The sequence below is a fragment of the Apium graveolens genome, chromosome 1, assembly GCF_009905375.1.
Source record: "Apium graveolens cultivar Ventura chromosome 1, ASM990537v1, whole genome shotgun sequence".
Taxonomy (NCBI): Eukaryota; Viridiplantae; Streptophyta; class Magnoliopsida; order Apiales; family Apiaceae; genus Apium; species Apium graveolens.
In genome coordinates, this window is record NC_133647.1 from 178,640,453 (window position 1) to 178,712,541 (window position 72,089).

General features: G+C 35.9%; 3 protein-coding genes across 3 annotated transcripts; 1 reads left to right on the forward strand and 2 right to left on the reverse strand.

Annotated features, from left to right (window-relative positions):
* Window positions 1–13,141: 13,141 nt before the first annotated feature.
* On the reverse strand, window positions 13,142–13,687 carry LOC141712165 (uncharacterized). The gene has a single exon (XM_074514996.1). The coding sequence runs from the start codon at window positions 13,685–13,687 to the stop codon at window positions 13,142–13,144; it is 546 nt and encodes a 181-aa protein (XP_074371097.1).
* A 3,986-nt stretch (window positions 13,688–17,673) lies between these two features.
* Window positions 17,674–18,522, reverse strand: LOC141712171 (uncharacterized). The gene has a single exon (XM_074515008.1). The coding sequence runs from the start codon at window positions 18,520–18,522 to the stop codon at window positions 17,674–17,676; it is 849 nt and encodes a 282-aa protein (XP_074371109.1).
* Window positions 18,523–41,025: 22,503 nt separating this feature from the next.
* On the forward strand, window positions 41,026–44,469 carry LOC141672131 (high affinity nitrate transporter 2.5-like). Its single transcript, XM_074478634.1, has 2 exons — window positions 41,026–42,525; window positions 43,931–44,469. The coding sequence occupies exons 1-2, from the start codon at window positions 41,378–41,380 to the stop codon at window positions 44,292–44,294; spliced, it is 1,512 nt and encodes a 503-aa protein (XP_074334735.1). The 5' UTR covers window positions 41,026–41,377; the 3' UTR covers window positions 44,295–44,469.
* The last annotated feature ends 27,620 nt before the right edge of the window (window positions 44,470–72,089 follow it).

Below are 72,089 nucleotides of genomic sequence, written 5' to 3' on the forward strand. Positions count from 1 at the left end.
TTTTCAAGTACAAGGGAGGAAAGGAGATTTAATGGCCACTTCACATGATCCTTCAAGAAAGCATGTTGTACTGATAAAGGTTTATTCATCTTTCAAGAAGATCTTTGGGTTCAATGTAACTGCAAGAAGATTGGTTCTTCCAAGCTAAGCTCCCAGCTCACTGTTGCCCACACATAATTCAGCCAACCAAATTTTAACCCGAGTCGCCATAGCTCCCAATTTAGGTCCCCGCCCAGCGACTAGCCCGTGTCGCCGCCGGCGCCTATCATGAGTCGCCGCCTGGTGACGCCCGGTCCCAGTTTCACTTGGCTGCCTAGTGAATCCGAACCCAGAATTTCAATCCAGTCCAAGGGTCTTACAGTTAGTATAATGGGATGTAAAGGGTAAATAAGGAAAATTTTATTATAATATGATTGGTCTAAGATTTAGGAATGACATCTGATTGGTCCTAAAATAATTCATAATTTTTTGATCTTAAAATAATTCATAATTTTATAATTGGTTAACTGTATCTAACTATATACGTGGGTAGACTCAGGTATTATAATAAAGGATATTGGTAGCTTGCTACTTTGTATGCTAATGTTTTCATGTTGGTTGAGTTATTACCAAAATTAGCGTAATTTCGTAAATATATAGTTATTATTTAATAAAAGTGAAAATAAATTATATGAAAAATTTATTATCGAATATTTTTGATTAAAAGTATATATAATATATAAGTATGTTAAATTAAATAGTTATTATATTTTAATTAGAATTGTTAACTAACTATATAGTGAGTTATTACCATAATTATTACTATATATCTTAATGTACAGAAAGGGTAATATACGTATATATGTGAGTAACATAAGTTATATGGCCCCTGCTATTTTTTAGATTTTATTGATCCATTGGCCCAATCATGCAAGCCCATTAGTCCGCAACTTACGTAAATGGGTTCAATTTACAACCCAAAACAAAACAAAAGTAAAATACATACTAGAGTATTACATTAATCAATTAATCGAATCGAAGAATTCAGTTCTTTCAGTAGAATTCACTTTCAGTTCATTACTTTCAGTTCATTTCAAAAAATCGAAGGTATGTTCAGTTCTTTTAGTAGAATTCAGTTATTGGATTTGCGATTTGTGTTATCGAATCATAGGGTCAATTATTCGGATGAATGTTGAATTATTAGAAAGCACTGTATAGAAAAATATACATACATATGATCAATTATTTGGGTGGGTGGAAAGCATAAGGTCAATTATTTGGGTGGGTGGAAAGCACTGTGTTAGTCAATTAAAAGTACTATCATACACCCGCTACACGCATAGCTCTGTGACTGCCGGTGATAGACGGGACGTCAGGCGCGAGAAACAATGGCAATTTGCAGGGTTATAGTGATTGAAGTAGTGCCTCATAAATTTGAAGATCTATTTAGAAAGGTCTCATTTTCTTCTCAGGTAAATTATTTCTTTCATATAAAAGATGGAAAGAGATTTGGTAAAAGTGGATCTGTCTGCCATTGTTGATGTGGTGAAGAGTTATCCTCAATTTGCATTTGCAGCTGCTGTATACTATGTGTATACAACAGTTGCTGAAGCTAAGAGTTCGGCAGAATTTACTAGTAGTTTGGAGTCGCTCAAGCGTATAGATAACATTCTTGCTTCACAGATCATCATGGTTCGCGAGCAAGTGATTGACGATTTAAGGGATGCGAGAGCGGATTTTAAGGAAGCTCTAAAGGCGGAGGCGGAGGCCCGGGAGGCTGCCTACAAGGATCTGCGGGAAGCAATCGAGACTCGGGATCGAGAAAGAAAAGAAGAGCACGACAAATTCATCACAACGCTGGACTCGATAAAGAACTCTATGACGCAATTAGTATGATTTAAAAACTTGATTTCAGCATTATATTAAAATCGTGATTTAAGCCACATTGGTATGATTTCAGGCTCGAGAGATTGCTTCAGGGTCGGGTTCTTCGGGGACGAAAGGGACGAAAGAGGTAATTTTGTATAAAGTAAATAACAGCTTGTGTACCTCCATTTTCATATATTGCAAAATGTGTACACTGATTTTTAAAAACTTTACAACCCCTAAACCTTTAAAATAAAATCGGCTTATAATTAGAGGATAAAATTCTGTGTGGTTGTTGCTTGCTTGGTTTACGATGACAACGAGTCAATGTTTCAGTGGGGGGGAGGTTGTTGTAGAAGGAGGATTATGAATGGTGGCTTTTGCAGTGAGGGGCTGTCGGGGTTGAAGGGGAGAGATAGAGGGGTTGTCGGGGTTGAAGGGGAGAGGCAGAGGGGCGTGTATATTTTGTGTTGATTATGTGGATGAGAGTGAGGTTCTGACCTTATATAGCTGATAATGAGAATTATATCAATAAGCATAATTTTCGGATTCCTTTTGTCTGCGGTTGTCAAATTTGGAGAAAGCCTTGAGGAGGATTCGAGAAAGTGCTGCCATGATTCGTACCAAGGGTGAAGCTGGCACTGGTAATATAGTTGAGGCTGTTAGGCATGTCAGGTCTGTTATGGATGATATTAGAGTTTTACAAAATATGGATGATGATGAGGTTTTTACTTTTGCTAAAAAAATAGCAGCCACTTGTGATTTGGTTATGCAGACTAAGCAATTAGGGAGGTTGCCTGTTCAGTTTGCTGCTGGTGGTGTAGCTCCTCTTGCTTATGTTGCGCTCATGATGCAAATGGGCATTGATGGCATTTTTGTTGACTCGGGTGTCTTTAAGAGTGGGGATCCCGTCAGGAGAGCCAAGACCATTGTGCAGGCGGTTACTCATTATAATGATCCCGAGATGTTGCCGGAGATTGGTTGTAGATTGAGAGAAGAAGGGAGGTCATGAGGTTTGCTGCGGTGTAGTGGCTGCCATAGATGCCGCTTGTGCAGGGAGGTATGACTGTTGGCGTTGGCTGGGGGCGACAGCGACCCGATGATGGGTGTGCAGTGGTAGTAGTGAAAGAGGGATGAACGAGGAGAGAGTTGTAGAGCCAGCGGTAATAACCCTCGGCTAGGTTTGACGCGAGCGAGGAAGAAGAGGGGAATCAAATAGAAAGTAATGATGGTAGTTGTTGCTGTTAAGGTGTGTGTCAAACGAGGGAGGTGGCCGAAAACCGGCCATGGGTTACAACAGGAGTGTGCTTCAGGAGTGTCAAATATAGATGTGTCAAATATAGTATTTTTTGAGTGTGTTTTGATTCTGATGGCCTTTATTTTCCACTGTTCTGATGGCCTTTATTTGAGTTCACTTTGATTGATATTGGGCTCAATGTATCATTCAGTTTCATGACCCAAATCTAATTTCACAAATTTAGGTTTTGGACTCGGGCCCTACTTTCTCGGCTTCACCTTTTTTTTTGGGTAAATGAGGTCTAAGCCTCGTATATTAAACTAAAAGGGAGAAGAATTTACAAGGGGTGGTCCTATTCAATATTTCTATGGAACAAGACTCCAAAAGAAATAAAAAGAATATGACCAAAATAAAAATAAAAGGAAAAAATCAAGTCCAACAAGTGGAAACTTGGACGCCCAAACCAAAAACCAAACAAAAACCAGCCCAATAACAAAACCGAACTAAAAAAACTCCTCAGCGCACCATCCAGGCTCCAAAAATCCAAGACCAAAACTCTCGGCTCAACTAAAATACAGCAGGCCCAAACAGAGACAAGGACTAAAGAAAGAAACTGCCACCCGAGACTATACAAGCCTGAATCTAACAAGGCCCAGTCCAGGAGAATTAGCCTAGCAGAACCAACCATATAAAGCCCAACAAACAAACCAAAGACCCAACTAACAAATCCGACAAATAAAAATCTGGACAGCATCCAAAAACATAAAAAACACCCGCATGAGCATAGTCGGCTTCTCCTTCAATGCGACCGTGCGGAAAAATTATGAGGGTTTCGAGGGGGAGGCTAGAGGAGGTTGGCATCCATAATTATGTGGTTACTCCACTCGGATATCGAGGTTGGCATCATCAAATAAGTGGTTAGGTATCAAATCAAAAGTAATTCAATGGCCATTAAGAGGAGAAGAGGGGAAGACCAATTCTCCACAACCGAGAGGAATTCTGCTTTTATTGAATTCTCCACAACCAAATCAATTCAAATCAAAAGGTGGAGGAGAAAGCAGAGCAAGCGGAGGAGAGGAGAAAGGGTAGAGGGAGTCGGAGATAATTATTCCAATTCATTTCACCAATTCGAAAGGGTAAATACGGTATGTATGTGCATGTATGTGCATTATTGGATTTTAGGCCCAAGCTAAGAATTTTTTAAAAATAACTTATCATAAAAACTTGTCCAAAAGACCATAAAAATGTAGGAAAATAATCAGCAATACTTTTAGAACCCTGCCTTGCCATGCTGTGTCTAATTATTGGATAGTATTATAAAGCCATAAGCTAGTCAGTAGATGAATTTTGCACCCTTATGCTTATAATAACTTATTTAAGCCAAGTCGTTTTGACATTGTTTAATAAATTCCTAATGTGTTCGAATGTATCTACAACTGAATTCCTCTGAAGAAAATATTAGAGTCAATACTTTGGTTGAGGACCTCTCTAAACCCCTCCAGAGTAAGCACAGAGAATGCTAACGGGAATGCTAACTGCTAACTGGAAAACATTGATGAGTAAAATATGGTGTTAAATACATAGAATGAGTAGTGGGAATGGTGTATGCAGAGGCTTATAGAAGGCAACATTACTTAGTTAGTAGAAGTACCTTTTGGTGAAATGTTAGCTTGCTGAAACACTTGTTGTAGGAGATAATCAGATAAATTAGGTCTTTCTGAATAAATGTTAGATTTGTAACAGTATCTTGGATCAGTTGCTGGTTTTGTAATTGTGTACTTTTACTTGCAATGTATACAATGATGTTCGTATTAAGATTTATTTTTATAGTTGATGACTTCGAATGATTATGGGTGACTGAGTATGTAATTCATTTTTCACTTGCTTCTTGCAACAACATAGTATGACGTTATATAGTGTAGGTACTGGTTTTATAAGGAGAATCTGACCTCTGATTTAAATAGGATGATCACTTAATAGTTAGTACCATAAGAAATCGAGTAACCCTGCCCATAGTGTTGGCACTGAACTATTCTAGGGTCCAGCTCACAAGCTGAAATTCATTAAGATGAAATGATGTGGAGCCTAAGTCCTTGCTATAAAGATCTGAATTTTGCACCTTAGAACAGGGAGGATACTCAATGTAACATTGATGATCCTAATAATCTTTACTATGAGAACTTATTTTGTTAAAAACTACTATAACATATTTCATTGTTTATTTTTAAAACGTTATAACTTTAAGTGCACTTATTACTAGTCATCGGATTTACCATTGATCTTACACTTTTATTACACACTACATCGAGGTTGCAAGTTGTAACTGAAGTTAACATATGAATTTTATGCACAATGTAGTTCAAATAATCGAGTTGTATTCCAATGTATGCTAAGAATTTTATGCTTAAAGTTAAGAATTTTAGGCCCAAGCTTCGAATGATTATGTGAATATTTGTTTTAAGTAATCGTACAGGCTTTTATGACCTGGTATTGTGGCCATATATACAATGTTTCCAACTGAATTTTTTAGGTGGGAATTAGGTTCTTGTGAGCTGCAAATGTTTATATATTATTTGCTTAACCTTGGTGTTGGATTTGCAAAGGTCATTCTGTTATTGTATAATAGAATGCAAAGATGAAGTTCAAAACTTTTGTGAGTAGAGTCACCTAATTATATTTGATTGTTTTATGCAGATGTCCTACGTATGGACAGACCAGAGGTTGGAAGTCCTAGTAACCAACTTCTTTAACTATGTGTATAGTCAAAATATATGTGATTCGTATGTGCTGTTATTGCAAGATCTGAGGGAATCGTTGCTCAAGTACACTGATGAAGAAGCGAATGATTATCCCGAGGATGCTAACATTATCAATATGCTCTCCGAGATTGCTGAAAGTTATAAAAATAAAAAGCAACATTATTATGGCTTGAAAGTAAGAATTGGTAAACCTGCATGTAAGAAGCTTAGGGCGTTGGTTAAACATGAAAGGTTTAACGAATATCTTCCACCTGGTGCTGAGCCCACGCATGTCACTGATGTAAATGTAAGTAACCTAATGATTTTGATCTATTTGTTCGTCTTGCCCTCTAATTTTTATTGTGCTCTAACATATTTGTTGGTTTTTTCTAGTTAAGCGGGTCTGCTAATAAGAACTTTTGTTGGTCAGATGTACGTTTGCGAAACCTAGTGTATCTTTATCACTCGTCTCTACAAGATTTTGCTTATGGACAAGGTAGTAGCGAGAAGAATTCTGCTAAAAAGTTCTTATCGGTGCTGAAAACACGGTTAGGCTGGAATAATCTCGACATGCGTTCTTTGAAATCTAAGCTCCTCAGAATGTTTCATGATTATGAAGATAGGCGTCAAGGAAATAGCTATCGAACATTTAGGATCAGACTTGGCGAGAATGCGCGTTGCGTATTTGACCAACTGGTAGCACGTGATGATTATGCTTTGTACTGTAAAGTTGTTACGACTTCTTCGAGGACTCCTACAAATTCTAGTCGTCGTACATTGTCTACTGCAGAGTTACGAAAAGCTGAGAACAAGGCAGCCATGAATGATGTGGCTTTGGAGTTGGAAAAGCTCGCGTTAAACGATGATCAGATGGGACATGCCCTTTTCAAGCTCACTGATCTTATGCTGCGGGATGGTTTTTGGTCAAGTAAAAGTGATGCAGTAAAAAGATCTTACGTGATGTGGATGATGGGCCAGGGTTGAGTTGCTTTTGGAAAGTGTAATTTATTTCTAGTTGTTTGCAAGAGCCCGTTTAGGGTTTGAATTAAAGTTTGATTATTTCCAGTTATTAGATAAATATGTGCAGTACGAGTTTTAACCATGTATTAATTTTTAATGCTTTTTCAGAAAGAATCAGTAGATATATAAGGTTATCTTATAATAAATGTCTTAGGGGCAGGGAAATGATGAAAGGGGCAGGAAAATGATAAAGGGGGCAGGCAAAGAATAAGTAAAGGGGTTTGAACTAAAGTTTGATTATTTCCAGTTATTAGATAAATATGTGCAGTACGAGTTTTAACCATGTATTAATTTTTAATGCTTTTTCAGAAAGAGTCAGTAGATATATAAGATCATCTTATAATACATGTCTTAGGGGCAGGGAAATGGATAAAGTGGGCAGGGAAATGATAAAGGGGGCAGGCAAAGAATAAGTAAAGGTACATGAAAAATGTATTTGAAGAATTAATCATTTATATTAATAGTTGGAAGTTACAAATATATATATATTAAGTTTAATAATATATGAGTTATAATAATAAATTGAGTGATTAATATTTGTAAGTTACATATATTTACTTAATGACATTGATAAGAATTAAATGGACGGTTACATTTGGGAGTGGATGTGGTGTGAATATACGTGCTCCAAGTTAGTGGGGGTTCTATATACTGGGGTGTACTTTAAAATTTTGAAGTGCTTAAAGACCTGAAATTTTACTTATAGCATTACAATAGAAACGGGCATTTATAATATACAAAACCAAGGTAACTGACAATTCTAAAGTAGGAACGTGCGTTTCTACAATACAAAACACAGGGAACTAAAAAACAAAACAGTAGGAACGAGCGTTTCTATTGTGCCTAAATTCACCCTACTTATCTGACTTCATTTTATAAATATACAATTCAACTCAGAAAAATACTACATTCCTGTGAATATTTTTATACAAAAATTAAAAATTTGAAGTACTTAAAGACCTGAAATTTTATTTATAGCATTAAAATTAAAAAAATTAACCATGTATTAATTTTTAATGCTTTTTCAGAAAGAGTCAGTAGATATATAAGCTCATCTTATAATAAATGTCTTAGGGGCAGGGAAATGGATAAAGGGGGCAGGGAAATGATAAAGGGGGCAGGCAAAGAATAAGTAAAGGTACATGAAAAATGTATTTGAAGAATTAATCATTTGTATTAATAGTTGGAAGTTACAAATATATATTAAGTTTAATAATATATGAGTTACATAATAAATTGAGTGATTAATATTTGTAAGTTACATATATTTACTTAATGACATTGATAAGAATTAAATGGACGGTTACATTTGGGAGTGGAGGTGGTGTGAATATACGTGCTCCAAGTTGTTGAATGTACGTGCCCCAACTGCTAGAAACCAAATTATATTCTTTCGGGTAAGAGAACCCCGGGGGTGTACAGAATATAGGGGTGTTATCCGGTAAACTGCTGGTGTAGATAATATAGGGGGGTGCTTCTAATATGGGGGTGTTCAGCTACAAAGTTGGGGTGTACTTTATATAGGGGTGTTCTTTAAAAAACTGGGGGTGTACTTTTTATAGGGGTGTTCTTCGATAAACTGGGGGTGTAGATAATATAGGGGTGTATATCGAGAAACTGGGGGTGTAGATAATATAGGGGTGTTTTGCGATAAACTTGGGGTGTAAAGTATATAGGGGTGTTATATAAAGAAAGTGGGGGTGTTAACCGGGGGGTTACAGAATATAGGGGTGTTATCCGATAAACTGGGGTTGTAACAAATATATGGGTGTTAGAAAAGAAAGTTGGGGTGCTTATAATATAGGGGTGTTTAACTACAAAGTTGGGGTGTACTGTATATAGGGGTGTTATTGGATAAACTGGGGGGTGTAAATAATATAAGGGTGTTTTGCGATAAACTAGGGGTGTAAAGTATATAGGGGTGTTTTATAAAGAAAGGTGTACAGAATATAGGGGTGTTATCCACTAAACTGGGGGTGTAATAAATAAATGGGTGCTAAAAAAGCAAGTCGGGGTGTACTTTAAATTGGGGTGTTAGTTGATAAACTTGGGGTGTCAATAATATAGGGGTGTTTATCGAGCAACTGTGGGTGTAACAAATATATGGGTGTTAGAAAAGAAAGTTGGGGTGCTTATAATAATATATGGGTGTTTAGCTACAAAGTTGGGGTGTACTGTATAAAGGGGTGTTATTGGATAAACTGGGGGTGTAAATAATATAGGGGTGTTTTGCGATAAAATGAGGGTGTAAAGTATATAGGGGTGTTTTATAAAGAAAGTGGGGGTGTTGGCCAGGGGTTTACAGAATATAGGGGTGTTATCCGGTAAACTGGGGGTGTAATAAATATATGGGTGCTAAAAAAGAAAGTTGGGGTGTACTTTAAATTGGGGTGTTAGTTGATAAACTGGGGGTGTAGATAATATATGGGTGTTATATAAAGAAAGTGGGGGTGTAAAGTATATAGGGGTGTTATATAAAGAAAGTAGGGGTGTAAAGTATATAGGGGCGTTATATAAAGAAAGTGGGGGTTCTATTGTAGGAACGTGCGTTTCTACTATACAAAGCACAGGAAACTAAAAATAAAATATTAGGAATGGGCGTTTCTATTGTACCTAAATTCACCCTACTTATCTGACTTCATTTTACAAATATACAATTCAACTCAGAAAAATACTACATTGCTGTGAATATTTTTATACAAAAATTAAAAATTTGAAGTGCTTAAAGACCTGAAATTTTACTTATAGCATAACTATAGAAACGGGTGTTTATAATATACAAAATCAAGGTAACTGACATTTCTAAAGTAGGAACGTGCGTTTCTACAATATAAAGCACAGGGAACTAAAAATAAAACAGTAGGAACGGGCGTTTCCATTGTACCTAAATTCACCCTACTTATCTTACTTCATTTTACAAATATATAATTCAACTCAGAAAAATACTACATTGCTGTGAATATTTTTATACAAAAATTAAAAATTTGAAGTGCTTAAAGACCTGAAATTTTACTTATAGCATTACAATAGAAACAGACGTTTATAATATACAAAACCAAGGTAACTGACAAATCTAAATTAGGAACGTGCGTTTCTACAATACAAAGCACAGGGAACTAAAAAACAAAACACTAGGAACGGGCGTTTCTATTGTACCTAAATTCACCCTACTTATCTGACTTCATTTTACAAATATACAATTCAACTCAGAAAAATACTACATTGCTGTGAATATTTTTATACAAAAAATTAAAAATTTGAAGTGCTTAAAGACCTGAAATTTTACTTATAGCATTACAATAAAAATGGGCGTTTATAATATACAAAACCAAGGTAACTGACAATTCTAAAGTAGGAACGTGCGTTTCTACAATACAAAGCCCAGGGAACTAAAAAACAAAACACTAGGAACGGACTTTTTTATTGTACCTAAATTCACCCTACTTATCTGACTTCATTTTACAAATATACAATTCAACTCAGAAAAATACTACATTGTTGTGAATATTTTTATACAAAAATTAAAAATTTGAAGTGCTTAAAGACCTGAAATTTTACTTATAGCATTACAATAGAAACGGGCGTTTATAATATACAAAACCAAGGTAACTGACAATTCTAAAGTAGGAACGTGCGCTTCTACAATACAAAACACAGGGAACTAAAAAACAAAACAGTAGGAACGGGCGTTTCTATTGTACCTAAATTCACCTTACTTATCTGACTTCATTTTACAAATATCAACTCAGAAAAATACTACATTGCTGTGAATATTTTTAACAAAAAATTAAAAATTTGAAGTGCTTAAAGACCTGAAATTTTACTTATAGCATTACAATAGAAACGGGCGTTTATAATATACAAAATCAAGGTAACTGACAATTCTAAAGTAGGAACGTGCGTTTCTACAATACAAAACACAGGGAACTAAATAACAAAACAGTAGGAACGGGCGTTTCTATTGTGCTTAAATTCACCCTACTTATCTGACTTCATTTTACAAATATACAATTCAACTCAGAAAAATACTACATTGCTGTGAATATTTTTATACAAAAAATTAAAAATTTGAAGTACTTAAAGACTTGAAATTTTACTTATGCATTACAATAGAAACGGGCGTTTCAAGGTAACTGAGAATTCTAAAGTAGGAACGTGCGTTTCTACAATACAAAGCACAGGGAACTAAAAATAAACGGTAGGAACGGACGTTTCTATTGTGCCTAAATTCACCCTACTTATCTGACTTCATTTTACAAATATACAATTCAACTCAGAAAAATACTACATTGCTGTGAATATTTTTATACAAATAATTAAAAATTTGAAGTGCTTAAAGACCTGAAATTTTACTTATAGCATTATAATAGATTCAGACGTTTATAATATACAAAACCAAGGTAACTGACAATTCTAAAGTAAGAACGTGCACTTCTACAATACAAAATACAGGGAACTAAAAAACAAAACAGTAGGAACGGGCGTTTCTATTGTGCCTAAATTCACCCTACTTATGTGACTTCATTTTACAAATATACAATTCAACTCAGAAAAATACTACATTGATGTGAATTTTTTTTCTTAAATTTTTTTTTGATAGCATGTCTATTAGTTAATATTAATAATTTGATATATTATAATATTTTATTTTTAATTAATTTATCTTTATTGTCAATACTTATTATAAATGTATTAAAAATAATTAGAGTTTATTATGAAAACTATTTTTTCAAGTAGAATTGTGGGAGTTTTATATGATTTTAACACCTGTGAAATGACATTGATAGTCATGACGATCAACACCAATTATATCTGTAAAATAATATTATTAGCCATAACGACCAAACTACACAATCTTGTCAGATTAACTCCTTACACCAATTATATCTAGGATAATAACCATGATGCATAGTGAAAAAATGAGAAAAAAGGCCCCAAATGTCACTTTTTTGATTCAAATGGTCCTCAATGTCATTTTCTAAATAATTGGCCCCAAATGTCACTTTAAAACGTAGTTTCGGGTGAAGTTTTTATTATTAATGAAAAATGCGATTTCGTGTTCTGTTTTCAATTTTTTTTTTAGAAAAAAAATTGAAAACACAACTTCAATTCGTGTTTATGTGGGCAAAACGCAATTTCAGGATGAGTTTCTCATATAAACTCATTTTGGATCTGCGTTTTGATTTTTTTTTTGCATCCTGAGAAAAACTCGGTTAGAAGCTGCGTTTTTACGAAAAAATCATTTTGGAACGCCGTTTTTATACCCATAAACTCAAGAAGAGACTTCATTTTTGACCGAAACAATTTATGAATTTGCGTTTTCATCAAAAACTCGGTTTGAAACCACGTTTTTACACAAAAACACGAAACGAAACTGCGTTTTCCTTTTATTTCAAAAAAATTAAAAAAAAATTTATAGAAAAACTCAATACGAGACTGCGTTTTTCGTCTATTTTGAAAAATTTCACCCGAAACGCCGTTTTCTAGTGACATTTGGGGCCAATTTTTAAAAAAATGACATTGATGGCCATTTGACCCCAAATAGTTACATTTGGGGCCAACGCCCAAAAATGACCACGACAAAGAAGGTCAAAAGGGAAACGCGACAAAGAAAGTCAAAAGGGAAATATACAAAGTTAGAGAGCTAAATCCAAAAGGTCTGTTTCCAATCGTGTGTTAGATAAATTTTATCTAACATACTATTCTAGGGGGTCGGATCTATATTTCAAAAACTCAGATTTAAGAAAAAAAATTTAGCGTTCCGTAAATATTTTTTGCGGAAAAATTTTTCCCCTTCCGCATGGACCCTTAAAATATTGATGTGTATTAAATATGTCTTATTTAACACATGATTGTTAGGGATTACCACCCAATCCAAAATATCTCTCACATTTTTCTCTTTTTCATCATACAGTATTTGAACTTTTCCAATTTTAATAGTTTCTTTGTTGGACTAAGGTTTATACTTTATAGTACGGTGGGGTTACTTGGGTATATATAATGGGCCTATCAACATATTTTTGGGCCTAACAAAAGCCTATTTTCATGATTTTTAAAATTTACCCAGAAGAAACTGCAATAGCCTAGGTTCTTAGGTTATAGACTAATTAGATGCTAATGCAATGCAATAGTAATGGGACAAATGCAAGAATATTAGCAAGTAGGCAAGGACATTTAATTGTATTTGTATAATTGAACAATAAGCAACAACGAATAGCGCAACAGATAATAATATATTTGTGACTGAAATTACGATGAGGCATGCAGCCTGATAGGAAATCTGAGTCCTTGCATAATGAGATCAAATCTGTTCGGACACAGCCAAGCAGTTATCAGCTGCCTGAGTCATCATAGTAATTCTATCCGCAACAGGCTGAGGCATTAGGGAGCCATCAAATGCATCAGAACAATCAGACGAAGTCACCGCAGATAAATGCACATTAAGGCTGGCCAAATCGTTCTTATCAACATAGTCTATGCCCGTCTTGAGATCATCCACGATAGAATCAAAATTTTCACGACACGTGTCAAGCACGCTGTTTTTGGTTTTGGGAGGAAGATTACTAAGCGCTGGCTCAAGCAATGGATACATCTGCTGCAACTTGAGAGCTATATTCAAAGCTGATTCAACAGCATTTCTCGTAGCATCGTGTAAATTAGTCGCACCTCGAACCATCCTGGTGCATAGATCTTTGTGATCAGCAGTTCTGCAGAATTCATTGACGGGGCCTTGAGAACCAACGGGACCTGGAGAACCAATAGGGGCTTGAGATTCTCCGCGATTTGCAAAGAGAGCAAGGACAATAATCATTGCTATAGATAAATTTATATACCATTTAGAAGCCATTTTTCTGGCTCCGAAACGAAGGTCGAGATCAAGGTTTCTTTTCTAAATTGATTTCTCCTGCCTTCAGAGTCTTTGAGTGATCATCAACATTTTGTTATTTTATACGAAAATTGCGTTGATTCTAGCAAGTTTTTGTATACGTCCAAAGCCTCATAAAACAGATATGTATTTTATTATATTTTTGAAAAACTAAAGGAGCTATATTTAGGGGATGATTTTTTTCAACCAATATTCAACATCTTAACTTCTTTTAACCCAAAATAAGAGGACATTGCTTTAATTGCCACAAATAATGGAAGATTTAGATTGGCTAGGAATGAGAAAGTGTGAAGTGCACCTACAATTTCGCATTAGAGCCACTAATTTAATGTAGTTTGTGCAAATGTGCAACAAACATTTGCACAAACTAACAATGCGTGTTTTTCTCAACCAAATGTAGGACAACATTTGCATCAGCATTTGACCTGCAACTAAACTGAGACACCGCACTGGCCTTGTTACTAACCACTTACCCTCGGTGTTCTAAAGTAATTTATAGTTTTGTAGTGACTAATCGGATAATTAACCGGAATACAAATTGGGTGTATTTAAAAAAACATAATAACATGTAGTTTATTAAGCTTGTTATATTCTTTTTAGAAAAATATACATTGATTAATCGGATTCTAAAATTGAATTAATAGGGTACTTTATAACGATTGATCAGAAGGGTGAAAAATCAAAATACCCACCATTTGGGAAAATCTGCCCAAAATACCTATTGGCGGGATGTTTCGCCTTTTTTACCCACTGAATACGCATGTGGGGAATGCGGATTCAGTTTTTAAAATTTTAACAAAGATTATGCATGCTTAATATACGTATTCATTTTTTGTTTTTTTGTGAATACGCATGTTGAACATGCGTATTCTTTGTAAAATCAAAAGTGAATACGCATGTTCAACATGCGTATTCTTTGTTATAATTTGAAAGGTTGAATACGCATCCCTGAAATGCATAATTCGTGGGTATTTTGGGTAGTTCGCGCGCATCTGAACATTTTTGGCAGTTGAAGGTGGAAAGTGGTGTATTTTGGGTATTCTTTTGAAGAGTAACCAGTAAAATCAGTGATTTTTAGAACTGAGGCTACACCCCACTTATATTTCTTTTTTTTGGTTTCGGGTAAAGCAATAAATTATCTAGAGTATGTTCTCTGTTAACAAAATTCAGATTAAGGTGGTTTTCACTTTGAATTTTGCAAAAGAAAACATTTGACTTGAGAGCAATTAATCCAGTCGTGTAGGTATGAACTCGAGATAGCGTAGCAGTATGGGATGTCATCCTCTTGCATGCAATGTGGTCCAACTTGGACCGATTAAGACCCCAAATTACAAAAATAACACAACCCTGTACTCTGTAGGATGGTAAAAGTACTGTTCTTCCCGTTGCCCCTTAATGATCGGGACAAGATTGTTTCACATAATCTTCAAACTAATTTAAAAGGGGTGGGAGCGCAACTTGTGTCTCGACTTTCTTCTAATTTTTCGAGTTAAATACGATGATGTTAATCATTTGAAGTGAGATAATTAGCCATATGTATGCTATACTATAATATAATAATCAGAATGTGTTATAATTTGGTTTAACGATTATCACCTAATTTTAATATTAAAAAATAAATAAATAATATTATACGTCCGTTAAACTACTAAAGTGTTAAACTACTAAATATGGCTTACTTATCCTACTAAATTACGATCACAACTTATCCTGTTATTAAAAAATAAATAAATAGTATTATATATCCGCTAAACTGCTATATTGTTAAACAAAAAACTATGACCACAGGTTATCCTATAATTTTTATTATAAATTTATAATTATTATATATTTATAATTATTATATATTTATATAAATATTTTAAAATTATATACGACGGAATAAATAAAAAAATTTAAATATTAACGGGAACACGTGTATCACACGGGATTTAAGTTAGTTAGTACTCCCCCTGTCCCTAAAAAATTTTCCAACTTTCCTTTTAAGGTAAATCAAATTACTTTTCCCACTTTCTATTTTTAACATAAAATCAAAAAAGATTACATTAAAAATACAAACAAAACCTATCTAAATACTCTCAAATAATTCCCCCACTTACTTTATCTTTACCCATTCTCCCATTTAACACCGACTTTTCACTTTATTCATCTCTTTTCTCTCCCTTCTCTCTGCCGCCATCAAAATCCTAATTTCTCTTCATAAACATGAGTGTTCATTATGGTTTTTCCGATTCCGGTGATGAATCTACTAATATGTACGAGTGCACCGATCCCAATCACTGTGATAAAGGTGATTTCTGTGATTGGGAACACAGTTACAGTCGAGAAAATGTTCGATTGAGATGTGGTCCAACTACTTTTGAGGAATCAGTGGCGAAATCAGATGAGACGGTGGCGAAATCAGATAAAAACCCTAAATCGCCATTGCATGCAAGTGAGATTGAAGTCCCCTTGGATCAATACAATGCTCCTCTATCCCCTCTTTCTTCAGATCCAGTCGAAGTGGCCACCGTTGTTGCTCCGGATCCGTCGAGCGACGACTTGGATGTTAAGGCCGATTCTGAAGATACATGCTCTCGGTCCTAATCGTTTATTCGATTGTTGTTGTAAGGAATCATTTATTCGATTGTTGTTATTTCTATGTTTATTTTGTTGGTGAATCACTTGTTCCCGTGATTTATTCGGTTAAATCAATTGTAATGAATCCCTTATTTATTTACTTGTTTATGTCGTTATCGGCTTCTTTATGTTGTGGTTTTGGTTTATTCGATTGTTGTTGTTTCTGTGATTATTTTGTTGGTGAATCACTTGTTCCTGTGATTTATTTGGTTTAGGCGATTGTAATGATTCCCTGTGATTATTTGATTGTAATTACTTGGTGTTGTGATTTAGTGTTAAACCCTCTGTGATGTTTCTGTGATTTAGTGTACTTTTACCACTTGTTGCTGAGATTTATTCGGTTCAGTCGATTGTAATGATTCCCTGTGATTATTTGATTGTAATCGATTGTAATTACTTTGTGTTGTGGTTTAGTATTAAACCCTCTGTGATGTTTCTGTGATTTAGTGTACTTTCACCACTTATTGTTGTGATTTATTCGGTTTACCATATTATAATGACTTTTGTATTTGATTGTTTATGTTGTTATCCGATTGTAATTACTTGGTGTTGTGGTATAGTGTTAAACCCTCTGTTTAGTGTATAGTGTTAAACCACTTGTTGTATAGTGTTAAACCACTTGTTTAGTGTACTCGAATCATTTGTTGCTGTGATTTAGTGTATGTGATCGATGATGATAGTTCTTGTTGCTGAGACAAATTACTGCCCTGATGTGTCATGAGCAACCAGTAGGTTTGACTGGTGGCTTGTGTGTGCTTAGTGGTCGTGGATGTTGTCGATGATGCTTGGGGACATTCAGAGATCAAATATTTATATATACATGTTGTGCTTAAAACTAAGCTTACTTTTAATACAACCACTGCTTAAAACTAAGCTTACTTCTAGCACTAATACTGCAAAATTATGCTTACATGTCCCTAATTAATCTGTTGAAGTTGATGCCCTGTTTGGTCTATGTATATGATTTTATGCCTCGTGAACAGCCCACATTGGTGCAATGACTTGCTCTGATAGCTTACCCTCAGCTGCTAATTTTTTCTTATTAACATGAGGCACAAGGTAATCATTTGAGCCTTTTACTTTTAGCACTTCATTTATGACATATTGATATGACAACCATACATTTACTAGTGTCCTTGCATCTAGTTCATAAAATGCCTGATGTACTGCATCCAACATATCATCGACATCTTTTGGCATTTTTTTGTGCATTAAAGATTGAATGCTTCTAAAAAAATCCAAGTCCAAAATATTTAAATCTGGAATGTTTGGAGGTTGTTGCACTTGAATGAATGTAAAGTCCCCTTATTGATAAACTTGTTGCCACTCTAGGTCTTCTTGACATATGTGTGTCCTTGCTGTATGTATATAGTTTTATGACCTTCACTTGTTGGCGATTTCTGCATGATTGCTGGTATTATATCATTGATTAACATGTTTCTTGTTTCCTTTTTCCCCACTGATTCAACTATCTTGGTGATAACTATCCCCTTTGCTCTGTATTTGGATGCCCTCTTGGCTGGTTCTTGGTAAGTGAATGGGAAGATGCCTATCTTCCCATCAAAGGTACACTCATTTTCTGTATTGAATCTTGGTCTAGCTACAACTGATGTGAACATAACTTTAGGTATGAATTTGCTTGACTTGGCGGCCCTGTACTTTCCTTTTTCATTTCTTTCCAGGTAAACCCTCTGTGATTTTTTGCTTAGATAAAACCACTTCTCATCAATGTGTATGAAGTTGTACATGGGATAATATTGTCTCTTTGTTGTTGGTGTGTCTCCCATTAGCAAGTTTAGAACCCATTCAACCCTTTGAAATAGATTTGCCTCTTTCAAAGCCAAATGTAAAGGGTTTGTGTGAGGTTTAATGAGTCCCCTATTTATGATTCTGTTTATTGTAGTTGAAGATGCTTTAAGTTGTACTGCCAAGTCTCTTATGCATGCTATGTCCCCCATGTTTATCTCAGTTATTGCATTATATTGCACTTGTATTCTTTTTCTCCCTGAGTTATGACCCTTTGTTGACATGTTGTATGGCTCACTTGCTGCCTTTTGCCTCCTTGCAGTGCTCCATATTGTGTTGATTGTTCTCCTTGATACATTGAACATATTTTCCACTTCTTGAACTGCACCATGCTTCAGTTTCCCCTCCGTCTGGTTGTTCACAAGCCACATCACTACTTGCATCCATGAGTCACAGCTGAACTTTGCCCTCTTTTAATGATGATGACTTTTCAGTTCTTTTGTGTCCTCTTCTGCTGGTTGATTCAAATCAAAAGGGAATGCATGACTCATTTCTGAACAAATGAGGGTAAAGCAATGATGCAGATGTTTTTTTCCAATTTATAGTTGTAAAATTTGATTGTAATCTGTGTGCATGTAATGCTGCAATCTGATTGGTTGTTAGCACTTGTAATCTCTTCACTTTATGTAAAATAATTGTATTAGTCACTTGCATTCTTGAATTAGGCGGGAATCTTTGTTTGCTGTTTCCCACTTTTTTTTTGAATTTTTTGATGTAAAATAATTTTGTTAGCCACTTGCATTCTTCAATTAACACTCAATCATTGTTTCTTAAAACCTGTGTCATTCACTATATGAGCAAGGTATTAACGTATATAGGGAGTATGTAATAAGGTATCGACCCAAAGTCCAAAGATCCTTGTATTCGTTGAATATTCACAGTTGACTAGTATTTAATCTAGTTGTGTTGTACAGTAGTATATAGTTATATATAGTACAACGAAATGGACAGAGTTCAGACGGCGTCCCTGTTAGATTCGAGGCCTAGCAACCTTTCAAACTTTGAAGTCCACTTCAATATATATATGGCGGGCATCATTCAGAAGATTTAAACGGTTTTTTTATATATAATTTCTAATAATCATGTTCAGATGAAATAGACTACTCTATTAAGCTTATCATCTTGCCAACGAAAATCTAGGAAAACTTAGTACAATATGTTGAATCTAACTCCAAAATTAAGTTACAGGTGATTTACTCACTGTGACCCGGCCTGAATACAAACTTACAATCCTACCAATTGTTAATCTTAACAACTCAGATACTTAAAAATTCCGAGCACTTGCCATTTCAATGCTTTTCACTACTAAAAATGCAAGTTCTGTGTATATATATTCTCTGTTAACCCTATTTCGACTTGGTGTATATACTTGAATTTGTTTGGTCGGGTTTGATTTGATAAAAACAAGCAGAGTGTGTGTTATATGTGGATATACCATATACGCTCGATAGAAAAATATGCCAGATATTTCTATTATATCTTGAAATCTATACTCTTCATTAATTAGCGAAATTATATTTTATTTTATGCTAAAAATATTAAACTACCAAATTCTGGTATTCAAAATTTAATTATTATTTTGATCCCTGAATAATTATTTTTAAATTAAAATATTAATTAAATCATACCTTTCCACTGAACATTAGTTCTATTATTCATCAACTTCATCTTCTTTTTAACGTCCACCGAAACACTCATATCTATATACTTCTTGATAAGTCATTCTATCGTCGGGCTCTACTTTTTTAGTGTTATGTTAGAATAGATGTGTGATGGGTTTATTCATCCTGTGGACATTTTTTGTCTTGCTGACCTTGTTGAAGTGTATGTTGGCCTTTTAGGGGTTGTTGATTTTGTCGACCATGTGATCTTGTTGACCTTGTCGACCTTGTCACCTCCAAGCTCCTTGAAACGGAAATGCCCGCGAGGGGTTATGATCCCGTAAGCACCTCCAGCATGAGAATAAGTATCCGGTAGGAGAGAGTCATAATATAAGTATGTGATCATGTGTGTATTTATAGAGAGAGAAAGTAGAGAGTAGGTAGAGCAAACTTATCAGAAATTGAATGTAGTAGAAGTGTAATGAATTTGTCCACCCTTTGCATTGAAGTGACTAGGAAGTATATATAGGCACATGCCATGTTCATAGCACATGATATCTTGTCAACGTGATGGGAGAAGGGCTACAAATCAGAATCTTGGTCGGGAGTCAGTGTCAATCTTGTGTTAGTTGTGTTTATCTCGATGTCCAGATAATGTGTTTGTATTAGCTTTGCTGCAGGTGTTAACGTCTTGTCCCTTTCCATTTTGTCTTGCATATTATGTTGTCCCTTTATATTTTATTTGTCACATATTGTGGACCTTGTTTGTTGTGTGGACTTTGTACGTTGTGTGAACCTTGTATGCAATATTTACCTTAAAGGCCTTGTTTTAGACTTGGGATTCACAATGATTTTTAAGTTAGGATTTTTACAAATCACATACTATCATTCCCACCCCCCCCACACTCTCTCATTCCTCTTTAAAGGGATGGGAGAGTTATAAGTGGTGTGGGTATGAGTTTTTTCCCGGGGGACGTATTGATCAAGGAGGACTCTGTTGATCTGATTGGTCTTCTATGAATATTTTCTGCTCCCCACTTTGGCTTGGGTAGGTTCGAGAACTTAAGTAGAGTTTTTGTCCACGAGGATGAGTTGATCCAAGAGGACCTTGCTAACCCCGAGAGGGATTTTGTTAAATTTTGTTTCCTCCCACTTAAGTTTGGACAAGGTGATCCGAGGGGACCTTGTTGACCCCGAGGGGGATTTTGTAGAAAATTTGTTTCCCCCACTTAAGTTTGGATAGGTTCATGGATTAAAGTAAGAGTTTTGTCCAAGAGGACAAAGTGATCCAAGAGGACCTTGCTGACCCCGAGATGGATTTTGTAGAAAATTTGTTGGCCCACTTAAGTTTGGATTAGTGTTATAAAAAGCACAAATCAGACCTGAGCGGTGATGTCACCTTCTAGCGCTTAAGCGTTAAAGCGGAGCTTAAGCGATTTTAAAAGCGGACCATTAATCTGATTATAAATAAATAAATAAATATGTATATATTAAAAATAAATAATATTTTTTTGAATAAATAGATAACATTCACGTATTATAATAAACCAATAAAATAAATATTCACAAAGTTATGATCAACTTAAAAAAATACAAGTAACATTTAAAAAAAATCAAATTACACATTTTTCAAAAATAATATTTATTTTTTTATAAATATTTCTAATCCTCCATTTAATTGGTCAAAAATCACTTAAGTGGTCAAAATCCGCTTAATTCCGTTTAGAGCCGCTTAAATTTTACTAAACGCTTAAATATCCGATTATGTACTAATCCAGGCGCTTTTACTTCCGATCTGTTTAAGCCCCCGCTTAAGCGTCCGCTTAATGCGCTTTTTGCAACACCGGTTTGGATATGTCCAAGTACTTAAGTGGGAGTTTTATCCAATAGGACAATGCAAGCTATTCGCCTTGTTATTCCCTAACAATACAACAAGAATTACAGAAGGGGGGTTGAATGTAATTCTGGCTACTTTTTCAAGATTTTAAAACAGTTCTTACTTGACAAAATATATATGAGTTTGATTTGCAAAGTGCCGAATGAATGATTTATATGAATCAAAACACGAAGTAATAAAAATCCAGGCTTTTAAAACTTTTTGATGGATTTGAAAGTATCCACCAGATATATATATATATCGAATGAGAACCCTGTGAAGCTTGGATAGCTCACAGCTGCTTACAAGTAGAACAACAAAACTTACAGAGAAATTCTACAAAATACAGCTTGAAAATGTTTCTCTGAAAATGTGTGTGCTTAGTTAATTGTTCTACTAGCTACACTTGGTTTATATATCACCAAGTTTACATGACAATAAGACAAGATAATAAAAAAAAATATCTAGACTAACTCCATGCTGCTTCACTACTCTATTCCAGCATCTTTGAATATCTTCATAATAGCATGGAAATGGTAATGCTTCTTTGTTCTCAAATTCCTGCTTAACAGGCTGCCACATTCCTTTTGCAAACACCCAATGCATGTGACTATATTGTCACTGTCAATAGATATTTGAATTTGATCATCCATCGGGTACATGCTTGTCATCCGTCGGGTAGCTTTGTTGATCATCCGTCGAGTAGCTTTGTTGATCATCCGTCGGGTAGCTATTTGTCACTTGACTCCATTTCACTTATACAGAATTACAAGACATCTCATATTTACAATTAATCAACCTATTCTGCATATCCACTAGTAGTCAACATGACTTATGTGCTCCTACAGAATCTACACAAAGTTGTTTGCAGAAATGTGCTACAAATCTTATTTGTTACATAAGCTACTCACCCGGTGGATGTCAAATCATCATCCGTCGGGACTATATTGAATCATCCATCGGGACTATATTTGATCATCCGTCGAGTGCTACAAAATTCACTAAGTTAAATCTACTAAGGTGTTTTTTTAATTTATCATCAAGTTCACAACATGTTCCCAACTATCTCCCCCAATTTATGTCTACTGGAATTGTAGGCATAAATTAATGAAAACTTAATGATAACAAAATATCCAAAAGATACAGAATGAAAATAGTAGATAAAATTGATAAGTGCTACAATATTTACTAAAAATTGAACAAAGCAAAGTATACAAATAATTTGCTAACAATCATTATCAAGGTGCTCCTCTAGTCTGAGCATATAAGTCTATTTCCTTGATTGTCTGGATTTCTTCCCAAACCTCATGTTGTTCTCTTCTATCTGATTTTGGAGTTGTCTGTGGAACTCAAGTTCATCAGCTTCTGAGAGATCTAGCATTTCTTGCATTTCCAATAGAGTCTCATTGCTAGAGATACTAAATTGGTCCTCCAATATGAAGAATCTTCTTACTCCCTTTTCATCCCTGAATTCCATCAGTCAATAAGGCCTCAAATACACTCTCTTTCATGTGAAGGGAATTGACAGAGTTTTTGGTAGTGCATCTTTGGCTTTATTACTCATCATCTCCTCAATCTTCTTTAGAACTAATCTCCTAACAGTCACATTGTATCCAAAGTTCTTTTTGAAAGATGAGTAGATCTTTATTAGAACAGGTTGGCTCTCTAGAAGAATCCTGTGAAGTGGCCATATTATCTCTTTTCCTCCCTTATATTTAAATACCAATCTTTCAGGAAGATATTTGTGAGCATCAATTCCTCTTACTTCTTCCAATTCATCTAAGTAGAGGTTTAAGTCAGAGAACTCCTTGATGTCACAGATGTATAACAAATCTCCCTTGTTGACTATAGATTGAGATTTGGTTAGGGTCTTGGATCTGAGAGTCATAGGCTTTACTTTCTTGCTTGCTCTGGTCTTTGTCTTCTTTGGCTTGTTGAGGATTGAAAAGTTTAGTTCAGGAATTGGTAAGCTATCCCAGTCTACTGGCTCATCCTTTGGAATTCTGGGCTCACCATGAATATTCCTTGTTGGATCTACCACCTTGAATTCTTCAAATACCATTGAGGGTTTTGATGTCTGAGTTGAAGTTGTAGACTTTTTGGGAATGTAGTCTTCCATTTTCTCATCACTGAAGTCCAATTTTCTTTTAGAGTGAACTTGTATCTGAATTTTCTTTTCTGTTGTGGTTCATCTTGTACTTTTTGATCTTGAGGTTCAGCAATTACAGATGGTTTTACAAAAATCTCAGTTGTAGTCTTTGCAGCTTGAAGTTTGGCCAAGATAGCAGCTTGCTCCTTTTTTTGTTTGAGCTTCTTAGCATCTAAGGCAGCTTGCTTCTTTTCTTGCATGATTCTTTCCTTCTCTTCCTTTTTAGATTCTATAAACTGAGGGTGTTCAACCACCACACAGATTTCTTTACCATTTCTGTAAATCTTGGCAATTCTTCTTTTAAGTGCTGAATTAGCTGGATCCTTGAAAAATGTAATTGACCTAGCCAATAGCTTCTTCTCATCTGGCCTAGGTGTTTCATACACAATATCCATAGGATTTTTATCTGAAAACTTTGGGTAGTTCCTTTTAGGCTTCATGATCAGCTTTGCTTTTGGAGATTTGATGCAAGATGTTTGACCTTTTTTCAGATAATTCAAACTCATTTCATTCACAGAGATGTGCTTGATTTGAGAGTGATGATTGAAGACTTTGTATGGTATTTGAATTGGTCCAAATTTCTGTTGAATTTCTGCATCTATTTTCCTCCATTTTTCTTTTAACTCCTTCTCAGCTGTTGCTACATCAATCTTTAGCAGTTTATCATTTGTTTCCAGTTTTGCTGCTACCAGATTTATGATGTCAATGTTGTCCATGGCTGGTGGCTTTGTGAAATCAATTGTGGGAACAATTACCTTGCTGACTTGTATGTTGAGCTGTTTCTCCCCCTCACTAGATGAGCCTTTCTCCCCCTTTTTGTTAGCATCAAGTTGGAGAGTGGAAGGGAGTTGAGCAGCCACCAACTGTTGGAGTAGAGCAGTCTGAGTTTCTTGATTGGAAAGTATCTTTGCCATTGACTTCTCCACATTAGATAATCTAGAGTCCATGGCCTCAACCTTTCTATTGAGATCAACATCCTTCCTTAGCTTCTGAGCTATCTCAGTCATGGTGGTTCCAGGAAGTCTAGCATCCAACCTTGCTATGAAATCATGTTTTACTTCAAAGACTTTCTGCTTGATTTCATCCACACTCTGACTCTGTTGGAGAGCTTGAATCTTATATAGCTGAAGTGCTTTAAGATGTGCTGTTAGTAGCCTCTTTGTGTTGGCATTTGTAGATGTCTGAATGACTGTTTGGGTGTCATGAATCATCTTGAATAGTGTTGATTGAAGATGTGAGTAGGAACTGTTAGTCCCTTAATAATGTAACAAGAATTACAAAAGGGGGGTTGGATGGAATTCTTGAAACTTTTTCTTGACTAAAAATGTTCTAACTCAAATATATATATAAGTTGTGAATTGATTAGCAGAATGCGGAATAGTTACTTGAAATGAATCAAAATACAAGTAATTAAAAACAAGAGTCTTTAAAAACTTTCTGGTGGATTTGAATGATTCCACCAGAGATATATAATATATATCGAGAGAACTCTGTGTGCAAAAAGCTCACAGCTGCTTACAAAATGATAACAACTAAGAACAAGAGAAATGCTAAGAATACATCTTACAAATGTTTCTCTCTTGGTTGCTTAGTTCCTTAGTTACTATTCTATTGCTGCTTCTTGGTTAATCTATCACCAAGATTACAAAGTAATAAGACAGGATAATAAAACAAAAACTATCAAGTCTAATACAATGCTACTTCATTACTCTATTCCAGCATCTTTGAATATCTTCATAATAGCATGGACATGGTAATGCTTCTTTGTTCTCGAAAACCCAGTTGAGTAGGCTACCACATTCCATTTGCATACACTCGACGCATGTGACTGTGTTGTCACCGTCAACAGATATTTAAATTCTTTATCCATTGAGTACATGATCATCCGTCGAGTTTATGATCATCCGTTGATGGCTTTGTTGATCATCCGTCGACTGCTATATTGATCATCTGTTGATGGCTTTGTTGATCATCCGTCGATGGCTTTGTTAATCATCCGTCGGTAGTTGTTTGACACTTGACTTCAATTCATTTATGCAGAATTACAAGACATCATCTATGTACAATAAATCAACCTATTCTGCATATCTAGTTAAAGTCAACATGACTTATATGTTACTACGGAATCTATACAAAGGTGTATGCATAAATGTGCTACAAACTTATTGTTACATAAGCTACTCACTCGATGGATAATAAGTCATCATCCGTCAGGACTAAAATGAGTTATCCATCGGGACTATAATTCTTATCCGTCGAGTGCTATATTTTCACTAAGTAAAATCTACCAAGGTGTTTTGTTCATGAAATCATCAAGTACACAACATATACATAACAAGAACATTCCTTTGTTAGCATCCAGGCAGGAACATCTGCATCTCTCCCTATGCTCATGTTTTCTTCCTCATCATCCCCACCAGCATCCCCAATTGTGTCTTCAGCCAGTTCAAAAATACTGCCAGTATTTGAAGACATAGCAGTGATTGCATCCTTTGCTCTCTATAAGGATTGAGTAGTATGCACCAGATTAAGAATCCTTTTAGCCTCCTCATTGCCCTGTACAACCAATGTTTGATAAGCTGTAACATGATGAGTAAATGTCTCAGCATCTAGGGAAATAGAATCTATGACAACTTGATATTCTTGCTGAAATAGTTTTTTCCTTTCTGCCTCATTGATATTCATTGACTCACTAGCAATGGTATCCATCCTTATCTCTCCAATACCTGCATTTCTCTCATGATCTTTCTCTTTTTACATCAAGGGCTCCCCTTGGCTTCCCACCCTCACACCCTCACCTTCACCATCTAAGGTGGGACTCCTCTCACTCACTTTTTCCAGTCCTGAAGAAATGGACTGCATTTGTTCACTCATATTCTCTCCTTTTGCCTGGGAGCAACCCAGCCTCTCACTCAGTTCACCCCCTCCCCTCAGTCCTAAGAGTGATTGCACTACCACTAGGTCTTCTGCACTTGTGATAATTGAAGAAATTTGAAATTGTGCAGAGACTCCCGATGAATGAGGAATATCCATTGGGTTAGTAGTATGGCTATCCGACGGATGACTGCTATTAGGCTTATCCGTCGGGATACAATCACTACTCGATGGATGATGAATATCCATTGGGATAGAAGAAATGAATGAGTTTGGAGTGGAGACTATTATAGACTATGTGCAGATTGATGAAAATTTAGGCACAGATGTCTCAACAGACTCAGAAAGAAAAGGCAAGTGAGCCACAAATCATCTAAAAGTTGATGCTCGCTTGCTTGGATTTTTGGCTTCTCCAAGTGAGTTAAAGATGGAGAATTTGGAAGTGATGTATTGATCATGTCAACATCCTGTGAGTGTGTGGGTGAATTTGGTGTTTCAGGTGCTTCAATTGTTAAAGATTTTGGCTGTGACTCCACATTTATTGGAGCCACATCAATCTGACTTTGAGATGGTGTAGTGACTGGGTCTTTAGCTCTAGTTTACACTGTGTGTGTTCCATTTGCATCCCCAAGGGTTTTTGATCTTTTCTTTCTAGCATAAGTTTGTGGTGAACTTGTGTCCCTAGCTCTCTTGATCTATGCTCCTGGTTGGGAGCTTGTTTCAATAGTAACATCCTTTTGGGAGGATGAAACTATAATTGAGCTTATTTCCTTATTAACAACCACAGTTTGTCGGGAAATTGTGTTGTGTCTAGGCTTGGGTACACTCATCTCACCAGCCTTATTCTTAGGGTTTCTTTGATTTTTACCCTGTCCCTCACCTTGCTCACTCACCTTCACACTCCCCTCTTTGTGTTTAGTAGATTTTGCAACTGATTTCTTTTGAAAGAAACCAGAGGGGGCTTTCTTAGTTTTGGGTTTAGAAACTGTTGTTTTGGTAGATTGGGTAGGCATCTGTTGGGTCATTGACACAGATGCCATTGCTACACTTGAAGGCAAAGAAATGTGTGAGGTTGGAAGAGTGGAGACAATGGTGCTTACCTCACTTACCTGAGGTCCCTCCATGATTGGAAAATAATGGAGAGGCACCTCTTTTTGGTGATTTGTCCTGTTGAGATTTTCAATAATCCTCCTTTCTTGAACCCAACAATTCATCTTGTTGGTTGGGTTCTCAATTTCAATGTTCTCAATGAGATGGTTAGCAAGCATCATAAAGAATCTAGCATAATAGACACTTTTACCTCTCTTATTCAGTTCTCCTAACTTATAACCGAACTCAAACAAGACCAAGTCACTGAAATTAAAGTATTTATCAGTAACTAGCATGTTAAGTATGGAAATGTTAACAGAATCAAAGTTACTAATCTTACCAGAAAATACCTTAGTTACCACATCACACAAAAAGCTCCATTCCTTTCTAAGACCTAACCTCCTAATTTCACTTAACTTAGAAGTGGAAAGTGAATAGCCCATGGAATTTAACATGTTAACTATACCTATGTTTGTGTGTGGAACAATAGCAATATTATCAGGAATTCTAAAGCATGCTTTGACAATGTCACTATTAATGCAAAACTGTTTACCTTTGAGAGTGAAAGTGATGGTCTTGTCAGTAGAGTTGTACACTGCAGTTGTCCATATCTCCTCTACAACCTCAGAGTAGATTGTGGGAGATTCCGGCATAGCATAACTGAGTTTACAGCTTTTCATAAAATCCATTATCTTGTGAAACTCTCCAGACTGTTGAATCTCCTTGTTTACTAGAGCTGTGAAGTTGTTCTTTTCGTAAATATATCCAGTTTAAGACATGATTTTGATGACTGGTGCCATTGTTAGAGACTGGGTAATTTGCAGAGAACATATTTGCTCTGGAGAAGAAAGGAAGTTAGAGCAATTGAATTGAGAATGATAAAAGAGTAGAATAAAAATGAATTCTGCTTTTATACTATCTCAGAAATAAACTGACAAAAATAATAACGAGAAATAAATTAACCAATCAAAATAGCCCAAAATAGCCGTTTAAAAATAATAAACTGTAAAAATTATATCACTCATCTGTCGTGTCATGCTTACAAACTGTAAGTATACTCGATGGATAATGTTCAGAGTTTTAACGGCTAAGATTGAGACTATTCGACGGATGAGGATAAATCAGTTATCCGTCGGGTTATAAAATAATCCAGAAAAGTAATTGATTTTGTATTAATAAATAATATTCTGACGGATGATCAAACTCGATGGATAATGAACATTTGTCGGGATGTAAATTTTGACTTAGCCAAAATTTCATCCAAAACAGAAAAATCAATTAAGTTTCTGGTTGCATTATAACTTGCAAAAATATCTAAAATGATTCAAGAATAATTAAGCATACCTAAGTCACTTACCAACCTTGAAAAGGTGGATTCATCAAGTGGCTTGGTAAAGATATCTGCAAGATGCTTTTCACTTGGAACAAAATGAAGTTCCACAGTACCATTCATCACATGTTCCCTTATGAAGTGGTACTTGATGTCTATGTGCTTTGTTCTTGAATGCTGCACTGGATTTTCAGTGATGGCAATTGCACTTGTGTTATCACAGAAAATGGGAATTCTATCCACTTGTAGACCATTATCCAACAATTGTTTTTTCATCCACAAAATCTGTGCACAGCATCTACCAGCAACAATATATTCAGCTTCAGCTGTAGAATTAGAAACTGAATTTTACATTTTAATGAACCAGGGCATAAGCTTGTTCCCTAGAAATTGACAGGTTCCTGTTGTACTTTTTCTGTCTATTTAAATCCTGCATAATCTGCATCTGACCAGTTAGAACAAAACCAGAATCTCTAAGGTACCAAATGCCAAGTTTTGGTGTTCCCTTGAGATATCTGAAAATTCTCTTAATAGCTATTAGGTGAGATTCTCTAAGATCAGCCTGAAATCTAGCGCAAAGACAAGTAGCAAACATTATATCTGGCCTACTAGCTGTTAAGTACGTAAGTGAGCCCTATAGCTTGAAATATCCACAGACTTTTCAGTAGTGTTTAATTCAATCTTGGTTGTAGTGGCCATGAGAGTTTTTGTAGATGCGCAATCCATTAGATCAAAATTCTTTAAAAGATCATGAATATATTTAGTTTGACTAATGAATATTCCATCACTAACTTGCTTAACCTGTAAACCAAGAAAGTAAGTTAGTTCTCCCATCATGCTCATTTCATACTTACTTTTCATCAATTTGGAAAACTTTTTGCAAAGTTTTTCAGCTGTAGAACCAAATATAATATCATCTACATAGATTTGAACAAGTATACTAGAGCCATTAACATTCCTAAAGAATTAAGTTTTATCAACAGTACCTCTTGTGAAGTGATTTTCCAAAAGAAACTTTGATAAAGTGTCATACCAGGCTCTAGGTGCTTGCTTCAATCCATAAAGTGCTTTCAAAAGATAGTAAACATAATCTGGAAAATTTGAATCTTCAAAACCAGGAGATTGACTGACATAGACTTCCTCCTCCAAATCTCCATTTAGAAAAGCACTTTTGACATCCATTTGATAGACCTTGAAATTGGCATGAGCTGCATAGGCTAAGAAAATTATGATGGCTTCAAGTCTTGCAACAGGAGCAAAAGTTTCATTAAAATATATTCTGTAAGTCATATGTCATAGGCCTATTTGTATATTCGAGGATTCAACTCAACTCAAATAAGAATGTAATAAGTAAATAGTGGATCTACCGTCAGAGAGATCTCACAAAGTAATATCTGTCAAAGGATTCAGAAACAAGGTTCATCTACAGACTTGAGGAGTTAATTCACTGGAAGAAGTTCAAGAAGTTGATCATGCCTCAGTGATATAAATCAAGATCGTGGATTTAATCAAGTGACAGAGATCTCGCCAGGGTATCAATTAATTACAAGGATTTAATCTGAAGAAAATCAAAGTGTCAAAGTCAAGACATGAAGAAACGTCACGGAAGTTAGTCACTCATGAACCAGACAGTACATCGAGTGTCAACGTTGAAGTGGTGGAATTGATTCATAATTCTCAGTGATTTTCAGAAGATATTCAGAAGAATGGATGCTGCTCAGGGTTAGTATTAATTCTCTATTAATTAATTAAGTCATATAATTTAATTAAGAAAATAAATTATATCTGCAAAGATTAATTTATTGATTAATTAAATTAATTGATTAATTAATTCAGAATTAATTTTAGGAATTTTCAGAAGTTTAATTGGATTAAATTCAATCTTAAATCAGCAAGACAATTGAAAATGAACTAGCATGACAATCTGGATTGTCATACCGATTGTCATGCCAGTTCAAAAGATTGTCCTACCGATAGTCATGCTGGTTCAAACGATTGTCTTGCTAGCTCAAAAAGATAGTCTCACCGATTGTCATACAAGCTTAAAGGATTGTCATTCCAATTCAATTAATTCGGCTGTTGATAAATAGAAGCAGAAGTCATTCAACTCAATGATCTCAATCATACAGAACACATTCAAGAACAAAGAAAAGAAAGCAGCCGCCTTGAAACATTTTATTTTCTTCTCTGCTTACATCAAGATCAAAATTCTAGTTTGTTAATGTTAAATCCAAACCACTAGAATTATTTATCTTGTTCTTGTGTAACAATCTAGCGGATCAAAATCCCTAGAACTTAATCTCAAATCGCGTTTAGCATTTGATTCTAATTATTGCAAAAATAGAAAAAGTTCATGTCGAATTTATTCTAGATTTGTGATAATTGATTTGAGATTAATACCTTGTAATCGATACAGTTGTTGTAACACCTTTCAAGTTTAATAATATTTTTATTTAACTTGAATTTTGTTTCACATTTTTTATTCCGCATTTAATTCGATTATTCGGTACTGTTTGTATTCAACCCCCCTTCTACAAACACATTGGGACCTAACAATTGGTATCAGAGCCTTCTGATTAACGAACAAATCAAGATCCTAGACTTTTGTGATTTTTCAACTCCTTGAATTTTTATTTATTCAAAAATTCATAATGACTTCACATAAAGTTGGAACCGTTAATATTCCACAATTTGATAAAGAGAATTATATCATGTGGAAGAAGAAGATGCTATTATTTTTACAAGTTGCAAATCCCAAATATTCAAACTTGTTAAAGAAGGGTATAAAAACTCCGATGGTTATTGAACCGGAGGTAATAATAGATGGTGTGATGACTACTAAAGCTAGAACCTATCCAAAAGAGCCCGAAGATTTTACTCCTGCTGAGAAGGAAGAAGCCTCCTTGGATGCCAGCCTTCAATTAATATTAATTGATTCCCTTGATCCCTTGATGAACAGACATGTGATGAACTGTAAAAATTCTAAACACATGTGGGAAACTATTGAGGTAATTAATGAAGGCACAGAGGAAGTTAGGGAGAACAAGTTGGAAATCCTAACCTCTGAATATGAACATTTCAAATCAAATCCAGGAGAAGGAATTACTGAAGTGTTTGAGAGGTACAATGCGTTGATCAACAACCTGAACATCAATGGAAAGTATTATTCAATCAGGGAGGTCAACAAAAAGTTCCTTTTAACACTGCCAGCTCATCTTGAACATAGAATCACTGCCATTAGAGAAGCTAGAGATCTGAGTGAGATTTCTTTGGACAGGCTCTATGGAGTGTTAAAAACCTATGAGTTGGAGCAGATTCAACAGAAGGAAGTCTATGGGAAGGATAGAATGGTCAGCACATCTACTGCACTTGTAGCTGAAGGTCAACAACAATAACAATCTCAACAATTAGAAAGAATGGTACAGTTTTCCAAGGGTGAGGAAAATGAGTTAGTAGCAGAATATGATCCTCCTACTACAAATCAATCTGGTGATGATTTTTATTCCTTGGAAGAGCTGGAGCAATTGGAAGACGAATCAATGGCCCAAATTGTCAAGAGATTCTCTAATGTCAGATTCAGGAGGAATCCCAAGCTTAAGTACAAGTCCAACTACAACAAATTCCAGAAAGGTGGATCTTCATCCTCTAACACCAGCAGTGGTGGATACAAAACAGGGATGGTTGATCGGGGCACCATTAGATGCTATAACTGCAATGAGTTGGGACACTTTGCCACAGAATGCAGGAAGCCAAAGCAAGTAAGGAAGAACTCTTATGATTCCAATCAGAAGAGTAACTCTGAAAGGGCTTATCTGGCAAAGGGAAGAAGCTGGGATGATACTGATAGTGAAGATGAAGAAGAAGGGAATCTTGCTCTTATGGCTATTGAGGGAAAAGCTTCATCATCAAGAAAAGAGGTAAAATATACTGATGCTGAATTAGTATATCATCTAGGAGGCAACTTAGATAATGCACATCGTGATAATGAACTGTTAAGTTTACAGATCAAAGACCTTGAGAAAGAGGTCAATGAATTAAGACTTGTGCATATTAATCAAGACAAGTTAAAAGAACAAGTATCTTTTCTAGAGAATAGAGTTGACTGTTATAGAAAACTCGAAACTATTCTCAAAGACAAGATCACCGGTCTTGAGACTAAGGTTAGAGCCTACTTCAATTCTTGTTCGAAGGCTAAAGAGTGCTACAATAAGCAAGCTGTTAATCAAACATCTGGAATAGGTTATGATTACAATGCTGCTATTGGAGAATTAGGCATAAACTCCCCTCCTCATGTCTGTGCTAAAGGGAGGGAAGTACCACATGTGCTTAAGGGTGTTGATGAACCCCTCTATAAAGCATCAATTGCTGAACCATTTGATGCGACCTCTTCTGTTATTCAAGAAGAAATACATGCTGAGGATCATGCTTATGAGAAGATTGTTTCCAAGTCAAGTGAGTCGAAAGTTCCAGTCAAAGTTGTGAAAGCAACTGAGACTAACTCAGACACACATGAGTTGGATAACAATAATGCCATGTCTACCATGCATAAATTACCTGCTGTTAATCACTCTCATAAAGCATGTGGTGTTGCTAATTGTATGTCTTGTGCTTTTAATATGATGTATGCTTATTTTAATGGTAAGCATGTGTCTAATGATAAGACTACTCCTCGTCAGCATGTGAATTACAAGAAGTATGATAGGTCTAAGACTGCTAGTCCTTCGAAGGCTAGAAAGGAGACATTTGTGCCTAAGCTTAAACAGAAATTTGTTAAGGCTGTTTACAAGGTCAAATGTTCAGTCATTGAGAAAGTTGAGACAATTAAAATTAAAAATGTTGTTTTGTCTGACAAAGGACAGTTCTACAAGTATGCCGGGCCCAACCAAGTTTGGGTTCCGAAGAAGGTCTAATCCATTTGAAGTGCAGGGCAGTATACAGGTGTAACCGGTAGTGTGGATTCTTGACAAGTGGATCATCGAGACTTATGACCGGAGATAGAGCCCTGCTATCAAATGTGGATTGAGAAAGCTGGCCCCTTGATTACCTTTGGAGATAACAGCAAAGGTTTATCTGAGGGATATGGCTGTTTGCAAGCTGGGAATGTTATCATTGTAATTTTGTATATTGTGCTAGGTTATTATCAGGAAGCAGTATCCAACATATAGCACCAGTGACGAGACTTGGGAATACTACGACATATCAAGCACCTGCTGCACATTACACTTGGAATTGGACTCTAGTAAGATGTGTACAAGTGTACTCCTGGTTGGTAAGTCAAAAGAGGAAGTCAATGCACCACAGTTCATGGACTTTGCAGCTGCAGATCTATTGGACTATGCAATTTCTTCTTCACAATCTCACTTCAGGTTGGTATGAACTAGTATACTGCTCAAGCAATCGTCAAGGACATGGTATGGCACTCTAACAGAAGTTATAATTTTATATGAATAAGTAGAGTCGTCATATTAATAACTATCTTATCACTAAGCACAATCATATTGCTTTATATGTGCAGTGGTATATTGATTATGCAACATAACAATTAGTATCTAAAGTACTTGACAAGTATCGGTCAATGATATGTTGTTAACATTATGTTGCAGATATTTGTAAGCTTTTGACATGAATGAGAATTACTTAGACTTTACCCTAAGTGATCAATGTTTTATCAAAAACTCATTCATTTTGAAAAACAAAAATTAAACTTCTTTCTACATTAGTGATTTCTTATTTCATGTAAAATCTTTTGAAATCACTATTGTAAATCATTTTCTCTCTATTACCATATATTCTGTGTTACAGGTTCAGTCTCCAATGACTTTCTTTCATTAACAGTCATGAGGTTGAAAACCCACAACGTCTATCCCAGACTGTAAAGACAAACACAAAAACAGAACCAACCAACACTCTCTTACCACTAAATGTAGTATGAATGAGCGTGAGGGAGATAGTGCCTAGTGCACCACATAAGGAAGGTTCTGTAGTCAACCCAGTAGCTCTGTCTCCTACATAGATGAGTAGTATTTAAACCGAGACAACTGCTAGCCCCCATACATCTTCTCAAAAAGATGTAATGGCTGAAAAGGCACAAAAACAGTTACTAGATTCATTCTCTCAACAGGGTGCGTCTATTGAATTTTGCCTGTCGGCCAAGGTATCCGATGTAGTGTCACCACTTCAAATATAATCAATTCTTGATGCACAAGGAGAGGTTACACACACAAAGGATGAGTTGACGGAAACAAGAGTTTCGACCATTTTAAGGTCAGATTCGATTGTTCAAGGTTCGTTAGTGGACCAATTGCCTTTACAGGTGTTAGGAGAGGATACTGATCCAAAAGCCATAGGTCAGTGGTCAGTGTCTACCTCCCCAGGCTTAAATCCCCTGGATGCATCTGCGGATAGTGGATCTGACATAGGCGCAGATCGGCAACTTGTTGACAATGATTCAGATATTACCTGATAAGTCACAAGGAAATATTTTCACAGACATTAGAAGGGAACTTTGATCTTTATGCTAAATTCATTGGATCATTGTTTACCTTCCCAGAATTCAAATCTGGAACCCTAAAAGGGAAACTAGCAACTTGTAGATTATGACTCAGATTTATCTGACGAGTTTAACAAGGATGGGGATTTGTGAACTCCTATTGCACCACATGTGACCTCCTTAAGGATGGCTAAGGTGATTTTCCTTGCAGGTATAGCTGATTTTTGGAGCTATGAGAGGAGTGATACACTTGTGAGAATGAGTGTAAACACGAGTGGAGAGAAGAGTGAAACACATGTGAGGTACACTAAACAGAATCACACACTCACAGTGAGGAAGAAAGAGAAACTACTTGTTATTTCTTTTCCAACCAAGTGGAATATGAGAACTCCTTCAGACGATGGCATACATTCCTTCACTAAGGGGGAGATAAAAGCTTAAGTAATAGTTTGGAGGATTCCTCAACTAAGGGGGAGAAATTGCAGGGAGTAAGAAAAAGGTAAAGAACATGTACACTACACCACACCATTGTTGTTTGTAACTGCGGATCCTATTGTACGGGAGAGGTGGTAAACATAAGGTGATTTTCTAGTAAGGGAAGAAGCTGTTAGGGGAGTACCATTGGTTTTTATCTGCGGATCCTATTGTACGGGAGAGGTGGTAAACGAAGGTGATCTTCTTTAATCAGTTGATTCTCATAGGGGAGAAGCAAGAGATATATGGGCTTCTCAACAGGAAATGTGGTTGTACAAATGAAGATGGAACTACTTGAAGATATGTTCAGTCTAGAGGAACATCTACTTGAAATCTGGAAAATGTTAAATCTAGTCCAGAACTTTTCTACTATTTACTCTGCATTTCTGTTTATATCTTTTTCTTATTTGTTAGTTGAGTTATCCTCTAGGTATTTGTGTGTTATTGTCTAACAAACAAATAGGGGGAGATTGTAAGTCATATGTCATAGGCCTATTTGTATATTCGAGGATTCAACTCAACTCAAAAAAGAATGTAATAAGTAAATAGTGGATCTACCGTCAGAGAGATCTCGCAAAGTAATATCTGTCAAAGGATTCAGAAACAAGGTTCATCTACAGACTTGAGGAGTTAATTCACTGGAAGAAGTTCAAGAAGTTGATCATGCCTCAGTGATATAAATCAAGATCTTGGGAAAGAAGATGTAGGTGCATTTTCACCGTCCAGTGGTGATAATTATCTTTGTCCAAAAAAGGAATCTTAATTCCAACATCCTTCTTGTTCATCTTGTTGTTTGTTGTGATCTTTACACTCTTTGTACTTCAAGAGCTTGCTCTGATACCAATTGTTATTCCCTAACAATACAACAAGAATTACAGAAGGGGGAGGGGTTAAATGTAATTCTGGCTTCTTTTCAAGATTTTTGAAACAGTTCTTACTTGATAATATATATAAGTGTTTGATTTGTAGAGTGCGGAATAAATACTTTATATGAATCAAAACACAAAGTAATAAAAACACAAGTTTTTAAAACTTTCTGGTGGATTTGAAAGTATCCACCAGATATATATATATAGGGGGCTACTCCAATAGAAACCAATTTAGAATAGAAACTAGAAACCAAATATTTTTTTAAGAAAACTAATTCGAAATATAACACATATGGTATGCAAATCGATCATTGAGAGATGTAGAAAAATATAGTGAAATCGGATTTTAAAAAAAACTTACGGTTTGACGGGAAAAATTAAATTAAAAACAGAGGGGAAAAAGCTGAAATTGGGTGTGAGAGGGTGCAGAGTAGTTGGGTGGGGTGATTTAGGGGGACCAGTAGATTAGGTAGATCTAATGGCTTAGATTGGTTCCTAGTTTCTATTTTAATTTTAGTTTGTATTTGATCATTCCCCTATATATATATATTGAATGAAAACTTACAGCTGCTTGGATAGCTCACAGCTGCTTACAAGTAGAACAACTAAACTTACAGAGAAATTCTACAAAATACAGCTTGAAAATGTTTCTCTGAAAATGTGTTCTTAGTTAATTGTTCTACTAGCTACACTTGGTTTATATATCACCAAGTTTACATGATAATAAGACAAGATAATAAAACAAAATATATCTAGTCTAACTCCATGCTGCTTCACTACTCTATTCCAGCATCTTTGAATATCTTCATAATAGCATGGAAATGATAATGCTTATTTGTTCTCAAATTCCTGCTTAACAGGCTGCCACATTCCTTTTGCAAACACTCAACGCATGTGACTATGTTGTGACTGTCAATAGATATTTGAATTTGATCATCCATCAGGCACATGCTTGTCATCCGTCGGGTAGCTTTGTTGATCATCCATCGAGTAGCTTTGTTGATCATCCATCGAGTAGCTTTGTTGATGATCATCCGTCGGGTAGCTATTTGTCACTTGACTCCATTTCACTTATACAGAATTACAAGACATCTCATATTTATAATTAATCAACCTATTCTGCATATCCACTAATAGTCAACATGACTTATATGCTCCTACAAAATACACAAAGTTGTTTGCAGAAATGTGCTACAAATCTTATTTGTTACATAAGCTACTCACCCGGTGGATGTCAAATCATCATCCGTCGGGACTATATTGAATCATCCGTCGGGACTATATTTGATCATCCATCGAGTGCTACAAAATTCACTAAGTTAACTCTACTAAGGTATTTTGTTTAATTTATCATCAAGTTCACAACATATTTCTAACACGCTTATTCGGTAATATTATATCAATCTAATATAATGCCATTGCATAGGGTTTGGCTAAGTCTTTGGGATCTTTGTGGATCAGATTAAGAACATAGTCTTTGTATTCATAAGAGTCTATACCACGTCTAAATACACTAATAGCTTCGCTTTGGTCTACAGAAATGACACGATTTACTCATTCTTTGAAGCAGGGGATGTAATTGGATTTCTCCTTTTTCTGAAAAATTCCTTCAATGGAGATAATATGGATGTCATGTACACGATTCGTGCGGACACTACAGAGAAAGCAACTTTGAATTTCATCCAAGTACCAATGCTCCGTGGAGTTTGTAAGGAGAATAATATTTGAGCATAGCCTTCAAGGGTGGAGGCGAATAACTGACACTCAGTTAGGACATTATAATCATAAAGCGACATCCGTTAATCAAAAAATTGGGTATGATCGCCCGAGTTCTTATCCCCGTTGTAGAATCTCATAAAAATTGGGTATAATTTATGTAAACAATATACTCTCGGCTTACATTTGGTTTGGTCACGGAATTTAAAAAAAATGATAAAGTATGGAGAAAAGTTAAAAAAGTGAGTAAAATAGTGGAAGATCCATTAATATTATATGTATAAAGTGTGTATAGTAGAGAGAAGTGATGTAGTTATTTTAAAAATTATAAAAACTTTACTATTTTTGGAAAATTTTGAAATGCAAACAATTGAAAGGATGGACGTCTTAAAAACGAAAGTTTAAACAAATGACAGAGAAGATAGGATCATTAGTCGCAAAAAGGAAAGCGTAAATAAATGAGAGAGACAGATAGAGTATTTATTAGAATAAGATATACATAACCTGTCAAAAAAAAGAATAAGATATACATACCGACCCTGTCAGTGACAGGTCCGGAATATGTCTTCTCGTGACAGCTTGGTAAGAGAAGTCCAACAATATCCTAGTAAATGCCTTATAAATAAAATAAAATATTATTTTCTAGTGATTTAATATTACAAATTTGTTGTAAATCAACTCCAATAATATGCCTTATATTTGTGCCTTATTACTAAAGTAATAATATATTTGAATTATAACGAGGGAAAGAGAATGATGAGAGGAGAGAGATATGTAAAAAGGGAGAGAAATAATTTTTTAATTGAAATAAATGAGATAGGGTATAATTAGTGGTGTCTTAAAAATGAGGCAAATGATAAATGTCATGTTTTAAGACACCACTAGTACATTGTTGTAGCACTCTTTTGTCCAAAGTGCCTCAAATTTTAATGTAGGACAAAGTTTTAGAGCACTCTTGGATTTGCTGGCCGGGTGTCTAAATTCAATTTTTTATTAGTTTTACGAGATTTTTTAATTTTTTTAATATATAAATGTTAATAGTTAATATTTTAATTATTTAATTTCCAACTTATAATTGTATCATCACAAATAAAATAAAATCTGACTAAAATATAAAAATAAAATTACTAGCTTTTTATAGACAACCTTTCTAACTGAGACCCCTTTATAAAATATACATAATTATATATTTAAAAAAATGGCTAATTTTTGTTTACTTGTATCTGTGGGCTTAGATGAATCCCCCTTTGTGGGGTGTCATAATCTGCATGTCAAGTAAATAATCTAAAAAATGAAAGATATTTCCGAAGTCAAGAACATGCGCCTAGTATAGACGCTGGGCACACAATCTCCAAAGTCAAATAATTGAACTGAGGTTCTGGTACATCACTAAATCTTTTTCTTATTTTCAAACTTTCAGCCACTATCTATTCAAATCTAGAAAGTATTACTCTGAATCTGTTTGCACGGAGGAACAAAATGAAATGAAAAATTGTATGCATATTAAAAAAAATGATATGTGCATCCTTTGATTTATGAAAACATGAACATTCAATAAACCTGAAGGTATTGTATAAATTATACCCCCTCCCTTTGGGCTGGATAAGAAAATATTAAGAAATATAAAGAAAATTGAAGAAAAAGTGGGCAAGTTGGTAGTTATCTTAGAAAATGTTAAGATTTGGGCGTGATTTCACAAAAATGAAAGTCTTAACCATTTACGGGGATGGACAGAATATATTGGATGTATCCGATATATTTTGGAGTATATAGTATTAAGATTTTAGTTTGGTTTCGATTTTAATAAAAAATGTGTGCTTATAAATATAGAAAGAATGTATCCGATTCTAAAAAAATGAAGTTAAGAAGAAAAGAATGTTATAAAATAGAACACGCCACATCATATTTTAGAACAACTATAATAATGTGTGTCAAGAACCAATGTCTCAACGTAATTTAACATTCATGTTAGCATTTTATTTAAGTTGTTGAGGATGTTATTGAATGTCAAGCTAAATGGGATGGCTGGCATCTCATATAGTATAGTAGAGTGCTAATTCATCTGTGATGCCACCAACGTTGTCATTTTCTAATGTATTTATATCGTGTATCCTTTTACTTAGTGAAATTGGTATTTTGGTGTCTCGATCATTAAATTATTTTTTAAAAATGGTGCTAAATTTGATATGAAAGAAATAATATAAAAAATAATATATTTGATTATGTAAAAATTGACAACTAACTACTGAAGATGTTATTGTCTCGGAAGAAATACAAAGTATGATGAATGAATTATTGATGAGATTGAACTCGAGTTTACATGAATACTACGCAAGACAAAAAACTTGAAAGTTGTCCAAATTTATATCCTCCGGACAGAACCAAATTGTCATAAATGTAGAGCCCAAGAGGCAAGGAATCAACTCTAGACCAATTCTTAAAATTCAAACCACATGTTATTTCCATCATGTGGAGCTACAAGCAAACACAAGACTTGGCAGCTATTTGAATCTTTTTCACATTTCAATATGTTCTTTTCTCTGTTACAAAAGCCAACAATCAGCTCACGATCCTCCAATTCACAGTTTACATAGTAATACTACTACTAGTAATTAGTCTGCTTTCCCCTGTAAACCTTTAGAATTTCTGTATATATTCAGCACAGACAGTTTTCGATGTTTGTGTCATTCAAGCGTTTAAAAATTCTTAACCCTGGCTGAGAATTCGAGTTGAGCTAACAAAATTTCATCAACTTGAGATGGAGAAAGCTCAGTTAGAAGTCGAAAGAGAAAACAAGGGACCGTTTTCTATTCCTGTGGATTCGGAGCATAAGGCGACTAAGCTGAGAATATTCTCCGTTGCAGCTCCTCACATGAGAGCATTCCATCTATCTTATATTTCCTTCTTTGCTTGTTTTGTATCAACCTTTGCTGCTCCACCACTTATACCTGTTATTCGCGATAACCTTAACTTGACATCAACAGACATCGGGAATGCAGGGATTGCAGCTGTATCCGGAGCAGTTTTTGCAAGAATTATGATGGGAACTTTATGCGACTTGTTTGGACCCCGTGTTGCTTCAGCAACACTTATGCTCCTTACAACACCAGCAGTTTACTGCAGTGCAATGGCTAACTCCCCGGCCTCGTTCATAGTTGTACGCTTTCTCATTGGCTTTTCGATTGCCACTTTTGTGTCAACTCAATACTGGATGAGCTCAATGTTTTCTGCTCCCGTCGTTGGCACTGCTAATGGCTTAACTGGAGGCTGGGGAAACCTTGGTGGTGGGGCAACTCAGATCATAATGCCATATGTGTTTACAATTATTCACCAGATTGGTGCAACTAAATTCACAGCATGGAGAATTGCTTTCTTCATTCCAGCCTTGTTCCAAACCTTGTCCGCCTATTCGGTCTTTTTCTTAGGACAAGACTTGCCTGACGGCAACTTCTCACGACTTGAGAAATCCGGGGATAAGCACAAAGATAAATTCTCAAAAGTGCTCTACCAGGCAATCACAAATTACAGAGGATGGATCTTAGCACTAACTTACGGGTATTGTTTCGGGGTTGAGCTGACAGTGGACAATATAATTGCACAGTATTTTTATGATAGATTCCAGGTTAACCTTCACACTGCAGGAATCATTGCAGCAAGTTTTGGGTTAGCAAACATATTTTCAAGGCCATTAGGAGGTTACATCTCAGATGTCATGGCAGCAAGGTTCGGGATGAGAGGTCGACTATGGACCCTGTTTGTTTTTCAAATTCTTGGAGGCCTCTTTTGTGTTCTCTTGGGAAGATTGGGATCTTTAAGTGCCTCCATAACTGTGATGCTTGTATTCTCTGTATTTGTTCAAGCTTCATGCGGTCTAACATATGGAGTAGTTCCTTTCGTTTCAAGAAGGTATCTTCTTCCAGAAGCACACGTAAATTTATATATTCTATCTTATTTGTGAACTTAAAACAAGGCTACTTAACCTCAGCCCTTTCTTACCCCATCCTCTATAGGAACCACATGAGTGCAGTCACTAACTCTCCGCGACTCGAACCTGATAAAAATATATTGAACACTTTTCCCATCGCATTGTCTGATCCTCTGCTTGTTAAATTTGCAGTATTGACTTAATCTCCTTTTAGACTTGTTAAAGTTGCTCAATTTCTATTATTGCCTTTCCTAATTTCTGATGAGTGTTGTTAGTTATAGATGACCAGGTACGAGTGCATTAGTTAGAGTGTAGTTATTAGTTCTTACTATTTTCTACTAGAGTGTTGTTGGACAAAGATAACTACGTATACGTATTATATGAGTGCATTGCCGCCGAAAATACAGTTACTAACTAGTTTTTACTATTTTTTTGGTGTTGTTGGGCAAAAGTGACTAAACATTACTATTTTCTACTAGAATGTGTTATTGGACAAATGTATCTAGGCATTATATGATCGCATCAGGTGAGCGTAGTTACTAGTTCTTACTATTTTCTAGCAGAGTGTTGTGGAGAAAAGGCGACTAGGCATTATATGATCGCATTAGATGAGCGTGAGTACTAGTTCTTATTATTTTCTACCAGAGCGGGGTGGGGAAAAGATGACCAGGCATTATATGAGCGCATTACCGCCAAATATACAATTACTTACTAGTTCTTATCCGTTATCCGGCTGTTCGCCTAAAATACTGTTGTTATTGGCCAAAAAACTGCCGCCAAAAATACAATTACTTACTAGTTCTTATATATTCCGGTTGTTCGCCGGAAAAATATTATCATAATTACTAGTTCTTACTATTTTCTACAAGAGTGTTATTGGAAAAACTGACTTGAAATTATGTTAGCGCAAAGGTGACTAGGTATTATACAAGCGCATTGCCGCCAAATATACAGTTTCTTACTAGTTCTTATTATTTTCTACTAGAGTGTCGTTGGGCAAAAGTGACTAAGCATTATATGAGCGATGAGCGTAGTTATTAGTTCTTATTATAGTTGACCAAACATGACTAGGCATTATATGAACGTATTAGGTGAGCATAGTTACTAGTTCTTATTATTTGGAAAAAGGTGACTAGGCATTATACAACCGCAATTAGGTAAGCGTTCTTACTATTTTTTACTAGAGTATTTTGGGAAAGATGACTAGGCATTATATGAGCGCACTGATGCCGAAAATACAATTACTTACGCATTGTCTCCGAAGATACAATTACTTACTGGTTCTTATCCATTATCCGGTTGTTCACCTAAAAAATAATTATTGTTCGCCGAAAATATAATTATAGTTACTAATTCGTACAATATCCTTATATGGCTGTTCAACAGGTCACTTGGCATGATATCAGGGTTGATCGGAGGAGGGGGAAGTGCAGGTGCAGTTTTGACACAAGTAATCTTCTTCAGAGGATCAAGATTCAAAACTGAGACAGGTATAACTCTCATGGGCATCATGATTATATGCTGCACTCTTCCAATACTGCTTCTATATTTTCCACAATGGGGAGGTTTGTTTTGGGGTCCGTCATCTAAAGGTATTACGGAAGAGAACTACTACATGTCTGAATGGACCGAAGAGGAACAAGAGAAAGGTTATCACAGAGCAAGCTTAAAATTTGCAGAGAATAGCAAAGGTGAAAGAGGTAAGAGGGTGAGTTCTGCTTCGGCGCCTTCAAAGGGAACTGCAGAATGAATCCTACACGCGTAATTCTCAGACTACACTTAAAAATTACGTACAGTGTAATATATTAGCACTCCATAAATCTTTGTCCGCTTAAATGTTTTCTAACAAGGTATTATGGTTGGGAAAACTTAGAAGATTGAAGAACGTCATGTCTATTCTATTTTTAAGCCATTACGTTGCCCCATGACTACTCGCATCCGCTGTAATCACTCTCTATTCACTTAACTGCTTGCTTCTTGTTCTGTCACAGTATGTCTTATTGTATGAGATAAACAGAAACAGCCTGGACAGCTCGATAAGCATAACATCATAATTGCGTAGCAAAATCATGATGACAATAAATTTGAATAAACGAAGAATAATCCAAAAACTAGAAGCTATAAATAGCGATTATCTAAATATAGCCCTGTCTATTGTTCTCTGTATGACGTGTGCACACTCGCTCTGCTCTGTGTTCCGGAAACATCTTGTTACATGTTATGTAACACCGAGTCAGCGACAATGGTTGTCCCTATAGTTCAATAAGCATACGCCATACGGCCGTATAGCTAGGGGCCATGGGTGAAGTAGAAAATGTAAAGGCATTTCAATGTTTTTCCCCTATTAAATGTTTGAAAAATTTAGATAGAAGCAAGAAGAACATGATCTTTGTTCCATACATCTGCATGTGTTTTCTTCATGGTACTACTTATATCTTGATATGTCATGGTTTGTCTGATTGTATGAGGCAACCAAAACATCCCTACAGTTTGTTAAGCATTAAAGGCAACCAAAACATCCCTACAGTTTGTTAAGCATTAAAAATGTAAATGGAGAGAGAATCTACTGCAACAAGAAACTCGATTAAAGGGGAAAAAAGGAATTAACCTAAGTTTACAAGATCATACAAACAAATCAAAGTCAACAGTACCTTGTTCGGTGACAAAACTACCATATTTAAAAAACGAAGGCTAATATATAGTAATAGATTAAGATATTGTTAGATTCAAGAAGTGTCAGCAGCTAAACATGGACATCACCAATATTAGAAACATGGCACTAGTAATGCCAATGTGATGGTAACAATATAGAATATACAAAATCATGGACCGATATACTAGTGATTCTTAGATTACCGTTAAATTCATGAATGTTATCCATGATCAGTCATCGGTAGCATAGAATTGTCCAGATATACTATCCATAACAGCTAATTGCATATCTTCTGATGGTTTCCAGTGACGCTTCCGTTGGTTTATAAACCAATTGTTAATTTGCTTCTGGTCTAAACCCGTTGCTTCAGCCAAGAAAATTTTATCAGCTTCCTGAAAACAAAATGATTGCAGCTTATATAATCCTGATAGAATAAAATCATTCATTATATAATGAAAATGTAAACTTGTTGAAACATATACATACAGTTGGGTAAGGCCATTTGTTATGCACCTTCCACCAGTCGAGTAAAGTATCCCTTGCCTCCTTAGGTAGCTTTCCTTTCTGCTTCTTCTTTGAGAATTCCATCTTCAGTTTACTTATGTGACTACCAAACTTGTGCAAAAGCCTATCTTTCAGTTCTCTGTCTTCGGTTTTTGTTTGGGCATCTTGTACCTCTATCTCTCCTCAACTAAATTCGTCATCTGATGATACACCACCTTCATCTGCTAAAACAAGATACAGTTCATGTCTTTTGTATTTAGATTAAGAAGTTACAAAGATTTGGAAAACAAGTGCATAAATGATAGAAAGATTTGGTGTTGTAGAGACCAATCCGGATTCAAGTAGAAAAAATTGGTTGCCGTAGAAAATTTTTACTATTTCCTTACCGCCCAATCCGGGTATGATGTTATTTCATCAACCCGGATTGACGCAGGAGAAAGTGGACCCGAATAGAAGGCTTTGAATTCCGAAAAACTGGGGCAAGTTGTAACGTGTTTTTAATTTTTCCCTCTCCTCAATTTGAATCGTGGACAGTTAATTCCCCTTGAAATACGCCCCACAATGATTATTGTGTTTAATTGCAGGTATGTGTATACATATATTTATATGTATATGTGTAACTGAAGGGGTGGCCAATCATGTTGTGCCACGTGGCAGGGGCGGTTCCCCACCCCCAGCCCCACCCCCAGCCTCTATAAAAGGTTGTACCCCTTATTCTCCTTCTTTTTTACTTCTCATCAAAAATCAACAGTCGCAACTTTTTACTTTCTCTCCAAATTTCTAAAGAGCTGAAGGGTTATTTTTGATCCTCCGCTGTTCACCGTCATTGGTTCTTTCGTTCTATTCTTCTTTCGACTTGTGAGTTTCTTCTCCTTCTTTCTTTTATTGTACTTTCGAGTTTTGCATGCTTTCTTTTCTTTTTTCATCCACAAATTTGATGTAGAATAGGGGTTGTGTGTGTTGTTTTTGGCTAGATATTTGTGTTTTGTGCTTTATTTTGAGTTTTTTGTTTAGATCTGTGAGGAATTGGTTATTTTTTTCTTGATTTTTGTCTCGATTTTCTGGGTTTTTCATGGCTGTTCTTGTTGATTATAAGTGTATGTATATGTAAAAGTGATATATGTTGGTGTTTCATCATGTTGACAACTATTTATGATTTGGGGTTTGTTGGTTATGCCCGGGTCGTGGGGTTATACCCGGGTAGGTTGTCTATTATTTATTGATGTACTGTTATGGGTTGTATTGTTCTTATGGGATGGGTTCTTGTTTTACCCGGGTCAGGTTTTATACCCGGCTATGGTTGACTGTTTATATGCTAATGTATTTTCCTTTTGAAAAGTAGGAGTAGCATGTTTAGTGTGACGCCCTCCAAATCCGGGTCAGAAGTTTGGGGTCCACAACACACACACACACACACCATATTTAAACCTGTTTACGAATATAATTATATATGCAATGACCCTACTTACTATATCCACGGATCGCAACAGTTTAAAGTATGTCCACAAGCCACAATCTTATTTATTACAAACATACCAAATCCCAAATTTATTTATCTTACATCTGAAGTCAAACTTTATTACAAACTTTTTAGCACACACCAAGTCACATAACTTCCGCTAGCTTATTCCATTTCAACTTGAAAACCTAGATGGCACACTCGATTGGGGATCCTCGCCATTACCAGTTTCCTTCTTAACTGGAAAAGAACATAAACAGATTCGCAAGAGTGAACTAACTAGCTCAGCAAGTCATAATGACAACACTGAGAATTAAATAATGATCAATTGAAATGATATAGGGAATCAAGTTTCCTGATAAGCAATGATTAGAATTGGATATTCACTTTTATTTAAAAAAACCAAGGTTAGGCTGCTGATCAGTCACGCACTAACCCCGAACAAGGCTTCCAGCTTTGCTCTATATATTGGATCCAAGGCACACATTGGCCTATTATAGACCTGGCAAATCATTCGTGTCGTGTATAATTGTGTCGTGTACTTTCGTGTTTCGTGTATTTGGGTAGTAAACACGAATACGACAAGAAATGAAATCGTGTACCTGTTTTGCAAACACGAACACGACACGAATTCAAAACGAGTAGACATGACACGAACTGTAGTACACGAAAATTTTCGTGTACTTTCCATGTACACGACAACGAAATGATACGAAATGGTACACGAAAAAATGAAAAAATGAAATGTACATGAAATAAACAAGAACTGGTACACGATAACACGAATTCAATACACGAAATTTTGAAATTTTACAAATCCTGTTCAAATTTTGGTTAGACATAAATAAAGATAGATTATGTGAATTCCATAGCTCTTGCAACACCAAATTTTACAATCTGCTCCACAATCTTGAATTCTTGATTCAGCAGCATGTCTTAGCTCTTCAGGCACTGCAAATACAAATTCAACATTAAAATTCAAATTATAACTAGCAAGGTTGCACTTTTCACTTCACCAAGTATTTCAAATCATCTAACCCGCTAACTAATAACATTAAACAGATGGAATTAAGTTTTAGCAACCTAAATAATCTAAATCAGCAAACTATCAAATGTCATTTTCATATTTGAACATAATGCTTCCAGGAACAGGTGTGACAAGTATCGCACTAGCTATATTCAAGTGCACAATGTTATCAAGGAAAACACTATATTACTGACCACATAAAATACCAAGTTGGTTATTACACAAAAAATTGCTATTGTAATAACTTTGTGGTAAGCGATACCGAGGGAAAGGCTTCACAAAAAAAAGAACATTTATTTTTTATCTCAAAAATAGGCATATTACACAGACATAGATCTCTGTAAAAATGAGAAGACATGCAGAACATACTACTGACTTCATAAAAAATCTAGGACAGTTTATTAGACAAACAGTTCACCACGTAACTAACCCTTTTAAAACAGTACCAAAGAGGGTTAGACTTCACAAATAAAAGATTGATTGTTTTTATCTCAGAGATTGGCAAATCAAATTAATAAAAGATCAGAAGTACAGAGATCTCTGTACAATATACCAACAGACCCTTCCCCCGTAGTGTTTTTAGGCATGCTCCCCGGTTGAATCAACATTTTCCCCACATTCATCAACATGCAACACTATAACAAAAGCCAACTATCAAGCCGATAAGGGTCCCAACTATCAAAGGTGTAATGTTAGAGAAAACTCAGAAAGTAGGGAAGTCGACATGTCTCCAACTATACAACCCCTTGTCTATAGCTATAGCAAAAATGAAGGAACGAACAAACTGAAAAAATCGACTACGCAGTAACAGGCTAACAGTAGGAACATAATAACCCTATCCAGAGAGAAGATCAGTTCAGAACAATACCTATCCACAATCCAGTCTCTGGTAGGCATGAGGGTCCTCAGAAATCAGAATAAGCCTGCAATACAGAACAATACCTAACAGTAGGAACATAATAACCCTATCCAGAGAGAAGATCAGTTCAGAACAATACCTATCCACAATTCAGTCTCTGGTAGGCATGAGGGTCCTCAGAAATCAGAATAAGCCTGCAATACAGAAATTAGAAAATGCAGAATGCAGAATTCAAAAAATGCATAATGCAGAAATCAGAAAATGCAGAATGCTTAAAAGCTGTTACAATACAAAACTGGACAGAATGCAGAAAAGCTGTTACAATACAAAACTGGACATAATGCAGAAAAACGGTTACCTTAAATACAAGGATCAGTGTCATCTTTAATGTCAAGCCTCATGATATCTTGTGTAAGCTCCTCGAGTGAATAATTATGGAAAACTACAAGGGGTACAAATTAAACTCTTGCTTAAATTTCCAGTCACGAGTGCAAATTAATAAAAAGTAGATACGTACCTTCTTGGTTAAATTTCCAATCATGAATACAAATTAAACTCTCAACGATGTTGTGTGCCAAACAACTACGATATTGATCTAGAACTTTTCCCCCGACACTAAAAGCCGACTCCGATGCTACAGTTGAAATAGGTATTGACAACACATCCTTAGCCATAAGCGCAAGATTAGGAAATCTTGCACAATTCGTGCCCCAATACTCCAACACGTCTATATCAATAGCATGATTCAGCCTCTTTTCCTCCAAATATCGATCAAGTTCAGTTTTTTCCACAGCAGAACTGAGATCATTTTCCAAGGCATCAAATTCCTAAAAAATGCAGAATTTTAATTAGTACAGCTGAATACTAAAAGGCCTCTCTAATACCCTCGTATTCGACAAAAGAAAGAGGCCGATTGTGTCTTACCACGGCGTCAATTATCATATCTCTGAAAATTTTGGGATCAAACGCTCCATTATGCACCAACATAGATCCTTGGCTCTTTGAAATTATCATTTGCCTAATATCGGAAGAGGTCACGCAGATTTTTTGATGCTTCAACAAATTTTCAGTCCCGGTTACTGAGTTGTAAGTGACTGTATAACCGCACTTCTTGCACTTGGCTATATCTGGCTTATCTCCAACACCTTTAAAAAGGTCGAATGTATCCCAGGCTTCTGACCATTTTCGTTTAACGCCCTTCTCTTTCTCAGGTTTCACGAAACTTTATGTTTTTGGTCCGGTTTCTTCATTCTCCATCCGGTCTGCCTCATCATCACTTAACGATTCATATTGATGTATAAAGAAACAAATTTATTTATAAAAATCGATTATAAATGCTAAGGAATACAAGATTCGAAGGTTGAGTAAAAGCAACTAATTAGAGGGTATACAATGGAAAAAAATGATTGTATAATTAAAGAACTAAACATAATTAAAGAGTGATGGTTGCGAAAAATTACCGGATCATTAGATATTGGTCCATCTTCTTCTTCCATGTTCCTCACTCCTCAGACAGACTGCGGCTCTCAGACAAGTCAAAACCCTAAAATTTTGTACGTATGTTTTCTAATTTGTGTTTGAAAAGTCGGGACTCTCTCTGCTCTCTATTCTCTATCTATCCACTAAAATAAGCCCAACAACAGCCCAAGCCCCAAGTCCCCAACCCAGCTCGTAAATTTTATGGTGTGAAACTGATTTACAGTGTGAAAGTGATTTTTAGTGATTTATGTTTTATGAATAAAATTTATGTTTCATAAATAAATTTTAAAATATATTAATATTATTTATTTATTTATATCGGGTACCTTGTGTTGTGTCGTTTACCCGAGGGGTAAACACAAACACGACACAAAATATTTATCGTATACTTTTGTGTTCGTGTGTTTCGTGTCGTGTACCTAAAATTCAAAAACAAACACAAAATTTTCGTGTCGTGTGAAAAATTGCCGGGTCTAGCCTATTATGACCACGAATCTGATCTGACCACGAATCTGGTCCATCTTTAAAAACAATCCAATTCTATAATAATAACATGATAAACAATGTAATTCAATAAACTGAATCATAAACAACATTTATCTTGAAACATCAGGTGATTCACAACACCAGGAAGGTATAACAAGGTAAACAAGAAGATTGACCTTCAATCCAGGGAAAGAATCAGAGTGCAGAAGACCAAGGGTGCAAAGGTTACAAGGAATGGTCTTCTGTTATACAAGGCATAAAGATTCGTCTGATAAGCAATCTCAGATCAAGGATTAGTATGTGGTAGATATGTATTTGTGGAGTAGTATCAGATATGTGTGGTTCGTATCCAAGAATTCAACAATCAATGGTTTACAAGAAATCAGGCTTGCGGCTCAAGATCAATAAGAATCAGGGTTTAGGGTTAAGTACTTCCTTATCTATTTGCTTTCACTTTACTAACACTTGTCAATTGGTTCTCACTCACTGACCACTTGCTCTCCCTTTCTACGTCTCGCTTCCTCTTGATTTCAGTGCAAAAACAGATGATTAATTCAGAAAGAGGTTTTTTTCAAGAGCTTCATTTTGATATATTGCACGCCCAAATCGGAGTTCGATAACGCCTTCGTTTGTGCGATTGATTTTCAAGAATACGGTATTTTAATAGGGTTTTCTCTGGTTTTCAGAGGTTTCTACTGTCTGATTATGTTTTTATGCGTAAAATGAAATAAGAAAAGGGCTATTTATATTTATGGAATATTAGTACGTTCTGAATCGTGTTGGAGCGATAAATACGTTTCTTAGCCGCTAAGTAACTATAAATACGATCGTTTTGGATAAACATTATCCTGTTTTGGATAAGCACTATCCTGTTTTGGATAAACACTATCCTATTTCGGATAATTATCAAAATATGGCTTTTATAAAACGATTTGTACGAAGATAATGTTATCGAAAAGGGTTAGCGTATCGAAAATATTACGCCGGGCCGCGCACGGGTCAAACCGTAATCCGGATCGAAAAAGTCAAAACATGGAAAATGTCAGGAATTACCAGATTAGGTTAGTAAGGAGTTTTTGGAAGAGTTTCAGGTTATAAAAATATAAAAACGGTTGAGTTTGGATGATTCCCGGCTTTATAAAATAATTTTGTAATTATTCAAAAAATAATTAATAAATACATAAATCAATATAAAATCATATAATACTCCAAAAATTACCAGAAAAATACCTTAATTCTCTATATTTTATTCTGGACACAATAAAATTAACATACCTAAACTTTACCACATATAAACATCCACATAACCACACCAATCATCAAATAATTCACCAAAAATCACATAAAATCACATAAAAAACATTTATTGATAAAAATAATTACACGTCATATCCCGGATATTACATCCTCCCCCTTAATAGGATTCTGTCCTCAGAATCTCCTAAGTGAACAACCGAGGGTACTTTTCTCGCATATCACTTTCTAACTCCCCGGTTGATTTTACAACCTTTGGGTTTCTCCACAATATTCTTACTAAATTCATAACTTTATTTCTCAACACCTTTTCTCTCTTTTCTAGAATCTCTATTGGATTCTCTACATATGATAAATCTGCCTGAAGTTCTATTGGCTCATACTCAATTACATGCCTAGAGTCTGGAATATATCTCTTAAGCATCGATACGTGAAAAACATTATGAATATGTTCCATGTGCGGGGGTAATGCCAACTCATATGCTACCTTACCGACACGTTTCAAAATTTCAAAAGGTCCAACGTATCTAGGACTCAACTTCCCTTTCTTTATGAATCTCGATAATCCTTTCCACGGTGACCCTTTCAGTAATACTGAATTTCCTTCTTTGAATTCCATATCCTTTCTGGATTGGTCTGCATATTTCCTTTGACGATCTTGTGCTGCAATTAGCCTTCTCTGAATAACCTCAACAACTTCCTTGGTCTGCTGTACCAACTCATCTCCAAGTATCTTACGTTCTCCGACTTCGTCCCAATATACTGGTGATCGACATTTGCGTCCATAAAGAGCTTCATAGGGAGGCATTCTGATACTGGCATGATAACTGTTATTGTAAGCAAACTCCACTAAGGGCAAATGCTCATCCCAATTTCCTTTGAAATGAATGGTACACACACGTAACATATCTTTGATTGTTGGGATTGTTCTCTCACTTTGGCCGTCCGTCTGCGGATGATAAGCCGTACTCATATTCAACTTAGTTCCCAAACATTCTTGAAAACTTCTCCAATATCTTGAATTGAATCGTGGATCTCGATCAGACACGATAGACACAGGGACTCCATGATGCATTACTATTTCTTTCAAATACATGTGAACCAACTTATCTAGTGAAAATTTTTCATTGATAGGCAAGAAATGCGCTGATTTGGTTAGTCTGTCCACTATAACCCAAATAGCATCATGGTTCGCTTTCATCCTTGGTAAGCCAACTATAAAATCCATAACAATGTGCTCCCACTTCCACTCTGGAATCTCTAGTTGCTGTAATAATCCACTTGGTCTCTAGTGCTCCGCCTTAACTCTCTGACACGTATAACATTTGTTAACCCATTCTGTAATTTCACTCTTCATGTCTGACCACCAATAATTCTCTTTTAAATCTTTGTACATCTTGGTACTTCCCGGATGAATGGAATACCTTGAGTTGTGAGCTTCTTGTAGAATTTCATTCTTCAATTCTGCCACTGGTGGTATCCAAATTCTAGATGAAAATATGAGAATACCTTGATCGTCCTTCTGAGTGCATAGCTCTTTTCCAATCAACCGATTGATATCCTGATCCATTATTTCCTCTTGGCACTTTCTTATCTTCTCTAACAATTTTGGTTGAAAAGTCATATTGTACATCCTTGCTTCATCAGGTTTGCAAATTCTGACTTCCAAGTCCAATTTCTAAAATTCCTTATATAATTCTTCAGGTATCGTCAACATGTTCAGTCTTTCTTTTCTGCTAAATGCATCTTCCACCACGTTCGCTTTTCCTGGATTATAGTTAATCGTGCAATCATAGTCTTTGATCAACTCTAACCATCTCCTCTGTCTCATGTTAAGCTCCTTTTACGTGAATATGTACTTCAAACTCTTGAGATCCGTATAAATCTCGCATCTTTCTCCATATAAGTAATGTCTCCAAATTTTTAAGGCGAATACTATCGCTGCTAGTTCCAAGTCATGAGTAGGATACTTCTGCTCATGAGGTTTCAGTTGTCTAGATGCATATGCAATGACTTTATCATGCTGCATCAAAACACAACCTAATCCCTTTAGAGAAGCATCACTATAGATTACGAAATTTCCTTGATCATCTGGAAGTGATAAAACAGGTTCCGTGATTAGCCTCTTTTTCAATTCTTGAAAACTTTCTTCGCACTTCTCATTCCATATAAACTTCTCATTTTTCCTGGTAAGCTTCGTCAAAGGCGTCGCAATCTTAGAGAAATCTTGAACAAATCGTCGATAATATCGTGTCAGTCCTAAGAAACTTCTCACCTCTGTTGGTGTTTTTGGCCTTTCCCAATTCATAACAGCTTCAATCTTTGCTAGGTCTACTTTGATCCCTTCACTACTGACCATGTGTCCTAAAAATTGAACTTCTTGCAACCAAAACTCACACTTTGAAAACTTTGCATACAACTTCTTCTTTCTCAAAATTTCCAAAGCTGTCCTTAGATGCTTCGCGTGGTCTTCCATTGATTTTGAGTAAATCAAGATATCATCAATAAATACAATGACAAACTTGTCCAAATATTCCTTGAAAATTCTGTTCATCAAGTCCATAAATGCTGCGGGGGCATTGGTCAATCCAAAAGACATTACTAAGAATTCATAATGACCGTACCTTGTTCTAAAAGCTGTCTTTGGTATATCTTCAGGTTTGATCTTCAATTGGTGATATCCAGATCTCAAATCAATCTTAGAGAATTACTTGGCTTCTTTCAGCTGGTCAAAAAAATAATCGATTCGTGGTAATGGATACTTGTTCTTGATCGTAAGCTTATTGTGTTCTCGATATTCGATGCATAACCTCATGTTTCCATCTTTCTTCTTAACAAATAGTACCGGTGCACCCCATGGGGATACACTGGGTCTAATCACTCCTTTCTCCAAAAATTCTTGAAATTGCTTTGCCAATTCCTTCATTTCAAATGGCGCCATTCTGTATGGGGCCTTAGATATTGGTTCCGTTCCATGTGCCAAGTCGATTGTAAATTCAATTTCTCTATCTGGAGGAAGTCCTGGTAATTTATCTCGAAATACGTCTGGAAATTCATTTACCACTGGAATGTCTTCGAGTTTTGCTGGCTCCTGACTTCTATCTATCACATATGCAATGAAGTGCTCGCATCCTTGTCGTGATAACTTCTTAGCTTGAATCATCGTCAAGAATTTCTTCACTTGTCTCTGGCCTCTAAACGTCACCACTTCCTCGTCTGGCGTCTTCAATGTTACTTTCTTATTACGACAATCTATCTGAGCATCGTGCTTAGATAGCCAATCCATTCCTAAAATAACGTCAAACTTTCCTAACTTAAATGGTATCAAGTCAGCATCAAACTTAAGGCCAGTAATCTTAATCTCACAGTTCTTACACACTTGGTTAACAGATACATGCTCTCGATATGCTAATTCTACCGTCATAATCTCACTTAACAATTTAACCGGACAATTCAACTTATCAACAAAACCTTGAGAAATAAATGATCGAGTTACTCCCGAATCTACTAGCACTTTAGCATATAAGGAGTTCATAGTAAGCGTACCCGCCACAACATAAGTATCCACGATAGCATCCTTCACAAACATGTCATAAAATCTAGATCTGGGAGGTTCATTCACTGTTGGAGTAGCTCCCATGATATGCAACATCAGTATCCACGATATCATCCTTCACAGACATGTCATAAACTCTAGCTCTGGGAGGTTCATTCACTGTTGGAGTATCTCCCATGATACGTAATATGTTGTTGACTGGATTTGGTGCCGTGCAATTCCTTGCGATATGTCCTGGCTTCCCGCACTTGAAACAAGTAAATCCAACTGCTAGAACCTTGCCTTCTTGATTCTTGGTAGGCTGGTCCTTGTTGACTAGCTCTCTGGCTGGCTGATTACGACACTCCCTTGAATAGTGCCCCTTCTGGTTGCATCTGTAGCGGACCACACTCAACTTGTTGCAAACTCCACCATGTTTCTTTCCACAGACTTGACAGTCTGGTATAGCTGGCCTCTGCTGGGTTGGCTGATTCCCAATGGCTGGGCGGTTACCTTGGCCTCCGTTGCCTGCATTTTGTCTATTAAAATTTCTTCCGGGATGGAACTTGCCCTTCCTTTGATTAAAATTTGGAAACTTCCCTGGTTAGGACTGTCCTTCACTTCCCTCAAACTTCCTCTTCTTACCTTCCTTCTCCTTCTGAGACATTTCACTCTCCGTCTCCGCAATCATAGCCTTCTGTATAACTCTCGCATATGTGTCCAACTCAAATCTGGACACCTTCCCTCGGATCCATGGCTTGAGTCCTTGCTGAAATCTCTTAGCCTTCTTACTATCAGTGTCCACATATGATGGCAAAAACCTGGACAACTCCTCAAACTTACTTTCATAATCTGCCACTGACATATTTCCCTGCTTTAGTTCCAGAAACTTCAACTCCATTTGATCCAGAACAAATTGAGAAAAATATTTTTCTAAAAAACAGCTCCTTGAATCTATCCCACGTAACATCATCTGTACCTTCCAACATATTAACAATTTTCCACCAGTAGGTGGCTTCATTCTCCAGGTGGTAACTTGCAAACTCAGTCTTCTGCTCCTCTCTCACTTTAACTAAGGCAAACGCCTTCTCAATTTCCTTCAACCAGACTCTTGCCTCAATAGGTTCTACGGAACCCTTAAACTCTGATGGATTCACTGCCTGAAAGGTCTTAAAGGTTACCTGAGGGTTGGCCTGCCTCTGCTATTGTTGAGTCAGGTGAACTGTTGTTGAGCCAAGATCAGAAAAATATGGGCTACAGTTGGGTCTATGGGACCTGGGTTGACATTCTGGTTGTTGTTGTTATTGGTTTCTTCATTCTGGTTGGTCAAACGGGTATTTCTTTTTGGAGACATTTTCTGTAAAGAATCAAACAATTTATTTAGCCTTTAAAACATAATCCTTTTTGTGAAAAGATTTTGTAAAATAAAAATATCTCTTTTTGAAAACATTTTCAATAGTTGAACTAAGTAAATTGCATGCTTCTTTACAGAATGTAAACAGTTAAGGGGAATAGGATACATGTTATCATAAAAGTTTCATAACTGGTGCAGTAAGATAAAACAGGTATGGTAAAGTAAATGAAAATGCTGGAAATGAAAGGTATTGATATATATATCAAAGTTTGGTGGTACAAGCGTAAAACATTTTATTAAAGGCAAAGGTACAACAGGCCTACTCCTTAATAAGGAAGTCTAGATTATTCACGTTCTCACCCAAAAGTCTGATAATACATATTACATACTATTCTACATATATCACTTATAACATCATTCCTGTCATTTAGCGTTATGGAAACTCTGGTCCACCAAGTCTTTCAAAATCCTCCAATGCTTCTCTAGCCCATCCCATAAGAGCATCTGGGGCTGCATACTCACAAGTAGCTCCATGAAATCTAGCCTCACGTATTTTACAAGTCACCTGAATCTCATTCCGAAGCTCCTTTACTTTCCTGTCTGTAATATATGGGATATACCGTGTAATTATTTTTCTAATAAATAATTATTATATGTGTTCAGTATCTATTCTGTAACTATTTGTTAAGTGTTAAATGTGTTTGGATGTTTAAAAATAATATTAATTGAGTATTTTAATTTTTATATGTCCAAAATAAAATATAGATAATTGTCATATCTTCCTAATTATTTTTAGGTTGATTTATGATTTTATAGGAATTATATGGATTTTATAAAAAAAATTTCCGTGTATTTAAAAACTATTTTATACAATCGGGAACCAACCGACGTCACCCGTTTTTACGTTTTTATAACCCGAAAATCTTCCGAGAACTCCTTCCTAACCTAACTGCAATATTACGAGCATTTTCCATGTTTCGACTTTTTCGATCCGGCGTACGGTTTGTCCTGCGCGGGTCCTGGCGCAACATTTTCGATACATTATTTGTTTCGGTAAATCGATAAAACTCGTATTTTCGATAAACGGGATCTTTTTATTAAACTATCACAATTATCACCTCGTAATACGTGTAACCAGGCGCTGAGACCAAGACCGCAATACAAATTGTATATTTGGATAATTATCCCGAAAACTGGTACCGTTTGGATCAGTTTTTACAAATAAACGTACCATTTTATATCCGGAATGATCCAACGGGATCCTAATTTTCCGTAGTTATAAATATAATTTACCGTATTTTATTCCGTATCAAAATCATTTGCAGTCAGCTAAATATATAATTTTCCAGAGAAAAACCCTAAATCCATAAAACCTTCTGAGAATCAAACTATAATTTCAAGGTGTTATTGAAATCGGTTGGGAAAGTTGGAGTAACCAAATCGAAGGTCTCGAGGAGTACTTTCAGATTCTGTGAACCATATACCTGCAGAAATCAAGGTTTATTTTCTATATTTTTAATTATTTTCGAATTAATTTTATTAAAATTATGAATTTCTGTTCGGATGATTGTTTGAATGATTTGATGATTGCATATTGTAGAGCTTGTTTTCCTGATGATTTTCATATGTCATACGTCTGATTTGGAGTTCAATAACATGTTCAAAATTGATTTTAATCTTCAAATTTTAAAATTAGGGTTTATAACCCGTATGAATGTTTTCAATTGAAATTTGGGGCTTTTTAATTTAGGGGTTATTAGCTGTTGATTTATAGTGGGTTGTGTTCCTTATGAAATTTGCAATCAATTGGTATATAGCTCGTTAACAGAGGATGTCTGAATCGAAGGGAGTTGTGTTTTCAAGTTTTCGTAGGTTCGCCGGAAACCGGCGATGTTCTTGGACATTTTCCGGCAAGGTGAGGGATGATTGATGTGTTTTGATTGCATGAATAGGTTCATGGTGTTGTGTAGAGTATACCTGGAGCAGATGGTAAGGTGAGGGTGCCAGAATCGTGTTCTCCGGCCACCACTGTGTTTTCCGGCGACTGGAACTGTAAAATTATAGTTTAGTACCTCAATTATTGGGGACGATGAAGTGCAGTCCCTGAACTTTTCAGAGTTTGTAAATTTAGGATTCCTGTTTTAAAAATATTTAAAAATCATATTTTCTTTTTATTTTAATTATGAAAATTCGTTTTTAATTTCTGAAAATTCTAAAAATTATTATTTTAATTCCAAAAATTATTTTTAATTCAAAAATAAATATGAATTAATTAGATAATTAATTTCAGTTAATTTTTAATTGATTAATTGGTCAATTAATTCGAAAATTAATTGATTTAATTAATTATTAATTAATTATTAATTAATTATTTAATTAGATTTAATTATTTAAAAATGATTTAAAAATTCCAAAAAAATAGTTTCAAGCTTTAAAATATTATTTTAAATTATTTTCAAGGCTCAATAATTATTATAAAATTGTTTTGAAGCCAGATTTGGCCAACCGAACCCTGTTTATTACTCCGAAATTGATCCAACGACCCGTTTTAATTCCAAAAATTGTTTTAAAAATCATTTTAAATACCCGAAAGTCTGTTTATGACCCGAGACTTCTTTATAAATGATATATCATTGATTGTTTGACGTGGTATGTGCTATATGTGACTTGTTAGTTAATGGTCGGTCTATATATTCGATGTTTACTTGTTTATAGTATAACTTTCAATCCGCTAATCGGATTTGGGTAAAACGAATGGTAGATAGAAGTATATGTCGAATAGAATCGTATGAGTTGAATATTGATAGATGCTTATGATATATGAGCAGAAGAGGCAAGGCGTAGGAAAGGGAAACAAATAGTCGAGGAGTAAGACAGTTGTGATTGAAAGTGAGTGCAGTATAGCAAGCTAGTACCAGGAAAGTGTTCTGAACTTTCTCGAGATATATTGTAGTTGATTGATAGTCCTGTTTTATATTGCAGGTGCTTTGAAGCACTGAACCCTAAACCCTGATTCCAGTTATTGATCTTGAGCTGTAAACCTGATTCTTTCTAGATCATTGATTGTTGTATACCCAAATACGAACCTCAAATATACGATACTACTCCATCAATACATATAAACTAAATATCAAACACTGTACCAGATTGCTTATACATTCAAACCATTGTATCTTATGCTTTGAAAGACCAAATCCTTGAAACCTTGAAACATTGATTCCTTTGTTATCCAATTCTTTCATTACCCAACATCCAAGCTTTGAAAATGCCATATTGATCCTTATGCCGATTGAAACCATTTCATTTTGAACGTCCAATGTTGTTAATGATTCTGTTTATTGCTTATTACTGTTGATTCTGTTAGTATGTTAGAATTGGATTGTTTTTATAAAATTGTGGACCAGATTCGTGGTCAAACCATATAATGGTCCAGTAGTTAGAGCAGTGCCGTGTGCTTTGCTCGGGGTTAGTGCGTGACTGATCAGCAGCCTAACCTTGGTTTTTAAAATGAAAATATAATATCCAATTCTAAATCATAATGTATTGTTCACTTGATATCATAACCCTTTTCACTTGATGATCATTATTCTCAGTTTTGTCATTGTGACTTGCTGAGCTAGTTAGCTCATTTGTGCGATGTTGTTTATGTTCTTTTCCAGTTAAGAAGGAACCAGTTGGTAGCGCAGATCCCCAGTCCAGTACGAGAGCTAGGGATTCAGGTTGATCGAGTTAAGCTAGTAGGTTTCTTTTGGAATAATTTGAGTTTGTAAAAGTTTATAATAATGTTTAGTACTCAGTTCTGAGATTGGATAGTTGAGATTTGAATGGTTTGTAATATAAGTGTGTGTTTGGCTTGTGTGCATACTTTAACCTGTTGCGGTCCGTGGTAGTTGGTAAGTAGGGTCACTGCATATTATTATTATCTTTATTATTGATATAAGCAGGTTATAAATAAGATGTATGTGTGGACCCCAAACTTCTGACCCGGGTTTGGAGGGCGCCGTAGGTTTGGTATCAGAGCTACAGGTTATAAGTCACTGACACAAGCCTTGATTGACGGGAATGGGTAGATGGTTAGGATTAGAAGTAAGGAATAGAATAATATAACGTCGTAAGGTCGAGTGATACGGTATAATAGGTATTAGTATGATTCGCGTCGTGGTTCGAGATTCTTATGTTGTGATATGATTTCAGATAGCGGCGATGGCCGACTCTTCCATCCCCGTATCAGCTGATCACTCAGAGCCTTCAGTTGGAGTACCATCTTCAGATCCCCGTCCTGTTGTTCAACCGATGTTGGCTATTCTACCCCCACCTGTGTTGCAGCCCGTACTACTACAAGCTATTCCACCCCCAGGCATGAGGCCACCTATCAGAGGACCCCCACCAGCTGATTCAGATTCCACTGGGCATTCAGTTGCAGGTGCCCCATTCCAGTCTACATTGCCCCCAGTTCTTTATTACCGGTATGAGGCTCTTCTATTGGAACGTGATTCCTTGTTGGCGCATATCCGATAGCTACAGCATATCATCAGGACTACAGATGTTGATCGTGGTGTGAGGGAGCTTCGAGAGGAGATCCATGTGACACGCAGGATTCTTGAGGCTAGGCTACATGGAGCTACACTACCTGGCAGAGGCCCTGATGCACTAATGGGATGGACTACTGAGGTGATGGAGGACTTTGAGAGGCTGGGAGGACCAGAGTTTCCTTGGAGTTGAGCCAGAGACCCAGAGATAGAGATGCTGATCAAGGTTGTTATGGTTGTATAGTATGTACAGTAGTGTGTAGCATGTATCAGTAGACTTTTGAGTTGTACTTATAGACTAGAGCTGTTGACTAGTGAGTAGGTTGTTGTACCTTTTTGCTTTTACTTCCGAAGCATTTTTACGCTTGTACTACCCAAAACTTTTGATCTATATATATATCAATACCTTTTCCTTTTCAGCATTGTCACTTACTTTACTGCACCTGTTTTACTTTACCTTATTTATTGCACCAATTATACCCCTGTGATACCATGTACCCTGTTCCCTTAACTGTTTATATTCTGTAAAGAAGCATGCAATTTACTTAGTTCAACTGTTACAACTATTTTCAAAAAGAGATATCTTTGTTTTACAAAACTTTTCTTTTATGCAAAGGATTTGATTTAAAAGCTAAATAAGTTGTTTGATTCTTTACAGAAAAATGCCTCCCAGAAGAAATACCCGCACCAACACCCAGAATGAAGAAACCAACAACAACAATAACAACCAAGATGATACAAACCAGAATGCAAACCCAGGACCCATAGACCCACAATAGCCCAGATTCTCCAAATCTTGGCCCAATAAACAGTTCACCTGGCACAATAACAACAAAGACAGACCAATCCCCAGGTAACTTTCAAAACTTTTCAGGCAGTAAACCCACCATAATTCAAGGGTTCCTTAGAGCCGATTGAAGCAAATGTTTGGTTAAAGGAAATAGAGAAGGCATTTGCCTTAGTGAAAGTAAAGGAAGAACAAAAGGTTGAGTTTGCCAGCTACTATTTGAAGAATGAGGCCACCTATTGGTGGGAGATGGTGAAGACATTGGAAGGTACAGATGTTATTACTTGGGAGAGGTTTAAGGAATTGTTTTTAGAAAAGTATTTTCCTCAGTTTGTTCAGGATCAGATGGAGCTGATGTTTTTAGAATTAAAGCAAGGAAATATGTCGGTGGCGGATTACGAAAGCAAGTTTGAAGAGTTATCAAGGTATGTACCGTCATATGTGGATACTGACCAGGAAGAAGGCTAAGAGATTCCAGCAAGGTTTGAAGCCATGGATCAGAGGGAAGGTAGCCATTTTTGAGTTGGATATGTATGCATGAGTGGTACAGAAAGCCATGATTACAGAAACCGAGAGCGAGATGTCCCAGAAGAAGAAGGAAAGTAAGAAAAGGAAATTTGAAGGGAATGAAGGTTAGTCACAACCAGGGAAGTTTCCAAATTTTAAGAAGGGCAAGTTTCAGCAAGGGAGAAATTTTAATTTCAAGAGACAAAATACAGGCGACGGAGGCCAGGGTAACCGTCCAGTTAATGTGAATCAGACAAATCAGTTGAGGTTAACTTTTCCAGATTGTCAGGTATGTGGGAAGAAACATGGATGAGTTTGTAATAAGTTGAATGTGGTTTGTTTCAAGTGCAACCAGAAAGGGCACTATTCGAGGGAGTGCCGAAATCAGCCAACGAGAAAACCAGCAATTAAGGATCAGCCTATCCAGAATCCAGCGGTGAAGGTTCCAGCCATTGGATTTACGTGCTTTAAATGTGGCAAGCCAGGACATATAGCAAGAGATTGCAAGATGCCAGCCCCAGTCAGTAATGTATTGAGGATTATGGGATCTACCCCAGCAGTGAATGAGGCTCCAAGGGCTAGAGTTTTTGACATGTCCATGAAGGATGCTATCCAGGATACAGATGTCGTGACAGGTACGCTTAATGTGAATTCTTTATGTGCCAAAGTGTTAATAGATTCGGGAGCAACTCGATTGTTTGTTTCACAAGATTTTGTTAGTAAGTTAAATTGTCCAGTTGAGTATATAAATGAAATAATGACTGTGGAATTAGGAAATCAAGAACGAGTATCTGTTAATCAAGTTTGCAGGGATTGTGAGATTGAGATTTCTGGTAGTAAGTTTTGTGTAGATTTAATACCATTCAAGCTAGGAGAATTTGACATTATCCTAGGAATGGATTGGTTATCTAAGCACGATGCCCAGATAGATTGTCGAAATAAGAAGGTAATGGTGAAGACACCAGATGAAAGGATAGTAACGTTCAAGGGCCAGAAGCAAGTAAAGAAGTTCTTAACAATGATTCAAGCCAAGAAGTTACTACAGCAAGGATGAGAGCATTTCGTGGCATATGTGATTGACAGAAGTCAGGAGCCAGCAAAACTTGAAGATATTCTAGTAGTGAATGAATTTCCAGACATGTTTCCCGATGAGTTACCAGGACTTCCTCCAGACAGAGAAATTGAGTTTGCAATCGACTTAGTACCTGGAACGGAACCAGTATCCAAGGCCCCGTATAGAATGGCGCCCGTTGAAATGAAGGAGCTAGCGAAGCAATTACAAGAGTTATTAGAGAAAGGAGTAATCAGACCCAGTGTATCCCCGTGGGGTGCACCGGTATTATTTGTTAAAAGAAGGATGGAAGCATGAGACTGTGCATCGACTATAGGGAGCTCAACAAGCTTACAATCAAGAGCAAGTATCCGTTACCCAGAATTGACGATCTATTTGACCAATTGAAGGGAGCCAAGTACTTCTCCAAGATTGACTTAAGATCGGGATATCATCAACTAAAGATTAAGCCAGAGGATATACCGGAGACAGCTTTCAGGACAAGGTATGGACATTATGAATTTTTAGTGATGTCTTTTGGATTAACCAATGCCCCAACAGCGTTTATGGACCTGATGAACAGAATTTTCAAGGAATACTTGGAAAAGTTCGTTATTGTGTTTATAGACGACATTTTGATTTATTCAAAGATGGAAGAGGATCATGCGGAACATTTGAGAACAACTTTAGAGATTTTAAGGAAAAAGAAGTTATATGCTAAATTCTCAAAGTGTGAGTTTTGGCTACAGGAAGTTCAGTTCTTAGGGCACATAATCAGTAATGAAGGGATCAAAGTGGACCCAGCAAAGATTGAGGCCATTATAAATTGGGAAAGACCGAGAACACCAACAGAGGTAAGAAGTTTCTTGAGATTAGTGGGATATTATCGTCGATTCGTTCAAAATTTCTCAAGGATTGCAACACCATTGACAAAGCTTACACGGAAGAATGAAAAGTTTATATGGAATGATAAATGCGAAGAAAGTTTTCAGGAATTAAAGCGAAGATTAATCACGGCACCTGTTTTGTCACTTCCAGACGATCAAGGTAATTTCGTAATTTATAGCGATGCTTCTCATAAAGGACTAGGATGTGTTCTGATGCAGCACGATAAAGTGATTGCGTATGCGTCAAGGCAATTGAAACCACACGAATAGAAATATCCTACTCATGATTTGGAGCTAGCAGCCATAGTTTTCGCTTTGAAGATTTGGAGACATTATCTGTATGGAGAAAAGTGCGAGATTTACACGGATCACAAAATCTTGAAGTAGTACATATTCACACAGAAGGAGCCTAATATGAGGCAAAGGAGATGGTTAGAATTAATCAAGGATTACGACTGCACGATTAATTATCATCCCGGTAAAGCGAACGTTGTAGCAGACGCGTTGAGTCGGAAGGAAAAATTAAATGTGTTATCAGTGCCCAAAGAAATATATAAGGAATTTCAAAAATTGGAATTGGAAATTAGAGTTTGCAAGCCTGATGAAGCAAAAGTGTATAGTATGACTTTCCAGCCGGAGTTGTTAGAAAAGATAAAGAAGTGTCAGGAAGATGTAATGGATCAAGATATAAATCGTTTGGTAGGTGAAGAATTGTGCACGCAAAAGGACGATCAAGGTATTCTTCTAGAATTTGGATTCCACCGGTGACGGAGCTGAAGAATGAAATTTTACAGGAAGCTCATAATTTAAGGTATTCAATCCATCCAGGGAATACCAAGATGTACAGAGATTTAAAAGAAAATTATTGGTGGCCAGATATGAAGAGGGAAATTGCGGAATGGGTTAGCAGATGTTATACATGTCAGAGAGTTAAAGCAGAACATCAGAGACCCAGTGGATTGGTACAGCCATTGAAGATTCCAGAGTGGAAGTGGGAACATATTGCCATGGATTTCATAGTTGGATTACCAAGGACAAGGGCTAATCATGATGCCATTTGGGTTATAGTGAATAGACTTACCAAGTCAGCTCATTTTCTGCCTATAAATGAAAGATTTTCGCTCGACAAGTTAGTTCATATGTACCTGAAGGAAATTATAGTTCGTCATGGAGTTCCTATGTCTATCGTATCTGATCGAGATCCAAGATTTAATTCAAGATTTTGGAAAATTTTTCAAGAATATTTGGGAACAAGACTGAATATGAGTACAGCTTACCACCCACAGACGGACGGCCAGAGTGAAAGAACGATCCAGACGATTGAAGATATGTTACGTGTTTGTGCTATTAATTTCAATGGGAGTTGGGACGAGCATTTACCTCTGGTAGAATTTGCTTACAACAACAGTTATCACGCCAGTATTGGGATGCCACCCTATGAAGCCCTTTATGGACGCAAATGCAGATCTCCAGTATATTGGGATGAAGTAGGAGAACACAAAATACTTGGACCTGAATTGGTACAACAGACAAAGGAAGTTGTTGAAGTTATTCAGAAGAGATTGATAGCAGCACAAGACCATCAACGAAAGAATGCAGATCAATCAAGAATAGATATGGAATTCGAAGAAGGAAGCTTGGTATTACTGAAAGTATCACCATGGAAGGGATTGACGAGATTTGGAAAAAAAGGAAAGCTAAGCCCAATATATGTCGGACCTTTTGAGATTTTAAAACGCGTTGGCAAAGTAGCTTACGAGTTGGCGTTACCTCCGCACATGGAGCACATTCACAATATTTTTCATGTATCGATGCTTAAGAAGTATAATCCATACTCCAGGCATGTAATAGAATATGAGCCAATAGAGCTTCAGGCAGATTTGTCATATGTAGAGAGTCCGATAGAAATTATAGAGGAAAGAGAGAAAGTATTAAGAAATAAAGTGGTAAAGTTAGTAAGAGTATTGTGGAGAAACCCTAAGGTTGAAGAGTCAACCTCAGAGTTAGAAAGTGATATGAAAGAAAAGTACCCTCATTTATTTTCTTAGGAGATTTTGAGGACAGAATCCTTTTAAGGGGGAATGATGTAATATTTGGGATATACCGTGTAATTATTTTGCTAATAAATAATTATTATATGTGTTCATTATCTATTCTGTAAATTATTTGTTAAGTGTTAAATGTGTTTGGATGTTTAAAAATAATATTAATTGAGTATTTTAATTTTTATATGTCCAAAATAAAATATAGAAAATTGTCATATCTTCCTAATTATTTTTAGGTTGATTTATGATTTTATAGGAATTATATGGATTTTATAAAATCTTTTTCCGAGTATTTAAAAACAATTTTATACAATCGGGAACCAACCGACGTCACCCGTTTTTACGTTTTTATAACCCGAAACTCTTCTGAGAACTCCTTCCTAACCTAATTGCAATATTCCGAGCATTTTCCATGTTTCGACTTTTTTGATCCGGCGTACGGTTTGTCCTGCGTGGGTTCCGGCGCAACATTTTCGATACATTATTTGTTTCGGTAAATCGATAAAACTCGTATTTTTGATAAACGGGATCTTTTTATTAAACTATCACAATTATCACCTCGTAATACGTGTAATCAGGCGCTGAGACCAAGACCGCAGTACAAATTGTACTGATTTGGATAATTATCCTAAAAACCGGTACCGTTTGGATCAGTTTTTACAAATAAACGTACCATTTTATATCCGGAATGATCCAACGGGATACTAATTTCCCGTAATTATAAATAGCCTTTACCGTATTTTATTCTGTATCAAAATCATTTGCAGTCAGTTAAATATATAATTTTCCACAGAAAAACCCTAATTCCATAAAACCTTCTGAGAATCAAACTATAATTTCAAGGTGTTATTGAAATCGGTTGGGAAAGTTGGAGTAACCAAATCGAAGGTCTCGAGGAGTACTTTCAGATTCCGTGAACCATATACCTGCATAAATCAAGGTTTATTTTCTATATTTTAATTATTTTCGAATTATTTTTATTAAAATTATGAATTTCTGTTCGGATGATTGTTTCAATGATTTGATGATTGCATGTTGTAGAACTTGTTTTCCTGATGATTTTCATATGTCATACGTCTGATTTGGAGTTCAATAACATGTTCAAAATTGAGTTTAATCTTCGAATTTTAAAATTAGGGTTTATATCCGTATGAATGTTTTCAATTGAAATTTGGGGCTTTTTGATTTAGGGGTTATTAGCTATTGATTTATAGTGGGTTGTGTTCCTTATGAAATTTGCAATCGATTGGTATATAGCTCGTTAACAGAGGATGTCTGAATCGAAGGGAGTTGTGTTTTGAAGTTTTCGTAGGTTCGCCGGAAATCGGCGATGTTCTTGGCCATTTTCCGGCCAGGACAGGGATGATTGATGTGTTTTGATTGCATGAATAGGTTCCTGGTGTTGTGTAGAGTATATCTGGAGCAGATGGTAAGGTGAGGGTGCCGGAATCGTGTTCTCCGGCCACCCCTGTATTTTCCGGCGACTGGAACTGTAAAATTACAGTTTAGTACCTCAATTATTGGGGACGATGAAATTCAGTCCCTGAACTTTTCAGAATTTGCAAATTTAGGATTCCTGTTTTAAAAATATTCAAAAATCATATTTTCTATTTATTTTAATTATGAAAATTCATTTTTAATTTCTGAAAATTCTAAAAATTATTATTTTAATTCCAAAAATTATTTTTAATTCAAAAATAAATATGAATTAATTAGTTAATTAATTTCAGTTAATTTTAAATTGATTAATTGGTCAATTAATTCAAAAATTAATTGATTAATTGATTTAATTAATTATTAATTGATTTTAATTAATTATTTAATCAGATTTAATTATTTAAAAATGATCAAAAAATTCCGAAAAATAGTTTCGAGCTTTAAAATATTATTTTAAATTGTTTTCAAGGCTCGATAATTATTATAAAATTGTTTTGAAGCCAGATTTGGCCAACCGAACCCTGTTTATTACTCCGAAATTGATTCAACGACCCGTTTTAATTCTGAAAATTGTTTTAAAAATCATTTTAAATACCCGAAAGCCTGTTTATGACCCGAGACTTCTTTATAAATGATATATCATTGATTGTTTGACGTGGTATGTGCTATATGTGACTTGTTGGTTAACTGTCGGTGTATATATTCGATGTTTACTTGTTTATAGTATAACTTTCAATCCGTTAATCGAATTTGGGTAAAACGAAGGGTAGATAGAAGTATATGTCGAATAAAATTGTATGAGTTGAATATTGATAGATGCTTATGATATATGAGCAGAAGAGGCAAGGCGTAGGAAAGGGAAACAGATAGTCGAGGAGTAAGACAGTTGTGATTGAAAGTGAGTGCAGTATAACAAGCTAGTACCAGGCAAGTGTTCTGAACTTTCTCGAGATATATTATAGTTGATTGATAGTCCTGTTTTATATTGCAGGTTCTTTGAAGCACTAAACCCTAAACCCTGATTCCAGTTATTGATCTTGAGCCGTAAACCTGATTCTTTCTAGACCATTGATTGTTGTATACCCAAATACGAACCTGAAATATACGATACTACTCCACAAATACATATAAACTAAATATCAAACACTGAACCAGATTGCTTACACATTCAAACCATTGTATCTTATGCTTTGAAAGACCAAATCCTTGAAACCTTGAAACATTGATTCCTTTGTTATCCAATTCTTTCATTACCCAACATCCAAGCTTTGAAAATGCCATATTGATCCTTATGCAGATTAAAACCATTTCATTTTGAACATCCAATATTGTTAATGATTTTGTTTATTGCTTATTACTGTTGATTCTGTTATTATGTTAGAATTGGTTTGTTTTTATAAAATTGTGGACCAGATTCGTGGTCAGACCATATAATGGTCAAGTTAGGCCAATGTGTTCCTTGGATCCAGTAGTTAGAGCAGTGTTGTGTGCTTTGCTCGGGGTTAGTGCGTGACTGATCAGTAGCCTAACCTTGGTTTTTAAAATGAAAATATAATATCCAATTCTAAATCATAATGTATTGTTCACTTGATATCATAACCCTTTTCACTTGATGATCATTATTCTCAGTTTTATCATTGTGACTTGCTGAGCTAATTAGCTCATTTGTGCGATGTTTTTTCTTTTGGAATAATTTGAGTTAGGGAGAGCTAGGGATTCAGGTTGATCGAGTTAAGCTAGTAGGTTTCTTTTGGAATAATTTGAGTTTGTAAAAGTTTGTAATAATGTTTAATACTCAGTTCTGAGATTGGATAGTTGGGATTTGAACAGTTTGTAATATAAGTGTGTGTTTGGCTTGTGTGCATACTTTAACTTATTACGGTCCGTGGTAGTTGGTAAGTAGGGTCACTGCATATTATTATTATCTTTATTATTGATATAAGCAGGTTATAAATAAGATGTGTGTATGTGGACCCCAAACTTCTGACCCGGGTTTGGAGGGTGCCGCACTATCAACATATATAGTCCTTATGGTATGCTGTAAATCCTGAATCTTGGCCAACAAGGCCTCTCGTTCTAACAGAGAAGCCTCATACTTATAGTAGGGAACAGGGTATTGAGTAAACTAAAAAGATGCACCCGCCAGAGAAAGTCTGGTAGAATCATAATCAGCAAGTGGGGGTCCTCGAATAGGTGGTCTCACGCTAGGAAGTAGAATAGCTTGTAACGGTATAACTGTCATAACTGGTACTATAACTGACACTGGTGGAAGAGCAGGGTGTGGATCAGCTAACGGTCCTCCAACTGAAAGCTCCGAGTGATCAAATCATATCGAAATAAAGGAATCTGCCATCGCCGCTTTCTGAAAATTATGCTTCTAGATAAGAATCTCGAATCTCGCCACGAATCATACTAAAACCTACTATCTAGCCACACTCAACCTCTCAACGTTCTATTTTTCCATTTCTTAACTCTAATCTTAACCCTCTACCCATTCCCGAAAATCTAGGCTTGTGGCAGTGACTTTAAACCTTAGCTCTGATGTCAAACCTGTGACGCCCTCCAAACCCAGGTCAGAAGTTTGGGGTCCATAACACACACACACACACACCATATTTAAACCCGTTTACGAATATAATAATATATGCAATGACCCTATTTACCATATCCACAGATCGCAACAGTTTAAAGTATGTCCACAAGCCACAATCTTATTTATTACAAACGTACCAAATCCCAAATTTATTTATCTTACATCTGAAGTCAAACTTTATTACAAAATTTTTAGCACACACCAAGTCACACAACTTCCGCTAGCTTATTCCATTTCAACTTGAAAACCTCGCTGGCACACTCGACTGGGGATCCTCGCCATTACCAGTTCCCTTTTTAACTGTAAAAGAACATAAACAGATTCGCAAGAGTGAGCTAACTAGCTCAGCAAGTCATAATGACAACACTGAGAATTAAATAATGATCAATTAAAATGATATAGGGAATCAAGTTTCCTGATAAGCAATTATTAGAATTGGATATTCACTTTTATTTAAAAAAACCAAGGTTAGGATGCCGATCAGTCACGCACTAACCCCGAGCAAGGCTCCCAACTTTGCTCTATATACTGGATCCAAGGCACACATTGGCCTATTATGACCACGAATCTGGTCTGACGACGAATCTGGTCCATCTTTAAAAACAATCCAATTTTATAATAATAACATGATAAACGATGTAATTCAATAAACTGAATCATAAAAAACATTTATCTTGAAGTATAAGGTGATTCACAACACCATGAAGGTATAACAAGGTAAACAAGAAGATTGACCTTCAATCCAGGGAAAGAATCAGAGTGCAGAAGACCAAGGGTGCAAAGGTTACAAGGAATGGTCTTCTGTTATACAAGGCATAAAGGTTCGTCTGATAAGAAATCTCATATAAAGGATCAGTATGTGGTAGATATATATTTGTGGAGTAGTATCGGATATGTGTGGTTCATATCCAAGAATTCAACCATCAATGGTTTACAAGAAATCAGGCTTGCGGCTCAAGATCAATAAGAATCAGGGTTTAGGGTTAAGTACTGCAAAGTACTTGCAATATAGAATAGGAACTACTGGGAATACAATTGCAAATCTAGATACAGGGGCTGAAAAAACATTGATTTATGTCATGCTAATCAACGAAGTTGC

Coding starts and splice junctions, on each gene's coding strand:
- LOC141712165 (XM_074514996.1), bottom strand. CDS start 13,687: ATGGCTTCTAAATGGTATATAAATTTATCTATAGCAATGATTATTGTC.
- LOC141712171 (XM_074515008.1), bottom strand. CDS start 18,522: ATGTGGCTTGTGAACAACCAGACGGAGGGGAAACTGAAGCATGGTGCA.
- LOC141672131 (XM_074478634.1), top strand. CDS start 41,378: ATGGAGAAAGCTCAGTTAGAAGTCGAAAGAGAAAACAAGGGACCGTTT. Junction 42,526..43,930: donor GTTCCTTTCGTTTCAAGAAG/GTATCTTCTTCC, acceptor GCTGTTCAACAG/GTCACTTGGCATGATATCAG.